This window comes from Hordeum vulgare, chromosome 4H (assembly GCF_904849725.1).
Source record: "Hordeum vulgare subsp. vulgare chromosome 4H, MorexV3_pseudomolecules_assembly, whole genome shotgun sequence".
Lineage (NCBI taxonomy): Eukaryota > Viridiplantae > Streptophyta > Magnoliopsida > Poales > Poaceae > Hordeum > Hordeum vulgare.
In genome coordinates this window covers 592,068,816-592,140,904 of record NC_058521.1, presented here as the reverse complement: position 1 = coordinate 592,140,904, position 72,089 = coordinate 592,068,816, and the positions used below count along the sequence as shown (strand labels likewise).

General features: G+C 43.6%; 2 protein-coding genes and 1 non-coding gene across 7 annotated transcripts; all 3 read left to right on the top strand.

Annotated features, from left to right (window-relative positions):
• The first annotated feature begins 42,894 nt into the window (after positions 1–42,894).
• On the top strand, positions 42,895–42,965 carry TRNAG-GCC. Its single transcript has one exon. It is a non-coding gene; the product is annotated as a tRNA-Gly (tRNA).
• A 4,499-nt stretch (positions 42,966–47,464) lies between these two features.
• Positions 47,465–48,583, top strand: LOC123447373. The gene has a single exon (XM_045123971.1). The coding sequence runs from the start codon at positions 47,537–47,539 to the stop codon at positions 48,446–48,448; it is 912 nt and encodes a 303-aa protein (XP_044979906.1). The 5' UTR covers positions 47,465–47,536; the 3' UTR covers positions 48,449–48,583.
• Positions 48,584–55,570: 6,987 nt separating this feature from the next.
• Positions 55,571–61,878, top strand: LOC123449840. 5 transcript variants are annotated; one of them, XM_045127185.1, is made up of 12 exons: positions 55,573–55,819; positions 55,906–56,232; positions 56,396–56,539; positions 56,786–56,869; positions 56,999–57,057; positions 57,161–57,202; positions 57,413–57,460; positions 58,062–58,139; positions 59,981–60,034; positions 60,580–60,663; positions 61,257–61,390; positions 61,605–61,878. In XM_045127185.1, exons 1-12 carry the CDS (start codon positions 55,671–55,673, stop codon positions 61,689–61,691), a joined length of 1,290 nt encoding a protein of 429 aa, XP_044983120.1. In that variant the 5' UTR covers positions 55,573–55,670; the 3' UTR covers positions 61,692–61,878. The 5 variants fall into 5 exon arrangements, with proteins under 5 accessions (XP_044983123.1, XP_044983120.1, XP_044983122.1 ...); XM_045127186.1 differs by having other exon boundaries at positions 55,574–55,819; positions 57,020–57,057; positions 58,044–58,139; XM_045127184.1 differs by having other exon boundaries at positions 55,574–55,819; positions 58,044–58,139.
• The last annotated feature ends 10,211 nt before the right edge of the window (positions 61,879–72,089 follow it).

Genomic DNA, 72,089 nt, shown 5'->3' with positions numbered 1-72,089 from the left:
ATAAAGGGGGAGAATGAAAGCACATTTTATCTTAAGCTGAAGCTTTGATTGTATGTTGTCATCAATTACCAAAAATGGGGAGAATGAAAGCACATATGCTCCCTTGATGGTTTTGATAATTCATGACAACATAAATTGTCTCTTGGACTAACAACTTTACCTAGTTTATTTTAGATAAAGTCCATAGATAGGATTGACTAAGGAGTGCGAGGACACCCCCTAGATGCAAGGAAAATCTATTAGCATCAAGCTTCAAAATTCTACGTTTTACATTTTGTGAGAAATCATATTTAAGTCCATAAGAAAGCCAATACTACTAAAAGGAGATGAGGTATCTATGACGACGTGGTTGCTCAAGTGCTTAGAGTTAGCCACCAAAAACCCTCATGAAATTATCCCACAAAACTACTCTGTCCAAACCATAACACTCAAATTCGGTGCCACCAATATTTTCCATTCGTACCTACCGAGTTTCTCCCTAGAGAGATGTCACGCCCAAGATGCGACCCTATCTTCAATTTGGCACGAAGGCCTCGTCAGGGATAGAAGCGCATCTCGTCGTGTCGCAAGAATGGATATCGTTACAAGTACATGTACTGAAAAGAAGAGATATATATAGAATCGGCTTACACTCGCCACAAGCTACATCAGAGTCACATCAGTACATTACATAATCATCAAGAGTAAGAGCAGGGTCCGACTACGGACGAAAACAAACGAGAAAAATAAGAATGACGTCCATCCTTGCTATCCCAGGCTGCCGGCCTGGAACCCATCCTAGGTCGGTGAAGAAGAAGAAGAAGAAGCAACCCCAAATGGACAATCAATGCGCTCGCGTCAAGTAACCTTTACCTGTACCTGCAACTGGTGTTGTAGTAATCTGTGAGCCACGGGGGACTCAGCAATCTCATTTCCAAAGGTATCAAGACTAGCAAAGCTTATTGGGTGAGGCATGGTTAAGTGGTGAGGTTGCAGCAACGGCTAAGCATTATTTGGTGGCTAACTTACGAGTACAAGAAATAAGTGGGGGAAGATCTACGCATAGCGGACGTGAACTACTGGTGATCAAATGAATGATCCTGAACACCTACCTACGTCAGACATAACCCCACCGTGTCCTCGATCGGAGAAGGAACTCACGAAAGAGACAGTCACGGTTACGCACACGGTTGGCATATTCGAATTAAGTTAACTTCAAGTTATCTAGAACCAGTGTTAAACAAAGTTTCCACGTTGCCACATAACCGCGGGCACGGCTTTCCGAAAAGATTTAACCCTGCAGGGGTGCTCCAACCAGTCCATCACAAATTACCACAAGCCGCATAGAAATCCTCAATCACAACGCTCGCGATCTCGTCGGATTCCCTAGTGGAAAACCTCAACTCTGAGATTACCCAAAGCATCACCGGAATCCCGATGCACAAGATATCTCGTCAAAGGTAAAACTAATCCAGCAAGGCCGCCCGGCGTGTCGACGATCCCGATAGGATCCGCGTATCTCGTTCTCAGGACACGACGGATGGAACTAGCTACGGGTGCCAAACCTCGAGTTTCCCCGTGGTGGCCCCGCAGGCACACCGTTTGGGACCAACACCATCAGCACTGGCCCCCCCTGTTTATGTAAAATTACTCCTCGGGTTCATGACGCCCTATGCATTCCAATATTAACAAAGTTATTATGTTGGGCAAATGTAGAACCAATGTTGGGCCTTGCCGGACCAGCTTTAATCTAAAACGAATTATCAAGGGGGTCCCATAACAACCCCGATCGTGTTAGGAGCGCTCATTTATGGAACAGAACACCGGTAGCCGAAACTAAGGGGGCAAAGGTGGAACAAAACACCAGGCTAGAAAGGCCGAGCCTTCCACCTTTCACCAAGTATATAGGTGCATTAAATTAAATAACATTTAATATGGTGATATAACGAAGAACCCATGTTATCACATGAAAGCATCTGCACCTGCAACTAGCAACGCTAACAACAGGGTTAAGCAAGCGGTAACATAACCAATCAGTGGTTTGCTAGGTCGAACAGGTTGAAGGTTATCATGGCATGATTGAGAGGCTGATATTTAACATGTGGTAGGCAACGAGACATAAACGATAGAAGCGATAAACTAGCATGGCAATGATAGTAATGGTATCTGGGAAAATGATCATCTTGCCTGAGATACCGCTTGGAAGAAGAACAACTCGGAGAAGTCGGCGAACCAACGTAGTCAAACGGGTCCTCACATTCCGACACGCTTGCGGAACTCTATCGAGACGGGCAAACCGGAAACAAACATCAACACAAATATTCACCACACGATGCACAACATGATGCATAACCTACTATGATGCATGATCAGTTCAAAGATGCAAGGGATGGCATGGCAATTCACCTCACGCAAACACTACACATTAAGTGAAGCTCAATATGCAACGAGTTGCATATCGACGAAACTCCACGGTTAATTATTTAATTCACTCCTGCTTATTTACACCACAATATTTAATTGTTGTTAACATGGCAAGGGTGTAGCGATGATCCTACGTGTCCTAGTCGGTTAACATGCGGAGCATAGAACGTAGCCAATCAGTGGTTTGCTAGGTCGAACAGGTTGAAGGTTATCATGGCATGATTGAGAGGCTGATATTTAACATGTGGTAGGCAACGAGACATAAACGATAGAAGTGATAAACTAGCATGGCAATGATAGTAATGGTAAACGGTCTTCGGCGACGGTTACGCGCCGGTAGTTGAAGTAGTGGTAAACGGTCTTCGGCGACGGTTACGGACTTCACCCCGGAAGTCGATCACGTCTCCGTCGATGTTCGGGGTACGTCGAGGACGTCGTCGTGCTCAGCGAATTTGTCGAAGACCCACGACGGCTGTGATCGTGCACGCGGCGACGGCACGCGACATAACAGCAACTACATCAGCAAAGCGGCACTAGCACTAGCAACAATAACCTAGCCTAGCAACTACACCTAGCTGCATCTAGCAAAGCCAGCAAGGAAAACAGCAATAGCACATGCAGGCAAGGAAGCTCAGGCAGCGGCACGATGCATCGGCAACAGGGCAACAACAAGCAACAAACTGCAGCAGCTAGCATAGCAACTAGCACGCAGCAGGAACAACAACACTAGCATGCAAGCATCGGCTAGCTACACAACTACTAGCAAAGCATCAGGCAACGGCAACGGCGCCCAACAACAACTCAGCAGCAGCAACGGCGTGCAACGCAAGCGGCTAGCAGCTCAAGAGCATCTCCAAGCAGCAGCAAGATGCATCAGCTAGCTAGCTAGCAGGACAGGGAACCGGCACAGCGACAACACAGCAGCGGCAGCCCCAACATCTCGACAGCAACATCAACCTGCAGGCACAGCCACGAGAGCAAGAGCAACAACAATGGCTAGGGCAGCAGCAAGCAATAGCAACACAACAACAACCTCAATAGCTAGCTGCAGCGACAGCGGCAACAGCTTCAGGCAGCAACAACGATTGGCACCGGCAGCTAATTCAGCAACGGCGGCAAACGCATCGCAACGGCAAACAGCAGCAGCAAACAACATGGTGCAGCAGCAGCATACACAACAAGCAGCTTAGCAACTGCATCGGCATCAGCAGCCAAGCAGGGCAGCAGCAACGCGCTCAGGGAGGCCAGGGCGAGCAGCGGCGGGCGGCACGGGACGAGGGCGGCGCGCGGACAGGCAAGCCGGCGGCGAGCTGCTGGCGCAGGGACGTCCAGGGACGAAAGAGGCCGCCGGGGAGGCGCGGGGCCCCGGGCAGGCGCGGCCAACGGCGGGACTGGCGGCGACCGGGAAGCCGGCGGGCATGTAGCCATGGCGCGGGGAACAGCGCGGCATGGGGGAGGGAGGCGGCACGCAGGCGCGACCTCGGGCCGGCGCAGAACCCGGGCGCGATTGGGGGTGCGCGGCTCGGTCCGGCGAGGCGCCACGACGGCGCGACGAGGGGATCCCTGGCGGAGGTCGGCCATGGCGGGGCTGCCGAGGTCCTGGGCACCTCGGGCAGGCATGGGCGCACGCGGGGGAGAGGAGAGGAGGCGCGTGGGATTCTGGCAGGGAGGCGGCGTCGTCGGGAGGAACGAGATCGAGCAACCGGTGGCTCGCTCGCTAGGGCTGGGGAGGCCTGGGCCTTGGCCGGCTGGGCCTTGGCCTGGGGTCCTCCCCTGCGTTTTTTTCCTTTAAATAAAAAAAACAGAGAACAAACATAAAGAAAGAAAAAAATAGGTTTTTTTTAACAAAATGAAGAAAATGCCTTTTACTCCTTTTAAATAAATATACCCAACTTCAAAAATAGATTGGCATTTTTTAGACGGATAAAATAAAAGCTTTTGAAGAATTAAAATAAAACTCCCTTTTTTTAAAGAATAAAATAAGAGCTCTTTAAAGAAGAAAAGAAAATGAGATGTTTTAGAAAAAATAAACAAAAGGAAAAAAATAAAGGAAACCCAAGGGGTGACCCCCACATTTAATAAAAGGGTTTTTTAAAATTAGACGCTTTTTTTTAAAGGGTTAAAATGGAAACTTTTACACAACCACAAAACAAATAAAAGAGAAGAGAGGAGGGGAGAGAAGGTTTAGGTCTGCGGAGCAACAAGGTTTAGCGGTGGCTCTCATGCACCCTCTCTCATCACTCCAACAAAACAACGCCACTCACGAAGCACTAACACCCAACAACACGGAGCAGCAGGCAACACCGACAAAACACAGTTGACATGATGCCATGCATGATGCGACGATGTAAACTAAATGACGATGCAACGAACGAAATAAAATAGCCACACGACAGAAACGGAAATAAAGGGGGAATCTTCTGGAACGTCGGTCTGGGCTATCACAACTCTCCTACACTACAAGAGGATCTCGCCCCGAGATCCAAGAATGATAGGGGAAGAGGATGAGGAAGAACAAGAGGTAAAAACTTAGTCGCTTCTTTGACAAACGAGTGAAACCAATGATCCTTGAAAGTTGCAAGGCGATGAGGAATCAAATGAGAAAGAGGCAAGAATTCACGGAAAATTTCGGCAGCACTTCGGTAGGAAAATGGGACAAAAAATTCGATAAGAAGAGAGAATTAGACAATATACATAACAAACAACTAAATAGAACAAGGGAACACCATGATCTTGGGTAGAATAACACGATAGACCCAAAAGAGCAATATCACAATACCTCCAGAACAACAGAATAGGAACTAACTCATACGGAAGAAGAGAAAGAAGAAAGAATGACAACTATTATCTCCAATAGAATTGAAGAGCCTCCGGACAGAGAATTGACATAGTAGTTGGAAAACCAACAACGAAAAGAACAAGATAGTAGTGGGCTTATGAAAATCATCTCAACAAATATGAGGTGACAACCAACCACTAAAATAAACAAGGATAGATTGGGAGAAACAAGAAATCAAAACTTCTTACACCAAGAGGGTGCATTGAGAACTAGGATTAATGACAAGCACCATGATAGCAACAATCCATAGGAAAAGCTTTAGGTGAAATCCAAACCAAGATAGCTCAATGACGAAATCATGGGTTGAAAATATCTCATGATCATAGAATTGGTGGGTTTAATTACCTCATTCTTGAAAGGAAATGTCTTCGAAACTCCTACACTAACAAGAATGTTATAATACCACCTCAAAGGATAAGGAAGAACAATTGCACATAGAAATGCAAGAGAAAGGATACTTGAGGTACTCCAACAAGAATCTTGAAGAACACTTGAGAAAGAATTGAAACCTTGACGAACCACCATGAAGGACCACCGTATACAAATGAATGATGCAAAGATATGAAGTAGAAAAGAATAAGATTATGACCTTGCCAGGATTTAGAAGAAGCCTCACAAAGAGATACTTAAAAGAACTTGGAACTCCAGAAAAGAAATATAGGCACTTGAGAAAAGAATTGATATCATGGGCCACTCCGGAAGAAAGATTGAAATCACTATGAAACAAGAATAAGAATTATGTTATGCTCATCCTTCATCAAGTTTAATTGATGACAAGCAACGGATTTATCGTAACACTTATTCTTCTAAAAATGAATCTTGAAGAGGCAGAGAGATAAGCACCACTTGAAGAAAAATTGAAGGAAGCACAGGTAAGAATTCACAAATAAATGGGAACACGACGAAATAATGATCAAGCACACCCGCAGGATGGAGAACGTAGTAAGGCTAGCAACAAGACCCTTCATGGACGGACTACCCATGACCATGACCATGGTCTGTGAGCTAACTGGAGTATTATAAAACTTGCTTCAGGAGGCTGAACTCTGGATTGGTTTCTCGATCTCTTGGTGTGTGCTGGTGGCGACTGGGCGGCAGGACTACTTATAGGTGCAGGCGCATGCGCGTTTTCAACTCTCTACCAAGCCACGGTCGCATTGCTGCACAGTTCCTTCATTTTTTTCAGTCATGTGGATGTGATGTCCTCGGCGAGGAAGAAGGTCCGGCTAGCTCTAAAGGCATCAGAAAGCAAAGGCCATGAGTTAGTGATGCAACACGCCCATACGCCATGTGCGCATGCGTGCGTGTGGCAGGAGAATATGCCTACGCTGATTTTGATGTGTGTAGTACCGTGTCACTAGTTCACTACAGAGGGAGCTAATTAAGTCCACAATTTGTTTCCTTCTCCGACATTTAGTCCACAGTTTGTTAGCAGGTCTGCATCGATCGGAATAGTGCCGTTAGCGTGTGTGCGCGTGTTGTCTCGTTTTCGAATATATCCCATCCTTTCAGCCATAGTAGCTCACCATTTTGCTTGCATTATTTCTGTGGATATGGTCCATATGGCCAGATGACATCCTTATATCAACTCCAACAGGTATGCTAAACTTTTTTATAGCGCCGAATTGCACTTTTTTAGCTCACGGCAGCGCGTCCGTTCCAGGAGGCGTCGCAAAATGAGGCACGACGCTGTTGTTTCAGCAGACGCTGCAAATTTAAAGCGCCAACGTCAAGCACACACTATGTTTTTTTTTTACTTTTTAAAGATCAAAAACACAATAATAAATCAACAATAAAAGTTCATATCATTGTTAACATAGTTCAAGGACAAACGATACGAATGGAAACGATAATTAGATAGATAAACTAGATAGATAGATAAAACTAGATAAACTACTACTCTTCCCCGCTCTCAGTGGTGAAGTCCGGTGCGAGGAAGGCGTCATCCCAGCAATCGTCGTTGTCAATCCATGTCGACGCCTTCCCCAGGTCGCATTGCGCTAGCGCTGTAGCCTTCCGCTCACGCCTTTCCGCCCACTTCGTGGCTCGCACCGCCCTCCGCCGCGTCCAAAACTCACGCCCGTTGATGAAGTCCCGCGAGAAGCGCCGGCGCCACACCTTCATGGTCTGCTCGTTCGTCTCGGCTTGCCTGGATGCGGTGGTCCTCTGCAGTGATTTGCCGCGGGGGAGGCGTGCGGGACTGTGAATCCTCGTGCGTCTGGACGGCTGGAAAGTTGATAATTCATGAAGCTGGAGAATGAAAGGGGGAGAATGAAAGCACATTCTAGATAAAGGGGGAGAATGAAAGCACATTTTATCTTAAGCTGAAGCTTTGATTGTATGTTGTCATCAATTACCAAAAATGGGGAGAATGAAAGCACATATGCTCCCTTGATGGTTTTGATAATTCATGACAACATAAATTGTCTCTTGGACTAACAACTTTACCTAGTTTATTTTAGATAAAGTCCATAGATAGGATTGACTAAGGAGTGCGAGGACACCCCTAGATGCAAGGAAAATCTATTAGCATCAAGCTTCAAAATTCTACGTTTTACATTTTGTGAGAAATCATATTTAAGTCCATAAGAAAGCCAATACTACTAAAAGGAGATGAGGTATCTATGATGACGTGGTTGCTCAAGTGCTTAGAGTTAGCCACCAAAAACCCTCATGAAATTATCCCACAAAACTACTCTGTCCAAACCATAACACTCAAATTCGGTGCCACCAATATTTTCCATTCGTACCTACCGAGTTTCTCCCTAGAGAGATGTCACGCCCAAGATGCGACCCTATCTTCAATTTGGCACGAAGGCCTCGTCAGGGATAGAAGCGCATCTCGTCGTGTCGCAAGAATGGATATCGTTACAAGTACATGTACTGAAAAGAAGAGATATATATAGAATCGGCTTACACTCGCCACAAGCTACATCAGAGTCACATCAGTACATTACATAATCATCAAGAGTAAGAGCAGGGTCCGACTACGGACGAAAACAAACGAGAAAAATAAGAATGACGTCCATCCTTGCTATCCCAGGCTGCCGGCCTGGAACCCATCCTAGGTCGGTGAAGAAGAAGAAGAAGAAGCAACCCCAAATGGACAATCAATGCGCTCGCGTCAAGTAACCTTTACCTGTACCTGCAACTGGTGTTGTAGTAATCTGTGAGCCACGGGGGACTCAGCAATCTCATTTCCAAAGGTATCAAGACTAGCAAAGCTTATTGGGTGAGGCATGGTTAAGTGGTGAGGTTGCAGCAACGGCTAAGCATTATTTGGTGGCTAACTTACGAGTACAAGAAATAAGTGGGGGAAGATCTACGCATAGCGGGGGAGAGGAGAGGAGGCGCGTGGGATTCTGGCAGGGAGGCGGCGTCGTCGGGAGGAACGAGATCGAGCAACCGGTGGCTCGCTCGCTAGGGCTGGGGAGGCCTGGGCCTTGGCCGGCTGGGCCTTGGCCTGGGGTCCTCCCGTGCGTTTTTTTCCTTTAAATAAAAAAAACAGAGAACAAACATAAAGAAAGAAAAAAATAGGTTTTTTTTAACAAAATGAAGAAAATGCCTTTTACTCCTTTTAAATAAATATACCCAACTTCAAAAATAGATTGGCATTTTTTAGACGGATAAAATAAAAGCTTTTGAAGAATTAAAATAAAACTCCCTTTTTTTAAAGAATAAAATAAGAGCTCTTTAAAGAAGAAAAGAAAATGAGATGTTTTAGAAAAAATAAACAAAAGAAAAAAAATAAAGGAAACCCAAGGGGTGACCCCCACATTTAATAAAAGGGTTTTTTAAAATTAGACGCTTTTTTTAAAAGGGTTAAAATGGAAACTTTTACACAACCACAAAACAAATAAAAGAGAAGAGAGGAGGGGAGAGAAGGTTTAGGTCTGCGGAGCAACAAGGTTTAGCGGTGGCTCTCATGCACCCTCTCTCATCACTCCAACAAAACAACGCCACTCACGAAGCACTAACACCCAACAACACGGAGCAGCAGGCAACACCGACAAAACACAGTTGACATGATGCCATGCATGATGCGACGATGTAAACTAAATGACGATGCAACGAACGAAATAAAATAGCCACACGACGGAAACGGAAATAAAGGGGGAATCTTCTGGAACGTCGGTCTGGGCTATCACAACTCTCCTACACTACAAGAGGATCTCGCCCCGAGATCCAAGAATGATAGGGGAAGAGGATGAGGAAGAACAAGAGGTAAAAACTTAGTCGCTTCTTTGACAAACGAGTGAAACCAATGATCCTTGAAAGTTGCAAGGCGATGAGGAATCAAATGAGAAAGAGGCAAGAATTCACGGAAAATTTCGGCAGCACTTCGGTAGGAAAATGGGACAAAAAATTCGATAAGAAGAGAGAATTAGACAATATACATAACAAACAACTAAATAGAACAAGGGAACACCATGATCTTGGGTAGAATAACACGATAGACCCAAAAGAGCAATATCACAATGCCTCCAGAACAACAGAATAGGAACTAACTCATACGGAAGAAGAGAAAGAAGAAAGAATGACAACTATTATCTCCAATAGAATTGAAGAGCCTCCGGACAGAGAATTGACATAGTAGTTGGAAAACCAACAACGAAAAGAACAAGATAGTAGTGGGCTTATGAAAATCATCTCAACAAATATGAGGTGACAACCAACCACTAAAATAAACAAGGATAGATTGGGAGAAACAAGAAATCAAAACTTCTTACACCAAGAGGGTGCATTGAGAACTAGGATTAATGACAAGCACCATGATAGCAACAATCCATAGGAAAAGCTTTAGGTGAAATCCAAACCAAGATAGCTCAATGACGAAATCATGGGTTGAAAATATCTCATGATCATAGAATTGGTGGGTTTAATTACCTCATTCTTGAAAGGAAATGTCTTCGAAACTCCTACACTAACAAGAATGTTATAATACCACCTCAAAGGATAAGGAAGAACAATTGCACATAGAAATGCAAGAGAAAGGATACTTGAGGTACTCCAACAAGAATCTTGAAGAACACTTGAGAAAGAATTGAAACCTTGACGAACCACCATGAAGGACCACCGTATACAAATGAATGATGCAAAGATATGAAGTAGAAAAGAATAAGATTATGACCTTGCCAGGATTTAGAAGAAGCCTCACAAAGAGATACTTAAAAGAACTTGGAACTCCAGAAAAGAAATATAGGCACTTGAGAAAAGAATTGATATCATGGGCCACTCCGGAAGAAAGATTGAAATCACTATGAAACAAGAATAAGAATTATGTTATGCTCATCCTTCATCAAGTTTAATTGATGACAAGCAACGGATTTATCGTAACACTTATTCTTCTAAAAATGAATCTTGAAGAGGCAGAGAGATAAGCACCACTTGAAGAAAAATTGAAGGAAGCACCGGTAAGAATTCACAAATAAATGGGAACACGACGAAATAATGAAGATACATGAGAACGAAGAGACCATGAGCCACCTAAGAGAAAAACTAGAACAAGGCACCGGAATAACCGAGAGACGAACGAAGAGACAACAATTGAGAAGAATCGAGGATGAAAGCTGAAAGCTGAGAATGAAGAATCTTCTAAAATGATGGCCCTCAGAGGAACGAGAAATAAAAACAACTCAGAGAAGCACCGGATAGCACGAAAGGGATTACTCATGATTGACAACAAATGAGAGGATACACGAAGTTGAGATGACAGTCTTCACAAGAATGGAACAAGACTGAGAGAAACACTCCTTCGAATTTGCAAGCTGAGAATGATGACGAGAACAACACCAAGAATTAATGAGACACTCTGGAATAAGAAAGAATGAATGGTTGAGCCATATGAGAATTAATTCAAATAGATCTTGGAGAAGGCATATGACTGATGAAAATCATGCTTACGTCATGGTTGAAAGATTTAATGATCTCCGGAAAAAGATTAAAAGAGCCAAGAAAGATCCTGGGAAAGAACCTGTGGGTTATGGGCCCACTCAAAGAAACCACTGTTAGAAAAGATTGCTTAGAAGAGAGATATTGCGTCGGTACAAATAAAAACTAGATGATGTTGAGCACCTCAAAATAATTAAGGAATTGAAAACAAGAAACTTTGAGACATCTTCAACACACCGGATAGAAAAGAGATGAATGAATAACATGATATATTGATAAGAATCTCCAACACCGGAAAAAATAACAAGGATGAATAGGATATAATGAACACGGATAGATGAATTAAATTCACCGAAAAAGATAACACGATTGAATAAAGATGAACATGAAGTTCCTGATAATCTTCACAATGAATCACCGGGTAAGAGAGAAAAGAACAGACAACAGAAGCACAAAGAAGAGAAAAATCTTGGATGAAAATTGAACCACTGAGAAAAAGGGTGGGAGGGCGGGGAAAAACAAAGACAACTTGAGACAGATGAGACAACTCCGGAAAGAATTGAGACAATGATCTGCAAAAGTTTGAGAGGATTGAATTCACTGAAGAGAAGCACACCGGTTGAATGGAATTGATACGATGACTCCAGTTGAAAAAATTGATGAGACATTTGATTGAGCAAAAAGGATTAGCACCTTCATATGAATATGAGAACACTACTTAGAAAAGATCTGAAATCACCACTTGACATCGAAGCAACACAAATTACCATATTCCAACAAAACAAAGGGTGAGGCTTATGAAACAAGCCAGAACAAACTCATGAGAAAGATTTCGTCCGATATTTTCGTGGACAGGATCGCACGGGCTCGAACCTTACAGTAGCCATCAAGTGCAAGGCAGTGCACCCGACATACGAAGCGTCCCCGAGTCGTAGCAAGCTACAAGGACTCTTTAAGACACAACGTGTACCGTTGTAAGTCGACCGTGAACAAACGAATCCACTAGATGTCGAACCCCAACCTAACATCAAGAATTTTTGGAAGATTGACCTGTAAGCGACTACTAGAATTCCCACCTATGAATTCCCGAAATATCTGGTCATGCAATTTGGTACATGGATACAAGGAGTAATATAACACAACTCCTATACTAACCCGTCACCTGTATCACATCCGTCAACACACAACCAAAATCTCGGACCTTCATCTACAACAGACCCTCGTGATCACAACGATACAAAGTATGGCAGTACTCCCGAACAATCTGCACCAGTACTGGGGACATCGGGGTTATCTCGCCACTACTAGTATTGAAGCAATTACGAACATCCTTTGTTCTTAGATACTCAAAGCAGATAGTATTGAATGATAACGATGTGCTCAAGAATCCCGTGGAACTCAACTCCCCTGAAACTCAAAGCAGATAGGAGGCACCAAGATAGAACTCCGTCACATCGGCATCATATAGATTCCAAGAATATCCGCGTGATCCTAAATTTTTTTTGAGTGAGAGGAGGAGTAGAATTAAATTATTACGTCAAGATTCCTCAACAGAGCATAGAAGAGGAGAAAAAAGAATCCTACTCTCCGATATATAACTAGACCCAAAGCAGTTTTTCACTAGACTCGACTCGGCCAAGTTCGATCAATCAAGGGGGCTCCTAGGTCGGTACGGCTCGGATACCAACTTGTCTCGCCCAAGATGCGACCCTATCCTCAATTTGGCACGAAGGCCTCGTCAGGGATAGAAGCGCATCTCGTCGTGTCGCAAGAATGGATATCGTTACAAGTACATGTACTGAAAAGAAGAGATATATATAGAATTGGCTTACACTCGCCACAAGCTACATCAGAGTCACATCAGTACATTACATAATCATCAAGAGTAAGAGCACGGTCCGACTACGGACGAAAAAAAACGAGAAAAATAAGAACGACGTCCATCCTTGCTATCCCAGGCTGCCGGCCTGGAACCCATCCTAGATCAAAGAAGAAGAAGAAGGAGAAGCAACCCCAAATGGACAATCAACGCGCTCGCGTCAAGTAACCTTTACCTGTACCTGCAACTGGTGTTGTAGTAATCTGTGAGCCACGGGGGACTCAGCAATCTCATTTCCAAAGGTATCAAGACTAGCAAAGCTTAATGGGTGAGGCATGGTTAAGTGGTGAGGTTGCAGCAGCGGCTAAGCATTATTTGGTGGCTAACTTACAAGTACAAGAAATAAGAGGGGGAAGATCTACGCATAGCGGACGTGAACTACTGGTGATCAAATGAATGATCCTGAACACCTACCTACGTGAGACATAACCCCACCGTGTCCTCGATCGGAGAAGGAACTCACGAAAGAGACAGTCACGGTTACGCACACGGTTGGCATATTTTAATTAAGTTAACTTCAAGTTATCTAGAACCAGTGTTAAACAAAGTTTCCACGTTGCCACATAACCGCGGGCACGACTTTCCGAAAAGATTTAACCCTGCAGGGGTGCTCCAACTAGTCCATCACAAATTACCACAAGCCGCATAGAAATCCTCAATCACGACGCTCGCGATCTCGTCGGATTCCTTAGTGGAAAACCTCAACTCTGAGATTACCCAAAGCATCACCGGAATCCCGATGCACAAGATATCTCGTCAAAGGTAAAACTAATCCAGCAAGGCCGCCCGGCGTGTCGACGATCCCGATAGGAGCCGCGTATCTCGTTCTCAGGACACGACGGATGGAACTAGCTACGGGTGCCAAACCTCGAGTTTCCCCGTGGTGGCCCCGCAGGCAGACCGTTTGGGACCAACACCATCAGCATTGGGCCCCCCTGTTTATGTAAAATTACTACTCGGGTTCATGACGCCCTATGCATTCCAATATTAACAAAGTTATTATGTTGGGCAAATGTAGAACCAATGTTGGGCCTTGCCGGACCAACTTTAATCTAAAACGAATTATCAAGGGGGTCCCCATAACAACCCCAATCGTGTTAGGAGCGCTCATTTATGGAACATAACATCGGTAGTCGAAACTAAGGGGGCAAAGGTGGAACAAAACACCAGGCTAGAAAGGCCGAGCCTTCCACCTTTCACCAAGTATATAGGTGCATTAAATTAAATATCATTTAATATGGTGATATAACGAAGAACCCATGTTATCACATGGAAGCATCTGCACCTGCAACTAGCAACGCTAACAACAGGGTTAAGCAAGCGGTAACATAACCAATCAGTGGTTTGCTAGGTCGAACAGGTTGAAGGTTATCATGGCATGATTGAGAGGCTGATATTTAACATGTGGTAGGCAACGAGACATAAATGATAGAAGCGATAAACTAGCATGGCAATGATAGTAATGGTATCTGGGAAAATGATCATCTTGCCTGAGATACTGCTTGGAAGAAGAACAACTCGGAGAAGTCTGCGAACCAACGTAGTCAAACGGGTCCTCACATTCCGACACGCTTGCGGAACTCTATCGAGACGGGCAAACCGGAAACAAACATCAACACAAATATTCACCACACGATGCACAACATGATGCATAACCTACTATGATGCATGATCAGTTCAAAGATGCAAGGGATGGCATGGCAATTCACCTCACGCAAACACTACACATTAAGTGAAGCTCAATATGCAACGAGTTGCATATCGACGAAACTCCACGGTTAATTATTTAATTCACTCCTGTTTATTTACACCGCAATATTTAATTGTTGTTAACATGGCAAGGGTGTAGCGATGCATCAGCTAGCTAGCTAGCTAGCAGGACAGGGAACCGGCACAGCGACAACACAGCAGCGGCAGGCCCAACATCTCGACAGCAACATCAACCTGCACGCACAACCACGACAGCAAGAGCAACAACAATGACTAGGGCAGCAGCAAGCAATAGCAACACAACAGCAACCTCAATAGCTAGCTACAGCGACTGCGGCAGCAGCTTCAGGCAGCAATAGCGACTGGCGAGCTAATTCAGCAACGGCGGCAAACGCATCGCAGCGGCAAACAGCAGCAGCAAACAGCATGGTGCAGCAGCAGCATACACAACAAGCAGCTTAGCAACTGCATCGGCATCAGCAGCCAAGCAGGGCAGCAGCAACGCGCGCAGGGAGGCGAGGGCGAGCAGCGGCGGGCGGCACGGGACGAGGGCGGCGCGCGGACAGGCAAGCCGGCGGCGAGCTGCTGGCGCAGGGACGTCCAGGGACGAAAGAGGCCACCGGGGAGGCGCGGGGCCCCGGGCAGGCGCATCCAACGGCGGGACTGGCGGCGACCGGGAAGCCGGCGGGCATGGCGCCATGGCGCGGGGAACGGCGCGGCACGGGGGAGGGAGGCGGCACGCAGGCGTGACCTTGGGCTGGCGCGGAACCCGGGCGCGATTGGGGGTGCTCGGCTCGGTTCGGCGAGGCGCCACGACGGCGCGGCGAGGGGATCCCTGGCGGAGGTCGGCCATGGCGGGGCTGCCGAGGTCCTGGGCACCTCGGGCAGGCATGGGCGCGCGCGGGCGATAGGAGAGGAGGCGCGTGGGATTCTGGCAGGGAGGCGACGTCGTCGGGAGGAACGAGATCGAGCAACCGGTGGCTCGCTCGCTAGGGCTGGGGAGGCCTCGGCCTTGGCGTGGGGTCCTCCCCTGCGTTTTTTTTCCTTTAAATAAAAAAACACAGAACAAACATAAAGAAAGAGAAAAATAGGTTTTTTTAACAAAATGAAGAAAATGCCTTTTACTCCTTTTAAATAAATATACCCAACTTCAAAAATAGATTGGCATTTTTTAGACGGATAAAATAAAAGCTTTTGAAGAATTAAAATAAACCCCCTCTTTTTTTAAAGAATAAAATAAGAGCTCTTTAAAGAAGAAAAGAAAATGAGATGTTTTAGAAAAAATAAAGGAAACCCAAGGGGTGACCCCCACATTTAATAAAAGGTTTTTTTTTAAAAGAAGACGCTTTTTTTAAAAGGGTTAAAATGGAAACTTTTACACAACCACAAAACAAATAAAAGAGAAGAGAGGAGGGGAGAGAAGGTTTAGGTCTGCGGAGCAACAAGGTTTAGCGGTGGCTCTCACGCACCCTCTCTCATCACTCCAACAAAACAACGCCACTCACGAAGCACTAACACCCAACAACACGGAGCAACAGGCAACACCAACAAAACACAGTTGACATGATGCCATGCATGATGCGACGATGCAAACTAAATGACGATGCAACGAACGAAATAAAATAGCCACACGACGGAAACGGAAATAAAGGGGGAATCTTCTGGAACGTCGGTCTGGGCTGTCACAAGAGATCCTATGCCAAACCCTAAGGTCTCGGTGACACCAAGGTTGATTTCGGTGCAACCGAAATAAGTGACCAACTTTCTATTGTCCCTTTTCTAAGAATAGGAATTTCCGAGTTTTAGGAATCGTTGACACCGAAACTGGTAACTTCCTAGGCCAGCCAAAACAAGACCCATCAAGATTTATATATCGGTCCCACCGAAACACCAAAATTTGCCACATTTGGCACTAATCGGTGCAACCGAGTTTTTGCTTCGATTTCACCGAGTTGGACAATAATGTTGTAAATTTTGTATTTTTGGAGATGACTATATATACCCATCCACCTTCCTCTCACTCGGAGAGGAAACACTCAGAACGAACCAACACTTGCCCATCAATTTTTTCAGAGAGAACCACCTACTCATGTGTTGAGGTCAAGATATTCCGCTCCAACCATATGAATCTTGATTTCTAGCCTCCCCAAGTTGCTTTCCACCAAATCAACCTCTTCTACCTAGCCAAATTTGTGAGATAGTGATTGAGTGTTGAGGAGACTATCTTTTGAAGCACAAGAGATGGGAGTTTATCGTACATACGACATCTATTACCGTTTGGAGAGTGGTGATACTTGTGATCTGCTTTGGGATTTCCATGGAGAGGAGCGGGTTGTCGCAACACAATGTGGGTAAGTATTTACCTCGGTTATGAAACAAGGTTTATCAAACCAGTAGGCATATCAACCACAAATGTCTTGAGCGGTTGCACATATAAGACCAAACAACTTGCACCCAACGCGGGCAAGAGAGTTGTCAATCATCTTGTTCTTGTTATTTGCAAGCGCATGAGGCGTGTAGATAATTGTAGATAGCAAGATAAAATAAAAACAAGTAAATGGAAGCAAGATATTGAAGTTTTTTTATATATGTTGTGAATAGACCCGGGGGCATAGTTTTCCCTAATGGAATCTCTCGTGAAAAATAGCATACGATGGGTAAACAAATTATTGTTGGGCAATTGATAGAAAAACGAATAGTTATGCGATATTCATGACAATGATCATGTGTATATAGGCATCACGTCCATAAACAAATAGTTCGACTCCTTTCTGCACCTATTACTATTACTCCACTCATCAACCGATATCCAGCATGCTTCTAGAGTATTAAGTAAAATAGAGTAATGCATGGACAACGATGACATGATGTAGACAAAGTAAACTCAAGCAATATGAATAAACCCCATTGTTTTATCCTTAGTAGTAGCAACACAAAGATGGATATTGTCCCCTTCTGTTACTAGGATATAGAAATTGACAAGGTTGAACCTACTACAACGCACTATCAATCTTGTTAGCCAAACGGTTTCAATAGATCGGAGACAATTACGAAGCTATCATAATCATGCACATAAGAATCATATAAGTATTCAGAGAAGACTCAAATATTTATCATGAATGATCTGAATATAAAGCCACATTTCATCGGATCCCGACAGACACACCGCACAAAAGGAATTACATCATGTGGATCAAAGCGAAGATGTAATATGATCATTGTATTTAAGATCAAGAGAAAGGGATTGCCATCTAGGTACTGGCTGTGGACTAGTAGGTTTGTGATGACCTACTCACACATCATCGTGAGGGCGACAAGGTTGATGAAGAGGCCCTCTGCGATCGATCACCCCTCCAGCAAGGTGTCCGAACGGAGCTCCAGATGGCCTCTCATCGAAACAAAGACTTGTGGTGGGGTAAAAACTGTTTCAGGACTCCTTTTGGTGTTTCTAGGCTATATGAGAATTTATAAGCCACATAACGTAGTTGGGAGGGCCTCGTGGGGCATACAAGCTAACAGGGCGCCCCCAAGTCACGTCGGGTTGGTTTGTGAGACCCTCGTGTGGCCGCCAGCCTTCCTCCGATGCTTGTTGCTCTTCTTTTGGTCCAAAAAAAATCACCAAAAAAGTTTTAGGTCAATTGGACTTCGTTTGTTGTGGAAAACCTGAAAAATGAAAAACATGGAGAAAAGAGCAACTCGCACTAGGCTCTTGGTCAATAGGTTAGTGCTCAAAAATAATATAAATTGGTAAATCCCCAAACGTATTCTAGAATTATAACATATCAGCATGGAACAATAAAAAATTATAGCTACGTTGGACACGTATCAAGCATTCTCAAGCTTGATTCCTGCTCGTCCTCGAGTAGGTAAATGATAAAAATAGAATATTTGATGTGACATGCTATCCATGATGTAACCTTCTACATGTATGCTCATTGAGAAACGATGAATTAACAAATATTAACACAACAATACTAATAGGTATAAGGAGAAAAATCATTAATCTTTCAAAGTATACGATCCTCAAAGATGGTTTTACCCCATTCATCTTATTATATTAGCAAGGCATGGCTCCATCTTCACCACAATAATATGAATGTCAAGCACATTCGTGCCCAAGTTAGGCAATTGGATCGTACCTTTTCAATATGCATCAACTTTTTATTCTTCATGCAATGCATGAGCGTGAACCATTGGACATAACATAAAGGTGGATGATACGTCTCCGACGTATCTACTTTTCCAAACACTTTTGCTCTCGTTTTGTCCTCTAATTTGCTTGATTTGAGTGAAACTAACCCTGACTAACGTTGTTTTTAGCAAAACTACTTTGGTGTTATTTTTGTGCAAAAATAGAAGTTCTCATAATTGGAAGAAACTTTCTGTGAATTATTTCTTGTATTTATAAGGACTAGCAAAAGAGCCCGTGCATTGCACCGGGAGCATGTACAAATAAAACATCACACCCTAGTACTCCTAGTGTGTCAGCATAAATACAAACCGTGACTTTGTTTTTGTTTGGAATTTTCATTTTAAACACAACAATATATTAACAATTTAAATATAACTTTTCCTGATATTAGAATACTACTTATACTTTCTCTGTCAACTAATATAGAATAGTGATCTAAACTCCTTTATATTAAACCAATTATATAAGTAGTAAAATCTGTGTAATTTTAGGATGGCGTTGTGGACCACTTTCCAATACCAACGTGCAGGAACCTCTTGAGCCTTGTGCCATCGAGGCATCACATTCACAAGCATATGAAATCCAGCCCCACGAGACAGGGGATAATTTCCCATTTATCGAGGTGGGATTATGTAACATGAAAAAAAGGAGGTGCATCCTTGCTGTTAATAAAGAGAGAAAAGGTTCCTAAAAAAGAGGGAGAAAAAAGTGTTAGAACTAAGGATCGAACCCAGTTCTCCTTGGTGAAAGAGAGGCGCTCGAGCCACTACGCCTCACACATGGTCATGGTAGATCAGGGTCTCGGGCTTTAAGAACCGTATGAGACAGCGGCTTAGACATGAAAAAAACCAAATCGTTTTCTTCACTTATGGGTGGCATAGTGGGTAATTTAGGTCAACTTTGAGGGTAATTTTTATGACGTACGACAGAAGCACTAGCTGCTTTATTATTAGGGAAAGAATTATGGAGCAAAGATCTACCGGGGAAACGCTACCAGGGGCCACAAGCCAACAAGGATCCCCCGATCACGCCCTGATGGCTTATGGGGCCCATGTGGCTTCTCTGACCCTAATTCCAGTCCTATGAAATCACATCTTTGGAGAAAAAATCACAGAGAAGTTTTCATCGCATTTTACAAGACGGAGCCGCCGCCACCTCATGTTCTTCCTCCGGAGGGCTGATTTGGAGTCTGTTTGGGGCTCCGGAGAGGGGGATTCATCATCGTCATCATCACCAACCCTTCTCCATCAACACCTCCATGATGCTCACCACCGGGAATGAGTAATTCATCTATAGGCTTGATGGACGGTGGTGGGATTAGATGAGATAGATCATGTAACCGAGTTAAGTTTGATAAGGCTTGATCCCTAGTATCCACTATGTTGTGAGACTGATGTTACTATGACTTTGCTATGCTTAATTCTTGTCACTAGGGCCCGAGTGCCATGATTTCAGATATGAAACTATTATTTTTTATGAATATGAGAGTTATTTGGATCCTATTTTGCAAGTTGTAGTTACCTATCACGTGTCTTGATTCGCATACCCCAAGGAGACAATAATTGGGATTCTTTCCGATGTCGAAGTTTGAGGAGTTCATGTATTCACCATGTGTTAATGCTTTGTTCCGGTTCTCTATTAAAAGGAGGCATTAATATCCCTTAGTTTTGAATAGGACCCCGCTGCCACGGGAGGGTAGGACAAAAGTTGTCATAGGAGTTCTTATCGCAAGCATGTATGACTATAAACGGAATACATGCCTACATTATATTGATGAATTGGAGCTAGTTCTGTGTCGCCCTAGTTTGTAACTGTTACATGATCAATGTCATCTAAATCTTTATCCATCACCGATCTACGTGCCTACGCTGTACATATACTGAACCTTGCTAAGTTGCTACTGTTGATGTTGCTGCCACATCTGCTACTCAATTGTTATTGTTACTACTGTTACCAAAATTGTTTCTATCACTGTTACTATTACTACTACCATTTGTTGTGCTACTAAATCCTTGTTACAAAGAGATATCCTAGGTGCGGTTGAACTGACAACTCAACTGTTACGGCCAATAAATATTCTTTGGCTTCCCTTGTGTCGAATCAATAAATTAGGGTGAAATACTACCCGTCAAGATTATCGCGGCCCCCTATACTTGTGGGTTATCAGTGGAATAGAATATGGTTGTAGGTTTCAAAGGGGCGATAAGTGTAGAAGATAGTCTCACATCAACTAGGTGTACCAACGGGCTATGGAGATGTCCGTCGGTAGATATCCATGCAAGAAGTAGGGATTGCCATGCAAATGATGCACTAGAGCTATAAGTGTATGAAAACACCTACTGAAGCTAAGTGGGGTGTGCATCCAAGTTGCTTTCTCATGAAGACCTCGGGCATTTGTGGAAGCCCGTCATTAGAATATACAAGCCAAGTTTATGAAAAAGTGATTCCCACTAGCATATGAATCAAATAAGATGAGACTCTCTATATGAAGAACAAGGTGCCACTTTGAGGCACAAGTGTGGTAAAGGATAGTAGCAAAAGTCCCTCCTCTCTTTTTTTCTCATTCATTTTTTAATGGTGGGCTCATCTGGCCTCCCCAATTTTTATTTCCTCACTAGGACAATGCTCTACTAATGATGATCATCACACTTTTATTTACTTACAACTCAATATGAAAACTGATAGGACGATATGACTCTGTATGAATGCCTCTGGCAGTGTACCAGGATGTGAAAAGATCTAAAGTGACATGTATCAAAAACATGATGAATGGTGGCTTTGCCACAAATACTATGTCAGCTCTATATGATCATGCAAAGCATTATGATGATGAATGAATTAGTCATGTGAAGTGACGATGGCATTTGCATGGAAATATATCTCGGAATGGTTATGGGAATGCTATTATAGGTAGGTATGGTGGCTGTTTTGAGGAGGATATAATAAGGCTTATGTGCAACAGAGCGTGTCATGTCATGGGGTTTAGATGCACCAGTGCAAGTCGCATCGATCCTCAAGGTGAGAACGGGCGATGCACGATACCGAAGAGGCTAGCAAATATGAGGAGGTGAGATTGTGTATGTCCATGGTGTCACTGTTGGGGAACGTCGCATGGGAAACAAAAAAATTCCTACGCGCACGGAGACCTATCATGGTGATGTCCATCTACGAGAGGGGATTTCCGATCTACGTACCCTTGTAGATCGCACAGCAGAAGCATTAGTGAACGCGGTTGATGTAGTGGAACGTGCTCACGTCCCTCGATCCGCCCCGCGAACCGTCCCGCGATCCGTCCCACGATCTAGTGCCGAACGGACGGCACCTCCGCGTTCAGCACACGTACAACTCGACAATGATCTCGGCCTTCTTGATCCAGCAAGAGAGACAGAGACGTAGATGAGTTCTCCGGCAGCGTGACGACGCTCCGGAGGTTGGTGGTGATCTAATCTCGGCAGGGCTCCGCCCGAGCTCCGCAGAACGCGATCTAGAGGAAAAACCGTGGAGGTATGTGGTCAGGCTGCCGTGGAAAAGTCGTCTCAAATCAGCCCTAAAACCTCCGTATATATAGGTGGGAGAGGGGGGGTCTTGCCTTGAGGCTCAAGGAGCCCCAAGGGGGTCGGCCGAGCCAAGGGGGGAAGTCCTCCCCTTCCAATACGAATCCAACTAGGTTTGGAAGGTGGAGTCCTTCTCTCCTTTCCCACCTCCCTTTTTTTCTCTTTGATTTCTTATCCTTTGGCGCATAGGGCCTTCTTGGTCTGTCCCACTGGTGTGCCACCCCCAAGGCCTATGGGCTTCCCCGGGGTGGGTTGCCCCCCCCCCCCCGGTGAACACCCGGAACCCATTCTTCATTCCCGGTACATTCCCGGTAACTCCGAAAACCTTCCGGTAATCAAATCAGGTCATCCTATATATCAATCTTCGTTTCCGAACCATTCCGGAAACCCTCGCGACGTCCGTGATCTCATCCGGGACTCCGAACAACATTCGGCAACCAACCATATAACTCAAATACGCATAAAACAACGTCGAACCTGAAGTGTGCAGACCCTGCGGGTTCGAGAACTATGCAGACATGACCCGAGTGACTCCTCGGTCAATATCCAATAGCGGGACCTGGATGCCCATATTGGATCCCACATATTCTACGAAGATCTTATCGTTTGAACCTCAGTGCCAAGGATTCATATAATCCCGTATGTCATTCCCTTTGTCCTTCGGTATGTTACTTGCCCGAGATTCGATCGTCAGTATCCGTATACCTATTTCGATCTCGTTTACTGGCAAGTCTCTTTACTCGTTCCGTAATACAAGATCTCGCAACTTACACTAAGTCACATTGCTTGCAAGGCTTGTGTGTGATGTTGTATTACCGAGTGGGCCCCGAGATACCTCTCCGTCATACGGAGTGACAAATCCCAGTCTTGATCCATACTAACTCAACGAACACCTTCGGAGATACCTGTAGAGCATCTTTATAGTCACCCAGTTACGTTGCGACGTTTGGTACACACAAAGCATTCCTCCTTTGTCAGTGAGTTATATGATCTCATGGTCATAAGAACAAATACTTGACACACAGAAAACAGTAGCAACAAAATGACACGATCAACATGCTTCGTCCATTAGTTTGGGTCTAGTCCATCACATGATTCTCCTAATGATGTGATCCCGTTATCAAGTAACAACACTTGCCTATGGCCAGGAAACCTTGACCATCTTTGATCAACGAGCTAGTCAACTAGAGGCTTACTAGGGACAGTGTTTTGTCTATGTATCTACACAAGTATTGTGTTTCCAATCAATACAATTATAGCATGGATAATAAACGATTATCATGAACAAAGAAATATAATAATAACTCATTGTTATTGCCTCTAGGGCATATTTCCAACAGTCTCCCACTTGCACTAGAGTCAATAATCTAGTTCACATCACCATGTGATTTCAACGAATCCAACACCCATATAGTTCTGGGGTCTGATCACGTCTTGCTCGTGAGAGAGGTTTTAGTCAAAGGTTCTGAAACTTTCAGATCCGTGCGTTCTTTACTAATCTTTATGTCATCTTATAGATGCTGCTACTACGTGCTATTCAGAAATGCTCCAAATATCTACTCTACTATACAAATCCGTTTCACTACTCATAGTTATTCGGATTAGTGTCAAAGCTTGCATCAACGTAACCCTTTACGACGAACTCTTTAACCACCTCCATAATCGAGAAAAATTCCTTAGTCTATTTAGTTACTAAGGATAACTTTGACCTCTGATCAGTGATTCAATCCTGGATCACTCTGTGTACCTCTTAACAGACTTGCTGCAAGGCACACATCGGGTGCGGTACTCAGCATGGCATACTTTAGAATCTACGGCTAAGGCATAGAAGACGACCTTCGTCTATTCTTTTTATTCTGCCGTGGTCGGGTTTTGAGTCTTACTCAAATTCACACCTTACAACACAGTCAAGAACTCCTTCTTTACTGATCTATTACGAATTCCTTCAAAAACTTGTCAAGGCATGAATCTTGTTGAAAGTTCTATTAAGCGTTTTGATCTATCTCCATAGATCTTGATGCTCAACGTTCAAGTAGCTCAATCCAGGTATTCCTTTGAAAAACTCCTTTCAAACAACCTTGTATGCTTTACAGAAATTCTATATTACTTCTGATCCCCAATATGTCAACCACATATACTTATCAGAAATTCTATAGTGCTCCCACTCACTTCTTTGGAAATACAAGTTTCTCATAAACCTTGTACAAACCGAAAATCTTTGATCATCTCATCAAAGTGTATATTCCAACTCCGAGATGCTTGCACCAGTCCATTGAAGGATCGCTGGAGCTTGCATACTTGCTAGTATCTTTAGGATCGACAAAACCTCCTGGTTGTATCACATACAATGTTTTGCTCAAGGAAACCGTCCAGGAAACAATGTTTTGACATCCTGTGTGCAATATTTCATATATAATGCAGCAACTACTAACATAATTCTAACAGACTTTCAGCATCGCTACGAGTGAGAAAGTCTCATCATAGTCAACAGTTTGATCTTGTCGGAAACATCTTTGCGACAAGTCGAGCTTTTCTTAATAGTGACTTATCACCATCATCGTCTGTCCTCCTTTTAAAGATCCATCTTTACTCAACAGTCCTATGACCATCAAGTAGTTGTTCCAAAGTCTACACTTTGTTTTCATACATGGATCCTCTCTCGGATTTCATGGCTTCCAGCCATTTGTCGGAATCCGGGCCCACCATTTCTTTCTCCATAACTCGTAGGTTCATTGTTTGCTCAACAACATGACCTCCAAGACAGGGTTACTGTACCACTCTGCAGCAGTACGCGACCTAGTCAACCTACGAGGTTTGTAGTAACTTGATCTGATGCTCGATGATCACCATCATTAGCTTTTCACTTCAATTGGTGTAGGCGCCACAGGAACAACTTCCTGCGCCCTGCTACACACTGGTTGAAGTGATAGTTCAATAACCTCATCAAGTTCTACCACCCTCCCACTCAATTCTTTTGAGAGAAACCTTTCCTTGAGAAAGGATCTGTTTTAGAAACAAACACTTTGCTTTCGGATCTGAGATAGGAGATGTACCCAACTGTTTTGGATATCCTATGAAGATGCATTTATCCGCTTTGGGTTCGAGCTTATTCGACTGAAACTTTTTCACACAAGTGTCGAAGCCCCAAACTTTCAAGAAACGACAGTTTAGATTTCTCTAAACCTCAGTCTATACTGTGTCATCTCAACGGAAATACGCGGTGCCCTATTTAAAGTGAATGCGGTTGTCTCTAATGCATAACCCATAAACGATAGTGGTAATTCGATAAGAGACATCATAGCATGCACAATACCAAATAGTGCGTGGCTATGACGTTCAGACACATCATCACACTATGATGTTCCAGGTGGCATGAACTGCAAAACAATTTCCACATTGTCTTAACTGCGTACCAAAACTCGTAACTCAGATATTCATTTCTATGATCATATCGTAGACAGTTTATCCTCTTGTTACGACGAACTTCACTCCGAAACAGAATTGAACTTTTCAATATTTCAGACTTGTGATTCATTAAGTAAATACTCTTGTATCTACTCAAATCGTCATTGAAGTAAGAACATAATGACATCCACTGCGTGCCTCAGCACCCATTGGACTGCATACATCAAAATGTATCACTTCCAACAAGTTACTATCTTGTTTCAACTCAATGAAAACAAGGCCTTGCTCATGCGGTATGATTTTCATGTCACTAGTGATTCAAAATCAAGTGAGTATAAAGATCCATCAGCATGGATCCTCTTCATCCAATTTATACCAACATGACTCAAGCGGCAGTGCCACAAGTAAGTGGTACTATCATCATTACCTCGTATCTTTTGGCACCAATATCATGAACATGTGTAACACTACGATCGAGATTCAATAAACCATTGAAGGTGATTATTCAAGCAAATAGAGTAACCATTATTCTCTTTAAATGAATAATCGTATTGCAATAAACACGATCCAATCATGTTCATGCTTAACGCAAGCACCAAATAACAATTATTTCGGTTTAACACCAATCCCGATGGTAGAGGGAGCGTGCGACGTTTTGATCATATCAATCTTGGAAACGCTTCCAACACGTATCGTCACCTCGCCTTTAGCTAGTCTCTGTTAATGCCGTAGCTATCATTTCGTGTTACTAATCACTTAGCAACCGAACCGGTATCCAATACCCTCATGCTACTAGGAGTACTAGTAAAGTACACATCAACATCATGTATATCAAATATACTTCTTTCGACTTTTGCCAGCCTTCTTATCTACCAAGTGTCTAGAGTTGCTCCGCCTCAGTGACTGTTCCCCTCATTACATAAGCACTTAGTCTCGGGTTTGGGTTTAATCTTGGGTCTCTTCATTAGTGCAGCAACTGTTTTGCCATTCACGAAGTATCCCTTCTAGCCCTTGCCTTTCTTGAAACTTTAGTGGTTTTACAAACCATCAACTATTGATGCTCCTTCTTGATTTCTACTTTCGCAGTGTCAAACATCGCGAATCGCTCAAGGATCATTGTATCTATCCTTGATATGTTATAGTTCATCACGAAGCTCTCACAGCTTGGTGGCAGTGACTTTGGAGAACTATCACTATCTCATGTGGAAGATTAACTCCCACTTGATTCAAGCGATTGTCGTACTCAGACAATCTGAGCACAAGCTCAACGATTGAGCTTTTCTCCTTTACTTTGTGGACAAAGAATCTTGTTGGAGGTCCCGTACCTCTTAACAAGGGCACAAGCATGAAATCATAATTTTATCTCTTTAGAACATCACTTATGTTCCATGACGTTTCAAAACATCTTCGGCGCCTTGCTTCTAAGCCATTAAGTATTTTGCACTGAACTATCGTGTAGTCATCAGAAACGTGTATGTTGGATGTTCACAACATCTATAGACGACGCTCGAGGTGCTGCACACCGAGTGGTGCATTAAGGACATAAGCCTTCTGCGCAGCAACGAGGACAATCCTCGGTTTTTACAGACTCAGTCTGCAAAGTTTGCTACTATCAATTTTCAACTAAATTTTCTCTATGAACATATAAAAACAGTAGAGCTATAGCGCAAGCTACATCGTAATTCGCAAAGACCATTAGACTATGTTCATGACAATTAGTTCAATTAATCATATTACTTAAGAACTCCCACTCAAAAAGTACATCTCTCTAGTCATTTGAGTGGTACATGATCCAAATCCACCATCTCAAGTCCGATCATCACGTGACTCGAGAATAGTTTCAGTGGTAAGCATCTCTATGCTAATCATATCAACTATACGATTCATGCTCGACCTTTCGGTGTCATGTGTTCCGAGGCCATGTCTGCACATGCTAGGCTCGTCAAGCTTAACCCGAGTGTTCCTCGTGATCTCATTGAAGTAAGAACATAATGATATCCACTGTGTGCCTCAGCACCCATTGGACTACATACATCAAAATGTATTACTTCCAACAAGTTACTATCTTATTTCATCTCAATGAAAACAAGGCCTTGCTCATGTGGTATGATTTGCATGTCACTAGTGATTCGAAATCAGGTGAGTACAAAGATCCATCAGCATGGAGCCTCTTCATGCAATTTATACTAACACGACTCAAGCGGCAATGCCACAAGTAAGTGGTACTATCATCATCAACTCGTATCTTTTGGCACCAATATCATGAACATGTGTAACACTACGATCGAGATTCAATAAACCATTGAAGGTGATTATTCAAGAAAACAGAGCAACCATTATTCTCTTTAAATGAATAATCGTATTGCAATAAACACGATCCAATCATGTTCATGCTTAACGCAAGCACCAAATAACAATTATTTAGGTTTAACACCAATCCCGATGGTAGAGGGAGCGTGCGACGTTTGATCATATCAACCTTGGAAACACTTCCAACACGTATCGTCACCTCGCCTTTAGCTAGTCTCCGTTTATGCCGTAGCTTTCATTTCGTGTTACTAATCACTTAGCAACCGAACCGGTATCCAATACCCTCATGCTACTAGGAGTACTAGTAAAGTACACATCAACATCATGTATATCAAATACACTTCTTTCGACTTTTGTCAGCCTTCTTATCTACCAAGTATCTAGAGTTGCTTCGCCTCAGTGACTGTTCCCCTCATTACAGAAGCACTTAGTCTTGGGTTTGGGTTTAATCTTGGGTCTCTTCATTAGTGCAGCAACTGTTTTGCCGTTTCACGAAGTATCCCTTCTAGCCCTTGCCTTTCTTGAAACTTAGTGGTTTTACAAACCATCAACTATTGATGCTCCTTCTTGATTTCTACTTTCGTAGTGTCAAACATCGCGAATCGCTCAAGGATCATTGTATCTATCCTTGATATGTTATAGTTCATCACGAAGCTCTCACAGCTTGGTGGCAGTGACTTTGGAGAACCATCACTATCTCATCTGGAAGATTAACTCCCACTTGATTCAAGCGATTGTCGTACTCAGACAATCTGAGCACACGCTGAACGATTGAGCTTTTCTCCTTTACTTTGTGGACAAAGAATCTTGTTGGAGGTCTCGTACCTCTTAACAAGGGCACAAGCATGAGATCACAATTTCATATCTTTAGAACATCACTTATGTTCCGTGACGTTTTACAACGTTTTCGGCGCCTTGCTTCTAAGCCATTAAGTATTTTTCACTGAACTATCGTGTAGTCATCAGAAACGTGTATGTCGGATGTTCACAGCATCCACAGACGACGCTCGAGGTGCAGCACACCGAGTGGTGCATTAAGGACATAAGCCTTCTGCGCAGCAATGAGGACAATCCTCGGTTTTACAGACTTAGTCTGCAAAGTTTGCTACTATCAACTTTCAACTAAATTTTCTCTAGGAACATATAAAAAACAGTAGAGCTATAGCGCAAGCTACATCGTAATTCGCAAAGACCATTAGACTATGTTCATGACAATTAGTTCAATTAATCATATTACTTAAGAACTCCCACTCAAAAAGTACATCTCTCTAGTCATTTGAGTGGTTCATGATCCACTTACACTAGCTCAAGTCCGATCATCACGTGAGTTGAGTATAGTTTCAGTGGTAAGCATCCCTATGCTAATCATATCATCTATATGATTCATGATCGACCTTTCAGTCTCATGTGTTCCGAGGCCATGTGTGCACATGCTAGGCTCGTCAAGCTTAACCCGAGTGTTCCGCGTGCGCAACTGTTTTGCACCCGTTGTATGTGAACGTTGAGTCTATCACACCCGATCATCACGTGGTGTCTCGAAACGACGAACTGTAGCAACGGTGCACAGTCGGGGAGAACACAATTTCGTCTTGAAATTTTAGTGAGAGATCACCTCATAATGCTACCGTCGTTCTAAGCAAAATAAGGTGCATAAAAGGATTAACATCACATGCAATTCATAAGTGACATGATATGGCCATCATCACGTGCTTCTTGATCTCCATCACCAAAGCACCGGCACGATCTTCTTGTCACCGGCGCCACACCATGATCATCCATCAACGTGTTGCCATCGGGGTTGTCGTGCTACTCATGCTATTACTACTAAAGCTACATCCTAGCTAAATAGTAAACACATCTGCAAGCACAAACGTTAGTATAAAGACAACCCTATGGCTCCTGCCGATTGCCGTACCATCGACGTGCAAGTCGATATTTCTATTACAACATGATCATCTCATACATCCAATATATCACATCACATCGTTGGCCATATCACATCACAATCATACCCTGCAAAAACAAGTTAGACGTCCTCTAATTTTGTTGTTGCATGTTTTACGTGGTGACCATGGGTATCTAGTAGGATCGCATCTTACTTACGCAAACACCACAACGGAGATATATGAGTTGCTATTTAACCTCATCCCAGGACCTCCTCGGTCAAATCCAATTCAACTAAAGTTGGAGAAACCGACACTTGCCAGTCATCTTTGAGCAAAGGGGGGTTACTCGTAACGATGAAACCAGTCTCTCGTAAGCGTACGAGTAATGTCGGTCCAAGCCGCTTCAATCCAACAATACCGCGGAATCAAGAAAAGACTAAGGAGGGAAGCAAAACGCACATCACCGCCCACAAAATCTTTTGTGTTCTACTCGAGAAGACATCTACGCATGAACCTAGCTCATGATGCCACTGTTGGGGAACGTCGCATGGGAAACAAAAAATTTCCTACGCGCACGAAGACCTATCATGGTGATGTCCATCTACAAGAGGGGATGAGTGATCTACGTACCCTTGTAGATCGTACAGCAGAAGCGTTAGAGAACGCGGTTGATGTAGTGGAACGTCCTCACGTCCCTCGATCCGCCCCGCCAACAATCCCGCGATCAGTCCCACGATCTAGTACCGAACGGACGGCACCTCCGCGTTCAGCACACGTACAGCTCGACGATGATCTCGGCCTTCTTGATCCAGCAAGAGAGACGGAGAGGTAGAAGAGTTCTCCGGCAGCGTGACAGCGCTCCGGAGGTTAGTGATGACCTTGTCTCAGCAGGGCTGCGCCCGAGCTCCGCAGAAACGCGATCTAGAGGAAAAACCGTGGAGGTATGTGGTCGGGCTGCCGTGGAAAGGTCGTCTCAAATCAGCCCTAAAACCTCCGTATATATAGGTGGGAGGGAGGGGGCCTTGCCTTGGGGCTCAAGGAGCCCCAAGGGGGTCGGCCGAGCCAAGGGGGAGGACTCTCCCCCCCCCAAACCGAGTTGGACTTGGTTTGGTGGGAGGGAGTCCCCCTTCCTTCCCACCTCCTCCTTTTTTTTTCTTTCTCTCTTGATTTTCTTCTCCTTGGCGCATAGAGCCTTTTGGGCTGTCCCACCAGCCCACTAAGGGCTGGTGTGTCACCCCCAAGGCCTATGGGCTTCCCCGGGGTGGGTTGCCCCCCCCGGTGAACTCCCGGAACCCATTCGTCATTCCCGGTACATTCCCGGTAACTCCGAAAACCTTCCGGTAATCAAATGAGGTCATCCTATATATCAATCTTCGTTTCCGGACCATTCCGGAAACCCTCGTGACGTCCGTGATCTCATCCGGGACTCCGAACAACATTCGGTAACCAACCATATAACTCAAATACGCATAAAACAACGTCGAACCTTAAGTGTGCAGACCCTGCGGGTTCGAGAACTATGTAGACATGACCTGAGAGACTCCTCGGTCAATATCCAATAGCGGGACCTGGATGCCCATATTGGATCCTACATATTCTACGAAGATCTTATCGTTTGAACCTCAGTGCCAAGGATTCGTATAATCCCGTATGTCATTCCCTTTGTCCTTCGGTATGTTACTTGCCCGAGATTCGATCGTCAGTATCCGCATACCTATTTCAATCTCGTTTATCGGCAAGTCTCTTTACTCGTTCCGTAATACAAGATCCCGTAACTTACACTAAGTCACATTGCTTGCAAGGCTTGTGTGTGATGTTGTATTACCGAGTGGGCCCCGAGATACCTCTCCGTCATACGGAGTGACAAATCCCAGTCTCGATCCATACTAACTCAACTAACACCTTCGGAGATACCTGTAGAGCATATTTATAGTCACCCAGTTACGTTGCGACGTTTGATACACACAAAGCATTCCTCCGGTGTCAGTGAATTATATGATGTCATGGTCATAGGAACAAATACTTGACACGCAGAAAACAGTAGCAACAAAATGACACGATCAACATGCTACGTCTATTAGTTTGGGTCTAGTCCATCACATGATTCTCCTAATGATGTGATCCCATTATCAAGTGACAACACTTGCCTATGGCCAGGAAACCTTGACCATCTTTGATCAACGAGCTAGTCAACTAGAGGCTTACTAGGGACAGTGTTTTGTCTATGTATCCACACAAGTATTGTGTTTCCAATCAATACAATTATAGCATGGATAATAAACGATTATCATGAACTAAGAAATATAATAATAACTAATTTATTATTGCCTCTAGGGCATATTTCCAACAGTGCAGACCTTGCGGGTTCGAGAACTATGCAAACATGACCCGAGTGACTCCTCGGTCAATATCCAATAGCGGGACCTAGATGCCCATATTGGATCCCACATATTCTACGAAGATCTTATCGTTTGAACCTCAATGCCACGGATTCATATAATCCCGTATGTCATTCCCTTTGTCCTTCGGTATGTTACTTGCCCGAGATTCGATCGTCAGTATCTGTATACCTATTTCAATCTCGTTTACCGGCAAGTCTCTTTACTCGTTCCGTAATAAAAGATCCCGCAACTTACACTAAGTCACATTGCTTGCAAGGCTTGTGTGTGATGTTGTATTACCAAGTGGGCCCCGAGATACCTCTCCATCATACGGAGTGACAAATCCCAGTCTTGATCCATACTAACACAACGAACACCTTCGGAGATACCTGTAGAGCATCTTTATAGTCACCCAGTTACGTTGCGACGTTTGATACACACAAAGCATTCCTCCGGTGTCAGTGAGTTATATGATCTCATGGTCATAGGAACAAATACTTGACACACAGAAAACAGTAGCAACAAAATGACACGATCAACATGCTACGTCTATTAGTTTGGGTCTAGTCCATCACATGATTCTCCTAATGATGTGATCCCGTTATCAAGTAACAACACTTGCCTATGGCCAGGAAGCCTTGACCATCTTTGATCAACGAGCTAGTCAACTAGAGGCTTACTAGGGACAGTGTTTTGTCTATGTATCTATACAAGTATTGTGTTTCCAATCAATACAATTATAGCTTGGATAATGAACGATTATCATGAACAAAGAAATATAATAATAACTCATTATTATTGCCTCCAGGGCATATTTCCAACAGTCACATTAGTCATTAATAATTCATGTACTTATTAAAAAGTGTTATTAGTTTAATCACAAATCAAAGTACTACTCGCATGCCCCAAGGGAGAGGGTTGGTAGGAATTAACCATCACGCGACTCCCACTCAAAACAACATTAGGATTTCAACAAGGAATAGAAATGCTCACACATCATCACCATGCCCTTTTAATTTTTTAGATGAACAAGAAGTTTAACATCTCTTAATATCAACACCTCTCTGAATTAATAATAATGCAGTCACACCTTCTTCATATCACCACATCAATATCATTAACCCATAATTTCTCTATATGTGCTAGATGATGGTTTTAATTATAACTCATTGAATACCCATTATTTTTTATCTAGTCTTATTACCCATGCAAATTATTGTCACTATTTATATAACTCTCAAACAAATATAAGTGAAGAAAGACAGCATAATATTTCTATAAAATCTAGACGCGAGTGGGCTCAAAAAGATATAAGTGAAGTACTAGAGCAACTGCTAAGCTCAAAAGAAATAATTAAAGCACATAGAGTATTCTAACAAATTATGATGATGTAGTATATCTCTCAAATAGGTGTGACCAGCAAATGATGATTGTGGCAAACTCAAAGTAAAAGCAAATGATGCTCCAAGAAAAACTAATATCATGTGATGAATAAAAATGTACCTCCAAGTGACATATCAATGGATTCAGACGAAAAGAGGGGATACCTTCCGGGTCATCCCCAAGTTTACACGCTAGAGTCTTCCTAGAATATTACCTTGGGTGCCTTGTGAATACACAAGCTTGGGCTTTTTCTGCTCCTCAGTCCTTTGTCCATCATGATAATACCCAAAACTTGAAAACCTCAATCACATAAAACTCAACAAAACTTCGCGAGATCCGTTAGTATAAGCAACATATCAAACACTTTCAGGTGTTGTTACAAGTTGATTCTCATTTTATTTTAGAATAATGTATTGTATTCTAACTTCTCCATGGCTTATACCTCCGATACAATCCATAGTATCATCAAAACAAGCAAATATGCAAGCAAAAACATAATTTGACCAAAACAGAACAGTCTGTAGTAAACTATAATGAACCTATACTTCAGTAACTCCGAAAAATCTGAAACATTAGTAAGACCTGAGGAATTTGTATGGCAATACTTTGTAAACAATTCATCTTAAAAAGGTGTTCCAGTAAAATCAGAGAAATTCTGCACTGGACGTCAAAGTTTCTATTTTTTGCGTCGTATCAATTCTACTCATCATACAAATCATCCCAAAGGCTTTACTTGGCACAAACACTAATTAAAACATAAAAAACAATCAACACATAGACAATAATCATGTTATCATAAACAAACAGAAATGAGTGATAACTATTGGGTTGTGTCCCAACAAGCTATTTCTTCATAGCCATTAAGATAAGCATGTGGTAATAATGATGCTCCCATAAGGACAAGAACTGAAGCACAAAGAGAGAATCATAAAACATGTGACAAGCACATTTAAGTTTAACATACTTCATACGCATAGGCATTTTATGAGCAAACAATTTATCAAGAGAAGAAGTGTCTAGCATAAGCAAGTAGGAAGAATGAAGCATTAACAATTTGAATGTCAAGAGAGGTAAGCGAGTAACATGAAAATTTCTATAACCATATTAGCCTCTCTCATAATGATTACAAGTAATATCATATACAAATTCAAAAAATATAGCAATCAATATTTTCATTGAAGGAACTATTATGCACCACTTGATAAATTTCACAACTTTTGGATTCATGATTTTCAAGCAAGACCTCATAAAGAAAATCTAGTGCACTCTCACCAGCAATTTTTCAACATAAACGTGTATTTTGAAAATATTAGATAGTGGATGAGGATCCATTTATCTTAATCTTTGCATTTTACTTTCTGTTTTGGTGTGACAAAGACAAAGACAGCATAACTAGGCAAGTAAACTAGAGAGCAAATCAAGCAAAAAAAGTAAACTAGCGACAAGCAAAGGTAAATATTTTTGTATTTTTACTTTTTTTATGAAGCAAACTAAATATACCAGCAAATAAAAAGGATAACAAGTGAATGAAAATTTGTGTGGAGTTACTTGGTAGTTGGTGATGATATTCCTCGGCAACGACGCTAGAAATCCATCATGATACTTATGATATGGTTTGGGTTTTCCATGAAGAGGAACGGGTTATTGCAACACAATGTGGGTAAGTGTTTCCCTCAGTTATGAAACCAAGGTTTACCGAACCAATAGGAATATCAACCACAACCGTCTTCAGCGGCTGCACACAAAAGAGCAAACGACTTGCACCCAACGCGGGCAAGAGGGTTGTCAATCCTCTTGTTCTTGTCATTTGCAAGCGAGTGAGGTGTGTAGATAATTATAGATAGCAAGATAAAATAAAAATGAGTAAATGGTAGCAAGGTATTGAAGGTTTTATATATGTTGTGAATAGACCTTGGGTCCATACTTTTCCCTAGCGGCATCTCTCATGAAAAATAGCATACAATGGGCAAACATATTACTGTTGGGCAATTGACAGAAAAGCGGATAGTTATGTGATATTCACGGCAATGATCATGTGTATATAGGCATCAGACCCATAAATAAATAGGCCAACTTCTGCCTGCACCTATTACTATTACTCTACTCATCGACCGCTATCCAGCATCCATCTAGAGTATTAAGGAAAACAAAGTACTGCATGGAGAACGATGACATGATGTAGACAAAGTAAACTCAAGCAATATGAATAAACTCCATTGTTTTATCCTTAGTACCAGCAACACAAATACGCATCTTGTCCCATTCTATCACTGGGATCGATATAGAAATCCGTGAGGATCAACCTACTACAACGCACGTCTCTCACCGAAGAAATATCATTACAGTTGGCCAAACTATTTCAATAGATCGGAGAGAATTACGAAGCTACCATAATCATGCACATAAGAATCATATAAATATTTTGAGAAGACTCAAATATTTATCATGAATAATCTGAACATAAACCCAAATTCACCGGATCCCAACAAACGCACCGCACAAAAGGATTTACATCATGTGTAACAAAGCGAAGATCCGATGATCATTACATTCAAGATCAAGAGAGAGAGATTGCCATCCAGGTACTGGCTATGGACCCATAGGTTTGTGGTGATCTACTCATACATCATTGTGAGGGAAGCAAGGTTGATGAAAAGGCCCTCCATGATTGATCCCCCCTCCGATAAGGTGCTGGAATGGAGCTCCAGATGACCTCCCATCGGAACACAGACTTGCGGAAGCGTAAAAAGTGTTTCGGGACTCCTTTTGGTGTTTCTAGGGTATATGAGAATTTATAAGCCACAAAACAGATTCGGGGGGGGGGGCTCGAGGGGCCCACAAGCCAACATGGCGCCCCAAGCCACGTCGGGTTGGCTTGTGGGGCCCTCGAGTGGACCCCAACCTTCCTCCGATACTTTATGCTCTTCTTTTGGTCAAGAAAAAAAAATCACCAAATAGTTTCAGGTCAATTGGACTTTGCTTGGTATGGAAAACCTGAAAAGTGAAAAACATGCAAAAAAACAACAACTCGCATTGGGCACTAGATCAATATGTTAATGCTAAAAATAATATAAGTTGGTAAATAAATACCCTAAAAATATTGTAGAATGATAATATATCAACATGGAACAATGAAAACTTATAGATACGTTGGAGACGTATCAAGTGGTGTCTACTAGATTGGTTAGGTGTCGCTTGGGAGCCTGCAACTACGTGTGGAGTTGAAAGAAGAAGTTTCTAAGGGCAAGGAGATTGCCTACTTCGTGAAGATCTACCCGAGTGAGGCTTCGTGGACGTAAACCATGATGGAATAGACAAGGTTGCTTCTCTATGGACCCTTCGTGGGTGGAGCCCTCCGTGGACTCTCGCACCCATTATCCTGTGTGGGTTGTAGTCTCCATCAACGTGGACGTACGGTAGTACTACCTATCCGGACCACGCCAAAAATTTCCATGTCATCTTTATGTTTGATCTTCATATCTCTACTCGTTACTTTCATGTGCATGTATTTACTTTCCGCCGTCATATTCGTTGACTTGCATATGTAGGGTGTACTAGACTTGCTAGAATTGATATAACTTGCCAACCAATAAAATTGGAAAAAGGTTAAATTTCTATTTAGGAAGTTGTCTATTCACCTCCCCTCTAGACGTCCCTTCTCGATCGCACACAATTTTTTAATTATACTAATTTACAATATTTTATATTGTGTTGTATGAACCACTAAAATAGAGGTTTTGTAGATGTTTAAAGGAACATGATGGTTTAAGTGAATTTTCATTTTTTAAAATTTTTGACATAAAATATATGGATTATAAGAATAATAATGTGATATATATTGAGGGAAATGTGGTTTTTAGTGATAAAATATAATAAAAACTACCTTTGTATATCACTAGCAGATCCAAATGAGATGTCACGTTCAATATAGTTATAAAAGTTGAATTAATGCAATAAAGATATATTAGGCGTAAACAAAACCCCATGGTATCGTTCATGCATACATTAAGCATACATATACAATACACTAGATCATCGATGGCGCGCGTTGCTGCGCCCGTCTACTTATTCGTTGGAATAATAGGGATTCCCATAAATATAATAGAAATGAAACATAAAAATTCAATTACATAAATATCTCATTCAGTGATCAAAAAGGATATTCATATGCTGATGGATTAGACACTTTTGACAACTGATAATATTCTCATAGAAATAAGATAAATCAAACAAATGAATTCAATTACATAAAGATATGTTTTATCATTCAGTAATTAAAAATGATAACTTATGCCAATGTATTAAGCACTACCTTTTCATGATGTAACAGTACCAGAATCACATTAGGTTGTTCTCAAAATAATGTACTCCATGTACTTTAGCCAGAAACCAATGTAGTAGTATAGACTTTCATTTAGTGCAAATAAATAAATGGATAAAAAATCACAATTGGCAGTTGCATTAGAAGAAAATGCGCTCCACATTATAACTACAAACCAACAAAGGAGTATATTTAAGAGAAACTACTTACTGTTAATATGGCCATGCTCCATGTCTCAAGTTTTCACAATGTGCAATCCTTTTGTTTCTTTGGCACATAAAGAAATCGAAGTTGTGTTATTCCATCCACCACAGCAACCCACTAATACACAACAGACAACATCATGTCTTTCCCAACCTAGTTTGCCAGAAAATGGAGCGGATAACATAAAGTTAGTAGATGTAAGGCTGTAAGTTACAAAAACAAACTTAATTGTCTTCAATTGTGATGGATTTCATGTGAGGCTAAGCTCTCAGGCATACGTTGGTATCTCAGAGAACTTGGATAAGCTAGTGTGGTCCACCATGGCATATTATCTTATTATCCTGTTTATTCATCCTCATATTCTTATCTTGAACCACTTGTAAGTTGGCAGATCAAGATTGAAATTCACATATATACATAGTACGGTGGTTGTAGGCAAACATCATCCTATCTATGCAATAGTGCTTTTAAAGATCACAACTCTGCCTCCTCTTTTTCTAATGTTTACCACGTGTTTAGAATTCCTTCTCTTGGTTTTTGATGGCCTCTTACATTGACTTATGTTTTTGTTCTATATATGTCTTACAATAGTTCCTATAAAAATTGTACATCATATCAGGTAAAATCACTTGTAATATGAGAAAAGTCTGACCAGTTGCATTGAAAAATGTGGCTAGTATTTTAAGATTACAATGTAAACAACTTAATGTAGCACACATCTTACATGAAAATATGAAATGAAACTGCAAACAGTTACGAAAATCAAGTAGCCAAGATGTGCAAGAACCAATGGAATATTTTGGAGGCAGAGCTGAAATGAAATGGGAGCGAAAGAAAACCTCTCGACAGATCAAAACATATATTATCTTTCTTACATGCTAACTGCTTTCACAGATGATTCATAAGGATCAGAAATTGACGTACATGTAATATCTGCATATTCATGGTCAGCTTCTTAAGAGCCTTCTTTCTAGGGTCAAAAGCTTCTGAAAAGCCTATGATTATCTAAATTTCTCATAAGTGGCAGACATGAAATTTGATTCAAAAAATCACAATTAAGAGTCTATAGTACAGCTCGAGCAACAAACTAGTGGTTTAGTATAGCATCATGAAATAATAGTACCCTTCCTGAAGATACAGTCAAACAAAAAGTAGTGTACCGAACCAATGGTCTAGTCTACAGTTAAAATATGTACTGCAATAACCAAGCATCATCTGAGACAACTTATAACTACACATGAGGAAAAAAAACTGCATGAACTTCCAGAAGGCAACATCAAATTTTACAGATTAAATACGTATAGAAATAACACAACATCAGCTCCACCATATATATCAAATTTTATAGATTAAATTTTTAACCGGTCTTACATAATTTAATATTTATTAAACATTCATGAGAATAATACTAAAAAATAAATATGTTAGACTGGATTTGCATTTTAAAAGCAAGATGGACAGACCTGTTTTCAGTTTTGTCTTAAATTTTTGCTCAATCTCCATAAACTCCTTTGACAACTTCATAATAGATACCGAAATGCACTTCAATTGCTTTTCTTGTCTGTTCTTAGTGAGAGCACCATCACAATCCATAATTGAACTATTCAGTTTGAGAAGTTTGTCATACCGCAGATCTTGCTTGGGACTCATATGGGATCTTCATGGTGATGTGTTGTTAGGCTTCACCTGGATATCACACAAAACCATTTCAGCACTCCCTTGCTTGGGTCTTCCTGATGCTTTTGGAACAAACACTCTTTCTCTAGCGTTCCTAGCTTCTCCTTTAACTTCCGATTTTCTTTTCATTCGACGAACACATCCTTTTCCGTTTTGGACATGATCACAGCTTCAGTGAAGAATTTTTTGCATCAAAGCATAGTGCAGCTTCACACCTATCATCCATTCAATCATCAAGTAAATTTCTTGTAGCAGTACAGTATAGACAATACCTAACAACACTTTCAGTTCGGAGGTCCTCCTACTCTTCTTTGCTTTTCTTGATTTGCCTCAAGAGCTCGTCTTTGCATCACAAACATCTGGCAGTTGTACACTCCCCCCCCCCCACACACACAAAGCAATATATCACACACCGTGCAATAGCAGTACTAAATAAAGGGTACATCAAGGAGGAAGCATGAGCTCACCTGCCTAACGGAGACGAGGACGAGCTGGGGAGGAGGGGCGTACGTGGGCGATGTTCGCGTGGTGCCATGCTTGTGGAGGAGCAGGGAGGGGCGGTCGCCACCGCACGATCTGCAGCCCGTGCCGTTGTACATGGAGTCGGTGGAGGCGCCGACACCTGCGAGCGGTCTGAGAGCCGGCGGGTCGGCGAAACCCTAGGTTTGGAGCGGATTAGGTTTGGGCTTTTCTATGGAGATTTGTTGGAACGGGCGATCCCCAATTCGACGACGACGGGGGAGTGGAGAGGAGGAGGACTCCACTCACTGCGGCAACTATCCCAGCCCGGGTGCAAGCCCCGCCGACGGTCATAGCGTGTGTGGTCCTGACGCTGGGGAGGAGACCTGCAGGCGGACAGAAAGAGAAGAGATCGGGGAGAGGATGAGTCAAGGTGCAGCAACCTGGAGTCCTGGAGTCAGCGGAAGCAATGGGCCAAAAAAACCAGATAGCGGCCCAGTTAACCACAATGGGCCAAAAAAGCTACGGGAATAGCTGCCCTTTACGACAGCCAGCCCATCTCGCGAAAAAAAATCATCTTAACGAAAGATCTAACGACCAGAAATGTTTAGTACACGAAATCGGACGGTTAAAAATGTTAAATGCCTGAGGAGGCTGGAATTAGGTGCAGTTTTACTATCCTAAATAGGATCTCACACTCTTTGCTAAAAAGAAAAATGGGAGTCCACTCTAATCAATCCAACGTCGGTCGAGCACACATCATTCTGTGTCTTCCACTTTGGTTATAGTTGATTGCCTGATCGCATGCACTGCTTCTACATTTGTCGTCTTCATTGAGGAAATTTTAAGTTCTCCTAATGGTGTGCATACATCAAGTCAAATATTTTTGACATTTGTTAGGAGTGTGGTGAGAAAAGATGATGATGACTAAAATGGGGTGCACGGTGGGCATAGAATATGAGGGGGAAGGGTGCCAGGAAGATAACAAGGCATGCACTAAGGGTGATGACTAGGTTGACACGCATGGGAAGCTCTTCCCATACCAGAACAGGGCATCTAAGGATTGGTATATCCCATTTGTCAAGTTGATGAACTAAATTCTCCCCACAAGATGATTTGATAGTTTGAGTGCAATTTCCTCAAAAGGAACCTCAAACAAGTTTATCTTGTTCCTTTTGCTTCTTTTGTTTGGTTGTTTGTTTTATGATTCTTTTATGTCGATGCAGTTGAGAGAACTCGCTTGGGATTTTCTGGATATTCATCGGAGCAAGAAGGTCATTGATAATCACTCTTCCATTTCAAATTAATAGAATTCCAAATTTTTCCTAAGTCAAACTTGTTTGAGGTTGGACCAAGTCTCTAGAAAATAGTATACTATGTCGTGAGTCTTTGGCATGCTAGAAGTTTTCATCAAAATTTCTGCTCCACTCATTGATTTTATTACTTATTCTTGTATTGTGTTTCTGTAGGAACATTGTGAATGTGTTTTTGTGAAGATGGTGATCCAAAGTGCTCCACTTAAGAAGGTGATTTTTGTTACAAGGGAACCAATTGAGTTTGAAATGAATCATGAGGTGTATAACATAAAATTTACTGAAGAACTGAAAAGGTTAGGGGAAGAGAAATGGAAGATAGAGGAATCTGAGGTGGATCTAGAGATGAATGTGGATGACATTGTTAGTAAAGTTGAAAATACATTGATCCCAGATGAGACCGGAGAATAATGCGAAAGAGGGCTTTGGAAACAGGAAAACGGTTGATGTATGTATCTAGTGTAATAATAATCCTTGCAAGTATTCCGGTTGCTTTTGTAGGTGCTACGATTTGAGTTGTTGCAGTCATCTTGTTCATAGTCTTCCATGTTGTCATTGTCAACCCTAGCCGAGTCGATGCCGACACACATGGTAAGCTCACTCGCTTGCAACAGAGATGAGGGGCAAATGTGAGAGCGAGTGTGTGGGCTTGACCATGCTCAATTGGATTTCGGACAAGTTAACCAGGTGGGGCTTCCACGTAACATGTCTATGCCCAACAAAACCGATTACGAATTATCTTGAAAAGTAGAATGATACATGAAATCTTAAGGACGATTGCATGATACTCCCTCCGTTCCTAAATAAGTGTCTCAACTTTGTACTAGCTGTAGTATAAAGTTGTACTAAGCTTGAGACAGTTATTTTGAGACGGAGGGAGTACTTGATTGTGTGTTGAATAATTAAAAAAAAAACGTGTCTTTCTTTACGACAACTATCATTATCTTGAGTGAAAAAGGCACCTAGCTCGATGTGCAGCAAAGATGCACGAGCTGAGGCATTGCTATCTTTAACTCTCGACAACGAACAGCAAAGATGCACGAGCTGAGGCATTGCTATATTTAACTCTCGACAACGAACATCCAGGCACCAGTGGTCTAGTGGTAGAATAGTACCCTGCCACGGTACAGACCCGGGTTCGATTCCCGGCTGGTGCATATTTGTTTTTGGGAGCTCATCTCGTACGAAATGACCATTCTTCCTCTTTCTGGATAGAGAGGGCCGGAGTTTGTTCTTTTTATATTATTATTGAAGGGAGAATACAGTCCCGGGATCGATTCGTGGCTGGTGCAAAGTCTTTTATTTTTCCTCTCTAACGTTTTGCATCTCGTAAGAGTGGCACACTTTTTAGAGGAAATGGGCTCACTGCCCCGGCTCCATTGCATTGACAATGAAACCAAAATATCCTGTACACAATGAAACCGGAATGCCACAATTTTGATGAGTTGGGCATCAAAGATTGATTTTCTTATTCAACACACATGGAAACGTGGGGGCGAAAGTACTCTTCTGCTCCCAAGCTCATAGCTCATTCAATAGTAAAATTGCTTTTTTTATAAATAGTTTAAAAAAAATCTGAATTTTGTTTAGATCAACATTGACAAAAGTTGTAAGAGTGCGCGAAAATTTGGCATGCAATAAAATTCCTATAAGGATTAGCAAAAAAACAAAAAAAATCGATACTCTGAAAATATGCGTTTTAGAGTAACATTTTTTTTGCCAAGCCTTATAGAAATGTTATTTCATATCAAATTTTTGCACGCACTTACAACTTTTGCCAATATTTTCCACACAATAAAATCAGAAGTTTTTTAATTTTTTCTTATTTTACTGTTCACCATGCTCAAATGAGCTCGGGAGCAGAAACTCCGCGTCCACATGGGATAGACTTGTGTGAGATCTTACACTGGGTGAGACCTGTGAGATCGATTTTTTGAAGAAAAAAACATGTACAAACATTCTCAGAAATTTCCTAGACACATATAGATGTTTGATGTACAACCTCAAAAAGTTTCAGCTTCTAATTCAACTTACATAAATAGAAACAAAAAAGAAAAATTGGATGTGAATAATATTAAATTACTATTCAGTCAAAGGTGCTGCTATTCATATTTGGATTTGTCTTCTTCAAATCTCTAAATGTACATCTTGTTTTGAGCAGATTTTTTTCAGAGTTGTAGACATAGCACACATGGTTGTTGTCAAATAATTTTAGTTTTTTTTTAAATGTCTTATAATACGATTCTTTTAGGGTTGATCTTATGATCTCATCTAAATGTGAGATTTCATACAAGTCTCCCCAAATTGAATCATCCTCCGAAGTCATCTATTGGTTGCTTGTTCCCGAGGGCCGTTGAACAAACAATGAGCACGAGCGGTCAGCACAAGAAAAAGCACCACCCATCTTCTTGCAGCAAAGCAAACACGGCTACACAAGACGGACATGAACTTCGTGAGCGCATCACAAGCAGATGTCTTAAATCTTATATTTGAGAAGAAATCTTCCACTTTAAATTAAGGAATTAGAATCTAGCAAGCAGATTCCATCAACGGTTATTAGAATCTAGCAAGCAGATTCCATCAACGGTTAGTACAAATCCGGGTTTGATTCTGGGCTGGTGCACTTCTCTTTTACATTTTTGCATCTTGTACGAGTTAGTGGTTTTGTCGGGCGGGTGGTTTGGGCCGTCATTCTGCTGTTTCACATGGGTCATCTCATTCTTTTTGGATGTAGGTGAATGGCGAAATACTTCTCTAGTACTCCCTCCGTCCTAAAATAACTGTCTCGAGCTTAGTATAATTTTGTATTAAAACTAGTATAAAATTGAGACACTTATTTTGAAACGTAGTAAGTAGTATTTTTTTCTAAAAAAGAAACTTCTTTACTAGTACTTCCTTCGGATTTTTTACTTCTCATATCAGTTTTTTGTCTAACGTCAAATTTTGTAATGTGTGATCATATTTAGATAAAGTATCAACATCTATGATATCAATAGAATACTTCCTCTGTAAACTAATATAAGAGCGTTTAGATCACTACTTTAGCTATCTAAACGTTCTTATATTAGTTTACGGAGGGAGTACAACATAAAAATATTTTACATGTTCGATATAATGATTGTTATTTATTCCAAATGGTAATACATTTTCCTATATATATATAGTCTAACTTTAAAGCTTAACTTAATGCAATATGAATGTGAATAAAACCCAAGCAAAAAATATGCGAACTAAAAATAAATGGAGGGAGCTTTGCGGAGCACAAGTTTAGTTTTTTTTAGAGAAACACAAGCTTAGTCGGGGTGGTCCAATGAGCAGGTGCTTCGGCCCGTTATTCTCCTATTTTCCATGGGCCAACTTCCTTTCGATGTTGTTTGCTTCTCATATTTGTTTTCTAATGTCATACTTTGTAAAGTTCAATAAAATTTAGATAAAAAAGTATCAACATCTTTGATATCAAATAAATAGAACATAAAAACGTATTACAATGATATTGATGAATTAGGAATGGTAATATTTTTTCCTACAAATGTGGTTAAACTTTAAAAGGCTTAGCTTAATACAAAGTTAATATGCAAAATAAAAAAGAAATGGAGCGAGCATTGCATAACACAAGCTTAGTCGGGCTAGGTAATTTGCTTGTTATGGAAGCAAGATACTAGTGATCATACACTCACGGTTTTCTCTCTTAGGATTGTAGTAATTCATACAAAATGTCGGACAATGTAAATTTCCCAAAAAAAAATACTCCCTCCGTCTAGGTGTGTTGGGCGACTTTTAGAAAGCTCGGCGATTTAAACGGGAAAGGATTGGACGAGAGCGCGCACAGTTTTTGCTAAAAAAGTGAAACGGTTTTAGAAATAAATCCCGTCATTAGTGATGTCGTTTCAGCTAACCCTGCATGCATTGGCTCTTTCCTTCTCTCACGCGCCATGCATCCTGGTGGGAAATGAAGAAAGGAGAGGAGGTGGGTTGTAGTACTCCGAGGGGCATTCAATTGAGTACGAGGTTGTTGAGATAAACAAAGACATTTAATTGAATTACGGATAACACTTTTAGAATTCTTGGATTCTCAAAGTCGTCCTATGCACTTGTATGGAGGAAGTACTCGAGATTTTTATAGTGAAAAACGGCTCTAACTCCCGCGTCGCTCCTCTTTATGAATAATTGGTAAATGGTTTTCCTAAAAAAATGTTGTTTATAACCGCCGACACGCAGTTGGTACACTCGCTGCCTCTAGTTTACACTCAACAGTAAAGATGTTAACTTCGCTAATTGAAATATCTTCCACGCACCAATGGTCTGGCGGTAGAATAGAACCGTGCCATGGTACAGACCCCGAATCGATTTCCGGCTGGTGCATGTTGAAAGTGGTTCCGGAAGAGTACCTACAACCGGACTCTTCACCTTGGGGCGGATATGGAAAATCCCGGGCACGTCCGCCACGCCTCCTTTGCGGACTTGTCGAGAAACCCGACGCTCCAACGGGCGCCGAGGAGATGGTGGAGCAGCAGACCATCCGGGATGAGGCAGGAGGCCGCAGTGGAGGCGTCGAAGGGGGCGAAACTGCGGCAGACGGCCATTTATCCGTTGGAGGGTACGGAGATTATCGACATCTTCCACGAGGAGTACATAGGTTCTACATAGCTCCCCGTCCGAGGTCGGGCGCCGTAGGAGGCGGAACTGAGGTAGGCGGCCATTTATCCGCCCGAGTTCACGGTATTTAAGCCGGGCGGCACCCCCAACCCTAGCTCATCCTCCTCCCCCTTTTCTCCGCCGCCACCCGAGCCCGAGGAAATGGTGGAGCAGCAGGCCATTCGGGATGAGGTCGGAGGCCGCAGCGGAGGCGTTGAAGGGGGCGAAACTGTGGCAGACGGCCATTTATCCGTTGGAGGGTACATACGTAGATAGTCGACATCTTCCACAAGGAGTACATAGGTTCTACGTAGTGTGTAGATTTCACATCTTGCATGTTTTTGTATGAATTTAAGGATCCTTACATGAGATGTCTGGATATAGAATACATTATTTAAGGCGTGACCGGTCAGTATCCGCGGAAACATCCATGGACGTTTGGGGCCGGATTTGCAAGGTCGGGTTGTAAATGCTTTAATGCACCTCATACGAAATGACCATTGTGCTGCTCATGTGCTTTGGACCGTCACTCTGCCGTTTTGCATGGGCCGCCTCAGCGGATGCGCCAAGGAGGTGGAGCTGCAGCAGGCGGCCATTTATCCATTGGACGATACGGAAATCGTCGACATCTTCCACAAGAAGTACATAGGTTCTACGTAGTATGTGTAGATTTCACATTTTGCATATTTTTGTATGAATTTAAGGATTCTTATATGAGATATCCGGATATATAATGCATCATTTAAGGCGTGATGGGTCGGTATTCCCGGACGCGTCTATAGACATTTGAGGCCGGATTTGCAAGGTCATGTTGTACATGCTCTAATGCATCTCATACCAAAATGACCATTGTGCTGCTCATGTGCTTTGGGCCGTCATTCTGCCGTTTTGCATAGGCCGTCTTTAGAGGGAGGGGCCGTTTTGCATAGCCCGTCTTTAGAGGGAGAGGAAATGTTTTTTTTTAGATAAACCTTTTACCGGTAGTATATTATTCTTGTTCAGCCAAGGAGTGGATAATTTTACCCGCGGTGGCGCGACACCTCTCCATCCAGACACCCAAACTTGCCCGCTCTCCGGCCGGCGCGAGCACGCCATGCTCCCGCTCGCCGCCGCAAGGGCCTGCCTTTCCTCCCCGGCGCCGCCGCCAAGACCCCCATCCCGAGCGGCGCCTCTCTCCCCCCTTCTCCGTCACCGCTCCACCGCGACGCAGCCCAAGCCCGCCCGGCCCCACCTCCTCCGTCCGCTCGGGGCCGCAGCGGGCGCCGGCGCGCCGGGCGCGTCGTCGCGGCCCGCGAGGGACCGCGTGATCGACTTCGGCAAGTACAAGGGCCAGATGCTGGGCACGCTGCCGCCGTCCTACCTGCGGTGGGTGGTGGCGGAGCTCGACTACGGGGACACGCTGGTCTGGGCGCGCCTGGCGCGCGAGGTGCTCGACGACCCCGTCTACGTCGACCGGGTCGAGTGGGAGCACGCGCACCGCTTCCTCCGCGGCGACTCCAAGTTCGACTACGTCTACGACGACGACGGCGACGGGCCGCTCCAGGAGATGGCCGAGCGCTTCGGCTGGGACCTCTCCGACGAGGACGGCTGGGGCCGCCTCGACTTCCGCCTCCTCGGGACCTCCTACGGCGGCCGCATCCCGAGGAAGGCGGACCGGCGCCAGAGCACCGGCAGCGGCAACAGATCCCCCCGCGGCGGCAGCGCCCTGTTGGATGACGGGGCGGCTGGCCTGGACGGCCCGATGGGGAAGAGGGACGAGAGGAGGGAGCGGATGCGGACGAGGAGGGAGGAGCAGGTGAGGACGGCCAAACTGGACGTGCTCGGCGTGAACGCCGGCGCACCGAGGAAGGCCCGCATTGGAGCGGCGGCAAAGAAGGACATCCTGGGGCTGGGGCGCGGTGGCGAGAGGGCGGCGCCGGGGAAAGGCGGCGAGGGAGGTAGCCCGTTCCCCGGCCGGCAAGCGTTCCTCGACAAGGTCAGGAAGCTCAAGGGCGATGATAGCTAGCACCAGCAGCTAGGCTAGGTGATTCCAGGATCGTTTAGGTGCTCCAACTCCGTAGACGAAACTTTGGGCAGTTCATGGAATCAAGCAGCTTGTATTCATTTCGAATTTTTTACAAAAGTGAGATCTACAGTAGCAGAGACACAAGGAATCGACATATACACCTTCCAGCAGGCAAACAAAATTTTGCCCAGAGGGTTGGCCGTTGTCACATGAACAGGTAATTAATTTGCCGAGTGCAAACTCTCAACACTCGGTAAACATGATGAAACATGGTGACCAGTCACAAAAAATAAAATTACGGCATCATGGCCGGAGTTTGATTGAGAGTTGTGACCACGGATCATGGCATCGTGCGCTTTCCTTTGCCCCACTAATCCTACTTTGACCGGTGGACTTCTTCCTGGCTAGTTCAAGATATTGATAGTGTTTCATTGAGATCTTTAATACCTAGGAGTATTTCTCCCTGCTTCAGTGTCTAGATCATACGTACGAGTTGTCGTACGTGTTTATGATCACCTATATAACTGTTGTGGCGTGTCTTTTGTTATGAGTTGAATATAATTCCGTATATTGATGTTCGCTTGATTGTAGTAAGTTCGGCTGGTGGATGCATATTGTACCTGACCAGGTTATCTTGATGGAACATTTATGAGTAATGGTGTGTATTACATTGAGTGAAACGCGATTAACCTAGTGATAGAGAAGATTAAACGAGATGTTATCATTGGTATTTGTAGAAAGTGAAAGCAAAGTGTTGTGCGAATGTCTCTTTCATTGATTGATCTAAGTATATATACAAGGATTTGGGACGCAAAGCAAAAGGCGTCGGTACAAAAAGGCGTCTGTGCGGACGGACGCGTCCGTACGACGTTTAGACTAATAACTGACTAATTACGTCCTAATGACGATTTGCTAATGACCGTCCAGATTTAGTCGGTTCGTAACACTCCCCCTTGTACAACGCCGTCTTGAGTAATCCATTATTGAAAGCTCCTTATATATTCATCAGTCAATTCTTGAGATTTTCCCCCAAAAACCCTGTGGGAAAAAAATATGAGGAGAAATGTATAGATATGTTGTTAAAACTCCTTTAAACCCAGTGAGAAAAAGATAAGGAGAAAATGATACAACATATAGTGATTATTGTCTCTTGATAACTCATATGAGAAAAACCTTCAAAGAAGGAGCAAATTATTAGTGAGTTTTAGAGGACAATAAATATGCTTTAGATACTTTCCTTTTAAAAACCTTCATAGGAAAAATATAAAGTATAGCATATGATCTTAATGAAGATATTGCCTCATTAAAAACATTATGAGAATTTTTTTCAAAGAAACTCATAATGAAAAGAGTGCAATGAGATGTTCCATGAAAAACTCCTTTAAAACCTGGTAGGGAAAATATAAGGAGAAATATGATATGGCATGCATCAATGCTTGTATTTAATTGTCTCGTTAAAAACCTTTCATGAGAAACCTATTGAAAAAACTCATAAAGGAAAAGAATACAATATTCGTTACCTGATGATAATTAAAGGGTTATATTTTCAGGAGATTTCTCCCCCTGAACTTTGCAAATCTCGAAATCGTCTCATACCAATTCCATGAATGTATTTATGGAACGTTGAATTTGGTAAAGACTTTGTGAACAAATCTGCTAGATTGTCACATGATTTAGTTTGCAAAATATCAATTTCTCCATTTTTCTGTAATTCATGAGGATAGAACAATTTAGGAGAAATGTGTTTTGTGATATTAATTTTTATATAACCCATTTGCATTTGAGCAACACAAGTTGCATTATCTTCATAAATAATAGTTGGTGATCCTAATGAACCAACGCCACATGTAGTTTGAATGTGGTTAATCATCCTGCAAAGCCATACACATTCTTTTGATGCTTCAAATAATGCAATAACTTCAGAATGATTAGTGGAAGTTGCTACGAGAGTCTGTTTTATTGACTTCCACGAAAAAGCAATTCCACCATATAAGAATACGAAACCTGTTTGTGACCTGGCATTGTGAGGATCAGATAGATAGCCAGCGTCAGTATATCCTACCATAGTCATATCTTGGTTTTTCTGATAGAATAAGCCAAGATCTTTTGTGCCATGTAAATATCTAAGGATATCTTTACTCCCGTCCAATGACGTTTTGTTGGAGCAGCGCTATGTCTAGCTAGTAAATTTACCACAAATGCAATATCATGCCTGGTGCAATTTGCAAGGTACATTAGCGCACCAATGACACTGAGATACGGGAACTCAGGTCCCAATATCTCATCTTCATCATCCCGAGGTCTAAAAGGATCTTTGTTCATATCAAGGGATCTGACAACCATGGGTGTTTTGGTTGGATATGATTTATCCATATTAAAATTTTCCAAAATATTTTGAATATAAGCAGGTTGGTATACTAAAATTCCTGAGGGAAGGTGCTCAAGCTGTAAGCCTAAGCAAAATTTGTTTTTTTTCAAATCCTTTATCTCAAATTCCGCCATTAGATGATTGCGTGCTTCTTCGATATGAGGTGTACTTCCATTGATATTGAGATCATCAACGTACACTGAGATGATGCAAAATCCATTTGAGGACTTCTTTATAAATACACAAGGGAAATCATCATTATTTGAGTAGCCTTTCTGAATAAGGAACTCACGTAGTCGGTTATACCACATTCTACCCGACTGTTTTAAGCCATATAGTGACTTCTGTAATTTTACACAATATGCGTTGCGATTTGCTTTTGGATTCGGCATTTTAAGTCCTTCAGGGACTTTCATATATATATATCCGATTTGAGTGACCCATATAAGTATGTTGTCACTACATCCATCAACTGCATAGATTGTGACAGCCCGATGCCGACGTTCCCGAAGATTCCCCTCTCTTTCCGTTTTCGTCGTGTGTTTATTTTTATTTGTCGCATCATCATCGCATCATGCGCATCATCAGCATTGCATCGGCGTCTCCATTGCCGCCCGTTTTCAAAACTTGCATCCGTTGTTAGTTGCCGGTTCTCGTCGTTGTCCGTTCTGAGCCCGACCGCACTCGCACGCGCCCGCGGCATCGTTCGAAACCCTGTTTTAAAAGTGTGCGTAAAACTTTCTCTGATCGAGGTGAAACTTGGCATGCGGTCGTAATTGATTCTAGCTAGGTCGCCTGTCGAATTTCGTCGCGATCGGAGTTCGTCCGGTACCCGGACGGTCGACCGTGGCGGCACCGTATTCGGTCTACCGTCGGACGTTTGTCGGTGTTTTAAAAATTGTTGCCGCGCCGCCCGTTCTCCCTCTCATCTCCGGTAAACCACCCTACACGGCCACGCACCCATTCCCGCGTGCGGAATCGTCCGAATCCGACCGCACGATTGGATCCGGAACGCGATTCCGGTTAACCGAGCGCCTCTTTTCTCTATAAATACCCCTCCACCATAATTTTTAGACAACCCCTCTTCCCTGCCTCGAAAACCGTGCCAACCCCGAAACCCTAATCCTCCCGCAGCCTCGTCCCACCTCCTCCTCACGCCGCCGGGCCCGAAACCGCCGCCTCCCGTGCTCTCGTGCACCCCGCGCCTCCTGCCCGCAGAGTTGAGACCACCCCAAGAGTTGAGACCTTAGGATTTTTACACACGCTTAAGGGAAGGAATACGTGGGCCTTAGGATTCGTGCGAGGCCCAAGAGTTGAGACCACCCCGGATGCATATATATAGTGGAGGTGTGGCACACTTATTCAATTGATCGCTTCGGTGCTATCATTAGGGCTTTGCATGTGTTTCAACTAGCCACCTCCACTCGCCGCCTCCGACCGTGTGAACCAGACCTAGCAGTCCACCACACGGTGTTCCTCCAGCACGGGCGGATACCATTAGAGGCGGTGCACTTGCACCGCTCCGACGAACTTGTACATGGGATCCGGAGACCGACTGTTCGAGGGAGAGGATCCGACGACCGGGTGTTCGAAGAAGATCAAACAAGGAGTATACAGACAACGCGGACACACTGCCCCAACTCTACTTCCGCTGCACGGCACTGCGCGTCTAGTGGTAACGATTTGTGATCCATCTCCATGGCATGTTCTTGGATGTTGTGCGCGTAGGAATTTTTTTAATTCGCATGCGATGCTCCTACGATAGAACCCAACAATATCTTGATCACAACACATGCGTAGGTGGTTCTCTCTTAGAAAATTGATGGGGCAAGTGTTGGTTCATCCTGAGCGCTTCCTCTCTGAGTGAGAGGCAGGTGAAGGGGTATATATAGGCATCTCTAAAAATCGAACCATTACGACATTATTGTCCAACTCAGTGAAACCGAAGCAAAAACTCGGTTGCACCGACTAGCGCAAAATGTGGCAACTTTTGGCTTTTCGGTGAGACTGAATATAAATCTCGATGGGTCCGATTTTGGCCGGCCTAGGCGGTTACCAATTTTAGTGTCACCAATTCCTAAAACTCAGAAATTTAGATTCTTAGAAATGGGACAACATAAAGTTGGTCATTGATTTCGGTTGCACCGAAATCAAACCTGGTGTCACCGAGACCTTTGGGTTTGGCATACGATCTGTGCGGGAAGAAACTCAGTAGGGCTGAATGGAAAATATTGGTGGCTGATGACGAGATGATGTATATACTTCTCGCACCTCGTTGGTTACCCCAAGTGGAAGGTTGAGATGTAGTCAACAACAAGTTTTCCCTCACACAGAGACTGTAAGGTTTATCAAACCAGGAGGACTCCTAGGACCAACAAGTAGGTGTCTCCTGTCCTGGTTAGCAGAAGACGTGGACCTGCACACACAACAAATAACTTTGCTCCCAACGAGTACATAGAGGTTGTCAATCTCTCCGGCCTTGTAGTTTGCAAAGCATCAAAACACAAGCGGGGAAAAGTAATAGTGATTGCAACGGAAAAGTAAATGCAAGCGGTAAATGATGGAGGTGTAAACAATGATGGTGATATGGACCGGAGTCACATGGTGTTCACTAGTGATGTCTCTCTCCCAAAAGACGATAAACAACTATGCTTGGGGTAAACAAATCACAATTGGGCAATTGACAGAATTATGAACGCACCGCAATGCTAATTATGCTACTTGATAGTTAGAGGTTCAATAGTAATGGGCAGTACGCCAAGACAAGTAGACCATTTATTCATCAGCATCTACTTACTAATCATTCACCTTGAGATATCTATCCAAAACATCTCTCTGGTATTAAGTTGCGAGCCCCACCCAAAGTGTAAACTCAAAGCAACGGACAACTGCATTAACGAACTACGCGTAAGGTAAACAATCCTTGCAACCGTGGTCACAAGCACCGTTGTTTTCTCCCTGGTGGCAACAACACATCCCCTAGTCTCATGTTTCTGTCACTCAAGCTAGACATTGAGGGGCATGAACCCACAATCATGCATAATGCTCCCTCTTGAAGTTACAATCTACTACTCGACCAAAGCAATAAATAGCAACGGAGAACATGCATGAATCACTAAGGAACATAATATAAAAGGATAATCAACTATATAACTCATAACAATCTAAACATAATCTCATAATCCATCGGATCCCAACAAACCAAGCATAGCAATAACAAGAGATTACATAGATGACTTGATCATGTAGGGCAACTCACAAGGACTAACCATTGAAGCACAAGATTGGAGAGAAGACATCGCATAGCTACTGGTCATGGACTCATGGTCCAAGGAGGACTACTCACGTCACGTCTGAGAAGCGTCCATGACGATGGAGAAGCTCCCGGAGGTCAATCCTCCCTCCGACAGGGTGTCGGGAAGAGGTCTCCTGATGCTCCCGATCTCGGAAGCGCTGCGGCGGCGGAAAGATGGAGAAATTCGCGATTTTGGAAGTTGTGGAAGGGTTTCCTCGCGTAGGAGTAAATATAGGAGAAAGGAGGGCACCAGAGGAGGTGGGCCCCACCCAGGCAGCCTCCTGGCGCGACCCGCGCCAGCAGGTCGCCTGGACGGCCCCTGGCCCCCCTGTGGTCCATCTTCGGTGATCCGGAAGCTTCCGTTACGCTGATTTTTTATATATTTTTCCTGGAATTTTTTGGGCTTCGGAAAATTGGGTAAAAGCCCCTGCAAAATAGACATCAGCAGACAGAAACCGGCACTGGGTGCACTGAGTTAGTAGGTTAGTCCAAATATGTGTAAAATGATATAAAAGTGTAGCAAACATATAACAATGTCACCCAGAAGATCATGGAACAAACATAAATTATAGATACGTTTGGAACGTATCAGTGGCACCGAATTTGAGTGTTAGGGTTTGGACACAGTATTTTTGTGGGAGAATTTCATGAGGGTTTTTGGTGGCTAACTCTAAGCACCTGAGCAACCTGACCATCATAGATACCTCATCCCTTTTTAATAGTATTGGCTTTTCTATGAACTCAAATGTGATTTCTCACAAAATGTAATGTAGAGTCTTGAAGCTTGTTGTCAATAGATGTTCCTTGCATCTAAGGGGTCTCCTCACAATCCTTAATCAATCCTGTGTGTGAACTTTATCTAAAATAAACTAGGTAAAAGTATTAATTCAAGAAAAAATGTATGTTACCATGAATTATCAAAACCATCAAGAAAGCATATGTGCTTTCAATCTCCTCCTTTTTAACAATCGGTGAAAAGAGAGATCATGTACACGCCATAAATAAAGTTACATATTTAGAATCCGAAAGACATATTTTGGCGGATATTTTTCTAGCTATTCGAACACGATGGAGTACCAGCTCTCATCTCCTTCGAACTTAAATCAACTTGAATACTTTCAAACTAATTCAAATAAAAAATATTATCATTTAACAATGTAATATCTTAATAATTATTTTATAAAAAAGGTTAGGCACATACAAATAGCCCGAGTTAGGATTCGGTGCTGATATCCTAGCCTCATCAACGGAAGAAAGAAAGAGGGGCGTTTTCAAAAATTGGCATAGGGGACCTGGCCACCACCTGGGTTGGGTGGGGTGAGGTGGACGTTTTCGAAAAAATAGAGGGACGTTTTCAAAAACAATTGCACAGGGGCTTGGGCGGGGCGGGGTGGGGTGGGGTGGGGTGGTGGCGTTGGGGCTGGGTGGGTTCCGGTGACGAGGCTGGCTCCCCTACATATTCCCCCCCTTCCTCTTCCAAAACAAACAAACAAATCCTGTGCCCCCAAATCCCCAGCCCGCCGCTGTCCTGTCAACCTCGCCGGCGCCGTGATCGATCCATGGGGAGCTCCGTCGATGTCATCCCCGATTGGGTGGGCGACTCGGGCGAGTCCGTCGGCCCCGTGGACTACGGCTGCGTGCGCCGGTGCCGCCACCGCCGGCTCGCCACCTACCTCTGTCTCCACGGCTTCCGCGACGCCCTGCGAGGGTACGTACGTGCGCATCCCCCTCCGTCCACTTAAACTGCTTCGCTCGCTCAACGGCGGCCGCCATTGGCCAATGAATCACTCGCAGGCTGCTCAACGAGACGGACGCGTACATGAGCGTCATCCACCTGTCGCAGCTGGTGCAGCAGGGCCTCTGGGACGACGCCATCGCCTACGTCTCCCGCTTCCTGCGCCCGGTCACGGATCCGCAGAGCGACGAGGCACAGGTGCTCCTCCACTTCCTCATGCACCACGCCGCCTTCGCCAGCATGGTCGCCGGCGTGCCTGACCGCAACCTCAAGTACTTCAACCACAAGTACAACACACGGTACCTCAAGCACGACGACTCCGTCTCCCTCGACTGCATGAGGATCCGCTCCATCGTCCTCTCCATTCTCCATTCGGAGCAAGTCAGGTACTGCTATTCTCCGCGTCTGTCTGTCTGTCTGTCCATTCCTGCAATTTTCAAGCTATCTTCAGTTACTACCCAAAATTCCCCTCTTTAATTACTACTACCTCTCAACTTTAATATGATCTGTCTCTTCACTTGATGTCTGTCTGTCGATTCGTGCAAGAAGATCGTCGCTGGACTGGGACCGCGTTCGTTGCAAGGCGTCTCAAATCGTCCAACACTTGGCTTATAAGGCTCCAGAGTTGAGAAACCTGGCCCTGTTGCCGGGTGGCCCGATGATGCCCCACGATGTGCTTCCCATCGGATTCAGGTGATTCCGGCTCCATACTCCATCAGTTTGGTCGCCCATGTTCACTTGATGTATTCCGTTCAAGGAAATGTGTAAAATTAGCCTGTCGAATTCACTGTAACTCATTGTGATTGCCCTGCAATCTTGCTTGGCCAGGTCCCGTCAGAGGCGTCACGCCTACCAATTTCATTGTATCAACTACAGTAACTTTGATACCATAAAAATATAAAGTCTCACATTGATTTCCCTGCAATCTTGTTTGCCTAGGTACCGTCGGAGGCGTCACGTGAAGGAACAAGACCCGCCAGCACCTAAAACTCTCGCCAAGATCTACCTTAGGACCAAAAAGAGGTAAAAATATGATCTTGGAACATGGCGAATTTTGAACCCCCTGCCCCTCTTGAGGCGTCCTAAAAAAGCATGGCGAATTTAAGGCGTCTCTCGGTTCTGCTCTTAATGGCTCTTTCTTGACCAACTCAGCACATGTTCCATGTTTTGCAGTCTGCCTTCGTCGACTCGCAGTTACGAGTTAAACAGTGGTACAGTGTCCTATTTACAAGCATCTTATGATTAAGCAATATACTTCCTTGTAGATTCTATATATGTGATGCTAAATGCCATCGTTACTGCTTTTGGTGGCAGGATTGACAGACAAGACAAGGAAGTGGTTCGTAGATCTTATTGGTAAAACTAGTCTCTGCCCTTGTGTCCTTATCTTATTTACTTTGCACTTTACACATCTATTGCTGTGCTCGACTTAGTGTCAATTCAGATATACGTATTTGGCACTTGGCAGCAAGCTATGAGGCCCTTTGATTTTACTGGTTCACTCTTTTGAAAAATATCTTGGATCATGTATATACATATAAACTGTTCAACTTGTGTCATCTTCAGATGAAAGTTTGCAAGCTGGTCTGGAACTTCATTCAAGTGGGAAGGAAGGTAACCTTAGCTCACCCATCTCATTTGTCATTGTCCCGCCTTATTACATGGGGTCTCCACTACCCATCTAATTTGTTAATCCTTTTGGGCTATGTTTGCACATCATTTTTCCATACCAATTTTAGTGGTTCCTTCTCTTTCAGTTTCACAATTTTAGCTAATGATTTGGAGACTGTAGCCCTGTTAGTTATGTGCACATGCCTCATTTGCATGTTTGGACCAGGTCTTTGTTCTTGCTTCACGAATTTTATTAGTATCATCTTTCAGTCATTTTTTTGATTGTTTGTTGCTTTTAAAGTGCTCCACTAGGTTATGGTCATTAGTACCTCAGCCAATTGTTTCGTTCTTATGCAAATTACCAACTCTTTACTTGTAGAAGTTACCTTTGAAGTATCTGTAGTAAAAAAACGTTGTCCTTTGATTTTTCAAATCGGTCATTCTTTCGCTGGTTGCTCTGCATTCTTTGTTTGTTTGATGTGCACATAATTCAGAACTGCAGTCTCTGTCTGTCTTGATGTTGTTGTTTGCATTTTATCAGTGCTTGACTGCTCGCTGCCATTTTTAACTGTTTAACTGGTTGAAGGTGTTCCTGGTCCTACAGCCTTGCACACCATGTCGAATACCTCGACAGATCTTACTAAAAACTCTGGGTCTGGGACCTCTTCATTGACAAATGCAGGTATGTTGGCGACCACCCTTGTTCATTCCCCAACCAAGATGAACCTCCATCATCTCGGGGGCATACCTTACAATATAGCAGCAGGATCAGTTGACACCTACGACCAACAACCTATGACACATTCACACATACTCCCTCCGTCCCATAATATAGGACCTTTTTTGACACTAGTGTAGTGTCAAAAAACACCTTATATTATGGGACGGAGGGAGTACATGTTAATTAAGATCAGTTTGTCATGAACCAATAAAAGTTAGCAATACAAGTGCTGACTCCTGAGTCCACACCTGCCTGAAAATGTTTGCTGTTAGAAATCACCAAATGTATGCATCAAGGGGCTATACTTCTATATTCATTATTTATGATAATACCCCCTCCGTTCACTATTAGAAGATGTTTTTAACTTTTTTCTAACTGGGGTGTATGTAGACATGTTATAGTGTGTTTGTTCACTCATGTCAGTCCGTATGCACTCCATATTGAAATATCTATAACATCTAATAATAGTGAACGGAGGGAGTATTTGATTTAGTGATAATATGCAGTGGTTGAGATGTCCAACAATTTGCTGAGGTACTAATGGCCATAACCTAGTTGAGACTAGCCACAATAGTGAGGAGGTGTGTTTTTGGAATTCGTAAATATATCTTATATGTGACAGATAATAGCCGACGTTCTCGTTTTTTATATTGTCCAATGTCGTAGAGGAAGCACATTATAATTTAAGGCACTTAGTTTTACTTGACAGTTCACATGGGCCTCACAATGTATAATACCAAGCCGTGTCTGTGCTGTGTGCCTATTACCAGTGGCGGAGCTACAAACAAATTGTTGGGCGGGCCAAGATTAAGAACAACACACACAAACAAAAACAAAATTTTGGCATTAATGAGTACCTTATGTTCCATTTTTTACATGATCAAATGAGCTGATATATAGTAAGCTATTACTCCCTCCGATGCCAAAAAAAGTGTCATGGTTTTAGTTCAAACCAAAATACAGTTTCACTATTAGACTATTTTAGTTAGCCATTAGAGGATGACCTTGGAGACATTAGATATTGAGTCACATACAACAAATCATGTTTCAACCCTTTATCCGTTTAAAATCTTTAAGAATCCCTTTGCGTAGAATGTAAACAACAGCTCTTCAGTGAATTATTTATATAACCACACGAATAGATGATGATCTCAGTGGAATTTATGGGATGATTCAAAGAGATTGTTACCTGTGAGCCAGCTTACAGGGATTCAGACTACTCTGCGTGGGTCGTGGCCTCGTGGATCGGCCGACTGGCTGGGGCCTGGGAAGTGGCTGATGTGCGTGGTGTGTCGTGGGCGGCTGCTGCTGTGACCTATGCGGGGCGATGGTGGGCGTCTGCTCCGGGCTGACTGCTGCGTGTTATTTTTTTCAGAAACGAGTGGCCGATCTGCTGGGTTGATGCGTGGTGTTTTGTTTTCTGCTGCGTTGTGGGCTACGCATATATGTATTTTTGCCTCAGCGCTGGGCGGGCCACGGCCCATTTGGCCTTGCCGTGGCTCCGCCAGTGCCTATTACCATGTAAAACCATGTCGTGCTACAGTTTGTTCCAGTACTTACCTTCTCATTCTTATGTACATTGTTTGCCCCTGACTATAGCATCTACTTTAAACGATCTGCAGTGGAAAGTTTTTCCCCTTGAGTTTTTCAATCTATCATTTTTTAACGGATTGCTTCTCTTTCTTTCTGTTTTAGCTACATTATAATTCTTAATAACACTTACCATAAGCTCGTGTTATTTTTTTGCCCTTTATCAATACATGTTTACCTGCTGCCTTTGCTAACTGCTGGATCTGTTGCAGGTGCTCCAGTTTCGCAGACTATGTCCACATTGACATTTCCTGCTAAAATATCCGGTATCTCAACTGTGACAATTGCATGCAATATTTTTTTCAAACTTTGACAAACTTCTACCTTGTTAGTTAATCGCTATTGTTTTTCATTATCATAGTGTATCCAATGTACTCATGGCCAATATGCATCATCGCCATAATGATATTTTCTTTGTTGATGGCATGCAGTTGTTCTTATGTTCCAAAAATCTGTTTATGAATTCCAGTCTATAATCTATGTGCCTGTAACCATTATCATGTCTTCATTGTATCGCAACGCTTACTAATTTATTGTTCGATTGATGATCCCAACACTAATAATTGATTTATTGTTTGGTTCTTGTGCACATTGTCTGCCCGTAGTTACAGAAGTTAGTCTTTAGTATCTACATTGGGGAACATTTCCCCCCTTAAGCTTTCCATTGCCAATCTTTTATTTGTCCACTCACACATTGTACCTGTCTTATGCAACAACACCATCATGCTTTGATGGTGTAATGCATGATGGTGTTCATTACACTACCTAAGTACTGTACCTGCTGCATTTCTAATTGCTGAATTTATTGCAGGTGCTCCTTTTGCTGCAGTCTCACAGACTGTGAATTTGACAAGCCATGCTGAAAACTCTGGGATCTTGGCACTGAAAAACGCAGGTAAATTGTTGAACAGTGTCAGCTGTTTCTGTATCAGGGTGAAAATAATCTGCTCAATTGATACCTAATATTGTTAGTTGCGACCACAACAAATGTATAGTCAAGTAGATGCATGCATCACTGATATGTTGTAGTGTCATTTGTTCTGTCATAGAACTGGCTGTGCTGCTTTGTGCTGTCTTTTTATCACTTTGTTCCTTTGTAAATTATTACCTTTTGAACGATGTCGAAGACATTGTTTTGTCTATCAAGTATCTGTCAACTGTTATGGTTGTTTTGCTTATATTATGTTACGTGCATGGTAGTTCCAGGGCTGAATTTGGATGGGAGGGGCAATTTTTTCCATGTTTATACTTAACAATACTTGAAGCAGTCATTTTTAACGCTACATATAGGTCCTGCTTAAAAGAATAAAAATAAATACTCCTCGTCAGAAGAGAGTAATGAAAGTGAAATAAGTTGAGATTCTTTCGTGCACAAGCTTCTTTCTTCACCTTTGGTCCTTGTAAAAGTTGAGCCAAGGCATGTTATGACATGGTGTTAGTTACTATTTAATCCAGTGATCCTTGAGAGTATTATTAATTCTTGGGCAGGCGCAAGTAAGGTTGTGAGTTCGAAAATCTCCAACCTCAGAAAGCATCAAAGGGCAGAAGAAGCAACTTTCGAGAAAGGTCCTCATCCAAAAATGCAACGGACACGCGGGTGTGCTTTTGGTGAAGCATATCTGGTAAGAAACCAGGTTTCATTTCCTTACTTCTTATCCACGCTGATATAACAGTCCGCAATGGATCATTGCAGTTCCTTGTGTTCTTTTCTTGTATATGTACCAAGTAAGTTGGACATAGTCTTGGTACATCACTATAGTTTGTATGCATCATCTGGCAAGGTTTAATACCGTCTTGCGCACTATTAACCGGTGCCATACACTTGTGGGATTGCAGGCGTCAGTGACTAAGGCTGGAGCTGGCTCGCGCGCTGGTAGCGTCCTGGAACGGGAAGGTCCTAAGCAAGAAGTTGAGCACGCCTAGCTTCTGGATTTGTGATTGAAGAGACGGTTTTCTGATGAAACAAGAGATGTTGGAACAAAAGGAAAGAAAAAATCTGCTGCTGCTTTGTACTGCAGCACTCTGTTTCTGTGAACTTGAATGTATGTTATGTTATGATGGTGCAACTTTTTTTTTATGAGTTTCTAATATCAGCTTGTGTATGAGCTTCTTGGCTTTGTCATGTTATTTTCTTTTCAAAAAACAGAGGCAAAAGATCAGTCTCATCCATTAATAGTTGATCAGTTTTAAGCAAACGCATGGGGCCTTGAAAGCATTCACAACCCACAAACGGCATTTGCACTTTAGACAAATCTCACCTCCAAATCCTTCCTTAGGACATTTCTAACCGATCCCCTATATCAACTTATTGGAGTATATTTGGTTTTTTACTCCACTAAATTTAACCTAACCGATCCCCAAAACGGCTTGGTGGAGTATATTTTTTGCTCCTTCCCTATCCATTGAAGTATATTTACCCCTCTCCGCAGCCGAGTAAAATCGGCTCTCTTCTCCCTGCCTCCCCCCACCGCCGTTGGAGCGCCCCCACCCTTCCTTGCCTCTCCGTGCCGCCACGCGTGCGGGTCGTCCTCCGCGGGCGCTTCATCGAGTCATTGTCGCCGCTCGCCGTTGCGCCCCTACGTCGGTTCGAGGACTTCCCCGTGCCCCTTTGTCACGTTCAAGATGCGACCCTATCCTCAATTTGGCACGAAGGCCTCGTCAGGGATAGAAGCGCATCTCGTCATGTCGCAAGAATGGATATCGTTACAAATACATGTACTGAAAAGAAGATATATATATATATATATATATATATATATATATATATATATATATATAGAATTGGCTTACACTCGCCACAAGCTACATCAGAGTCACATCAGTACATACATAATCATCAAGAGTAAGAGCAGGGTCCGACTACGGACGAAAACAAACGAGAAAAGAAGAACGACGTCCATCCTTGCTATCCCAGGCTACCGGCCTGGAACCCATCCTAGATCGATGAAGAAGAAGAAGAAGAAGAAGAAGAAGCAACTCCAAATGAACAATCAACGCGCTCGCATCGAGTAACCTTTACCTGTACCTGCAACTGGTGTTGTAGTAACCTGTGAGTCACAGGGGACTCAGCAATCTCATTTCCAAAGGTATCAAGACTAGCAAAGCTTAATGGGCGAGATATGATTAAGTGGTGAGGTTGCAGCAGCGGCTAAGCATATATTTGGTGTCTAACTTACGAGTACAAGAAATAAGAGAGGGAAGATCTACGCATAGCGGAAGGAAACTACGGATGATCAAATGAATGATCCTGAACACCTACCTACGTCAGACATAACCCCACCGTGTCCTCGATCGGAGTAAGAACTCGCGAAAGAGACCGTCACGGTTACGCACACAGTTGGCATATTTTAATTAAGTTAACTTCAAGTTATCTAGAACCAGTGTTAAACAAAGTTTCCACGTTGCCACATAACCGCGGGCACGACTTTCCGAAAGATTTAACCCATGCAGGGGTGCTCCAACTAGTCCATCATAAATTACCACAAGCCGCATAGAAATCCTCAATCACGAAGCTCGCGATCTCGTCGGATTCCCTAGTGGAAAACCTCAACTCTGAGATTACCCAAAGCATCACCGGAATCCCGATGCACAAGATATCTCGTCAAAGGTAAAACTAATCCAGCAAGGCCGCCCGACGTGTCGACGTACCCGATAGGAGCCGCGTATCTTGTTCTCAGGACACGACGGGTGGAACTAGCTACGAGTGCCAAACCTCGAGTTTCCTCGCGGTGGCCCCGCAGGCAGACCGTTTGGGACCAACACCATCAGCACTGGCCCCCCTGTTTATGTAAAATTACTCCTCGGGTAGCGCTAACTCCCTATGCATTTCAGTATTATAAAATTATTATGTTGGGAAAATGTAAAACGAATGTTGGGCCTTGCCAGACCAGCTTTAATCTAAAACGAATTATCAAGGGGGTCCCCATAACAACCCTGATCGTGTTAGGGACGCTCAATTATGGAACATAACACCGGTAGCCGAAAGTAAGGGGGCAAAGGTGGAACAAAATACCAGGTTAGAAAGGCCGAGCCTTCCACCGTTTACCAAGTATATAGGTGCATTAAATTAAATAGCATTAATATGGTGATATAACAAGGAACCCATGTTATCACATGGAAGCAACTACACCTGCAACTAGCAACGCTAACACAGGGTTAAGCAAGCGGTAACATAGACAATTAGTGGTTTGCTAGGTTGAACAGGTTGAAGGTTTTCATGGCATTGTTGAGAGGCTGATATTTAACAGGTGGTAGGCAACGAGACATAATCGATAGAAGCGATAAAACTAGCATGGCAATGATAGTAATGGTATCTGGGGAAATGGTCATCTTGCCTGAGATCCCGCTTGGAAGAAGAATGACTCCGTGAAGCAGACGAACCGACGTAGTCGAACGGGTCCTCACATCCGACACGCTTGCGGAACTCTATCGAGACGGGGAAAACCGGAAACAAGCATCAACACACGATATTCACCACACGATGCACAACACATATGATGCATGAGCAGCTGAATACATGCAAGTCACGGTCATGACAAATCACACAATCAAACACTACACATTAAGTGAAGTTCAATATGCAACGAGTTGCCTATCGACGAAACTCCACGTTTATTATTTAGTTTTATCCCGATTAGGTACAAGGCAATATTAAATGTGGTTAAACATGGCACGGGGTGAAGCACAAATTAAACTACCTATCTAGGCATTTTAAATGAGGCCAGAAACGACATATAGCATCTCTGAAATGACCCCACGTGTTAATTTACAATTCTGTCCAGATCTGAACTAACACATTTAATTAGTTGTTAAACAGCAAAACAAATAGGTTCACGTGATCCTACGCATCATTTAAAGAAATCTACACATAGAGAACATCTCCAATGGAGCTACGGATCAAAAGATACAAGCACCGCAAGATATGATGGCATGAATGCAATATGTGTGCAACGACGGTCACGAGCACTTCAAAACATACAACCAGCAAGATAAAATGAAACTACACGAGATTCTAAGCACGTTTCATGTAGGACACGATCAAATCGGAGCTACGGTTTAAAAACTACGAGCAAAACAAGAAATCACTACAATCTGCCAAAATCAGCCACATAGCATCTTCTACACCCGACAACTACGAGCTACAAAAACCCAATATACTCAACCAAGGCATGACACGAAAGAGGGCAAGAAGCACTACTACAAAAAACTAACAACAACTATCATGGCATCATGGATCAATAGGGAAAGAAGACACAAAATGACATCTCACACACTATTTCAGACAGTGAAAATAACACTTCATGGAAGTGCAGTTTTCGATCTGAAGCCATATTGACAGCAGCAAAACCTATAGCTACATGACTCCAAATGGCATGAAAATTTATAGCATGCTAGAGAAACACAAGGACTACAACTTCCTCCATTGGACCAACCTCAAAAGAGCTACAGATCACAAGATAGAAGCAAAACAAAACAGCAAAAAAGATAACAGATTCCAGACTTAGAAATATTTCAGCACCTCCAAATCAGCACTATTTCTAGCAACTTGAGGGCAATCAAACCACACCTAAACATGCATTGCTATTGCAACTAAAAATACCACGGGCTAGTCTAAACATCAAAGGGCAACTCTCTAGTTGACAACTTGATCAAACGAAGCACGGAATAAATCCTACGAAATAGACAAGAGGGCAACATGGCAAAATATCGCGCGAACTAACTTGCTCAAAAGCTAAAACTAATTGCACAAAAAAAGCCATGGATTTTTCTACCCCAGAAACATATAAAATATGTGGGGTTGCACAGCAAAAATAACGTCACACGTAAATGCGAGATAATAACCTATACACGGGAAAATAAACTAGCGGCAATTCCTACACGCAAAAATACCAACGTCTACTCTAAAATACATGGAAAAGAGGTTCCTAAAACATGGACATTTATTCTACGGCATACGGGCTATACGGTCTTGCGCGAAAAATAAACACGGGACGAAACCTATTGGGACAACACGTTAATCTAGGCATATGGCGTCTCAAACTACGTCAAACAAATATGCATGTTTTAAATTCATATTCTACGCGCAAAACTATCACAAAACCATATATTACACGTCTCGATCCGACTAACGGAATAAAAGATACGGTCGATCTAATATACGTATATTTTTCTGGAATTAAATAAATCCTAAACCTAAAGAATCACTAGCGGGCCGAAGGGCATGCACAACATTCTAAACAGCGCCTGGGGCGGGGAATAGTTTCGGCTGAATGGGGGAGCTCACCTTGGGGCCTGGCCCGGTCAGGTGCTGGAGGAGGGAGCTGGGCCGAAGGAGCCTCGGGGAGGAGCTGGGCCGCGCGGGGGAGCCGGGCCGGGGCTGGCGCGGAGCGCTCTGGGCGAAGCGGTGGGACGAGCTGGGCCGGGGCGCTTGCTGGGCCACGGCGAGGCGGTCAACGCGACCGGTTCCTCGTCTCCCTCCCGAGACAGGCAGGAACGACGACGCATCTGAGGCGAATGCCGGCGAAGGGAGCAGAGCCGGCGGGTGAGGGCGAGGGAGACCAGATCCCGACGGCCTTGGGCGGATCCAGGCACCGGGGTTCCGTTCCCGGCGGTGGCGACTCGAGGCGGTGCCCCGGACGAGGAGATCGGCCGGTGTCCTGGAACCTGCGGGGAGAGAGAACGAGAGGTGAGAGAGGGAGAGCAGAAGAGGAAGGAAGAAGGAGCAAGGCGCGGGGCTCGGCCTGGTAGGGCGGCGCCGGTGGGATTGCCTGCTCCGGCGAGCTCGGATGGCTGTCCGGCGAGGGCGCGGGCACGCGCGGGAGAAGGGCAGCGGGAGGAGCTGCGGGGCTCGGGAGCTTCGCTCCTGCCGAGGGCGGGGACGCGGTTCGGGCCCGACGGGCCTCGGATGGGCTGCGCGGGCCGCCGACGCTGGGGAGGAGAGAGGAGGGGGTTGGCTGCGCTTGGGTTAGATGGGGTGCGGTTTTCGAGGCAGGGGAGAGGAGTGGCTGCCTATTTACAGACATAGGGTTTAGGTTTATCCGAATCCGGCCCCGTTTTCGCCCACGCGATCGTAAACGAACGAACTCGAACGCGGGGTCGGCTAAATGACCGCGTAGAGTAGGCTAGCCGGGGAAGAGAGGGAAACGATGCGGCGCGACAACGAATTTTTAAACACCGACAGACGTCCGACGGTAGACCAAATACGGTGCCGCTACGGTCGACCGTTCGGGTACCAGACGAACTCCGATCGCGACGAAATTCGACAGGCGGCCTGGCTATAACTAATCACGACTGCAAGCCAAGTTTCACCTTGATCAGAGAGAGTTTTTAACACACATTTAAAACCGGTTGACGATGCCGCGGGCGCGTGCGTGTGCGGTCGGGCTCAGAACGGACAACGACGAGAACCGGTAACTAACAACGGATGCAAGTTTTGAAAACTGGCGGCAATGGAGATGCCGATGCAATGCAGATGATGCACATGATGTGATGATAATGCGACAAAAGAAAATAGACACACGACGAAAACGGAATAAAGGGGAATCTTCTGGAACGTCGGCATCGGGCTGTCACACCCCTCCACCCCGGCCATCAATGAGGACCTGCCTCGGGGTCCGGCAACGGCGGTGGGGTATGTGGGTGGCCGAAATCACAGATTGGGAGACTCACACCCGGCGGTGGCTCGGGAGCTTTCATACGGCCGAGCTCGCGGCCATGAAGTACGACTGCTGGTAGGTTCGCTACCACGGCGCGACGGCCCATCTCAACTTCCCCTTCGGCATGGCTCCGGTCCACCTCGTCCCGTCGGAGTAGGGGGTGGTGAGCTCGGCTATGTCGCGTGAGGACCGCGAGGCGAGGCCGCCGTCGAGGCCTGCATGCAAGAGCTCTGCCGGCAGCACCCAGAGCTCATGGAGGCGGAGCGGTTGATATTTGCCAACACCGACGGTGAGATTATCGTTATCTCCTCATCTGATGAGGTCAAAGGCGGCGAGGACGACGGCATGGATGGCGGCGAGGACGAGGAGATCAACGTCGATGAGTGGAGGAGTGTCTTCCCCGACGACGACACTCGCCTGGAACCAAATTGCGGCAGACCATATGTGACAAGGAAGGATTGACTCGACCTCACATTCAACCGAATGTAGTTTAGTTAAGCTTAATTTAGTTAAATTTGTGTTTTATGTTCGGTTGTGCAAAATATCTATGTTTATGTTTGAATGCATGCTACTTTCGGTTCAAATTGCTTTGAATTTCATCAAATTGAAGTTTATCCGTTAAATTTAGAAGATAGGCTAGAAATGGTAAAAAAATAATGAAGTACATATACTCCATTAAAGGTTTTACGTACTCAGTTAAATTATAGAAAATCGGCTAGAGATGGGACACGCCGTTTTGCCTCCCGGGCTTAGATGAGCCTGGGCATGAACAGTACGACGGTTTGGGGTATAAAAAATGTTCAATTTTTTTGTGTGATGCAAGATGCTTCTATGTGTGAACTCCTTGCAAAATATTATGAAGTTTTGGCATTCGAGGAGCTCATGGTAAAAAAGACAAATTTCAAATGTGTGAGAAACTTTTAAAAATCACACTATTCATGCCTGATTTTGTCTTTTTTGCTGCGAGCTTCTCGAATGTTCAAACTTCATAAAATTTTGCAGGGAGTTTATACATAAAAGCATCTTGCATCATAATTTTTTTTGAATTTTTTGTAATCCAAACCGTCATACTGTTCACAGGTCTCATCTGAGTCTGGGCTCAGAGATTTTACCGCTAGAGATGCCCTTATAGTGAAACACCATTTGGAGAAAAGGTGTGCTACCTACCGATTCTTTTGTGGTACGATTAGGACAGTCCTACCTTTCTCAACAGTCGGCCGCCCGAACTCTATTTTGAATGGCTAGCCACACAACCTCCATTTTGGGTAGCTAGTCACACAACGAATTTGATTTTCAAGGCGCCCAAGCATTTTAGACGGTCATTGTCATAGGGAATAGAGTGACTCCCAAAAAATTGCATCTTGTAGACCGATTCTGCCGACCATTGTAAGCTTCCAAGAATCGGTGTCCTCATTGTCGTTGTTGAGATGCACTACCCTTAGAGCATCTCTAATAGAGACGCTACATAAGACGCGCGTATGAAAAAAACGTAATTTTAACATGCGTGATTGAATCAGCAACTCTAACAGATGCGTAAAATCACGTGCGCACTAAAAAAACCATTCCGCACGTAGAATATAACGACATCGTTAGTTGCTTTTTTCGAGCGTCTGCTACCGTGCGCGTGACAGAAAGAAATCGCGCATGAAACGAGTAACCACCGATGAACTCTTCGCCTGCGCCCACTTTTGCCCCGCCCCGCCGCGCCGTCGGTGACCTCCAGATATGTACGGGCGCTCCGACATTCCCCTAACCCCCTACACATGTGACCTCTCTGCTGCCGCCGCCGCAAACCTTAGCACGGGCTTGACCTCTCCCGCCGCTGCGGCTCCGAACAACGGCCTCGCACGCGAGCTCTTCATGCCGCCCTGGACAAGCGCACATGGTGCACTACTAGGGAAAACCTTATACACAGAAGCATACCGGTAGCGCTTTTTAAAAGGACGCGTTGCTGCTACTTAGCATTAGCGTGTGTAGAAAAATAACGCTACTAATAAACTCATATTAGTAGCGTGTCTCCTATAAAACGCACTACTACTATAACTGCCACACCATTCCCAACAGGCTAGGTATAGTAGTAGCACACTTCCTAAACCAGCGCTGCTACTAGTCTACTTAGCTGTAGCGCTGGGCACCAACCCGCGCTGGTGCTATTCCCACCTTATCCACCCCGTACGTGCGCTCCCTCTCTCTTCCTCCCTCCCGGCGCCCCCTCAGTCCCCCCTCACACTGTCGCTCCAACTCAGCCCCCCGCCGCTCGCCGCCGCCGTCACCTACCCCTCCTTCCTCTGCCGCCGTCACCTCCCCCTCCTCCTTGGACTCGGTAATTCCCCCTCCTCCCTCTGCCGCCGTCACCCCCTCCTCCCTCCTCCCCGCCTCACCTCCTCCGTCCTCCCTCCACTCCTCCATTCGCCGCCGGTCGTCGGCCCCTCCTCGCTCCCTCCTCCGTTCGCCGCCGGCCGCCCCTCCTTGCTCCGCCTTCCTCCTCCCTCTTCAGTCGCCCCTCCTTCTCCCCCTCCCTCCTCCATCCACAACCCCTCCTCCCTGCTACATTTTGATTTAGTAGGCTAGTTGATATTTTCTTGTTGATATGCAACATTCTGATTTACTTAATAGTTTGTAGTATAAGTTTAGGGTTTAGTTGATATGCAACATTTTGATTTAGGATAGTTTCTAGGGTTTAGTTGATATGCAACATTTTGATTTAGGATAGTTGCTAGAATGGACATGTCATATTTCTTCGTTTATTTCATTGTGCTACCTTATATTTCAATATAAGTATAATGTAGTTTTTTTACTGTTTTTAGTAAGTGTTTATTAGAAATAGTTTATTTAGTAAGTGTTTAATAGAAATAGTTTAATCGGTGAGGGAGTGTCCACCATATATGAGAGAAGAAGAATGCTGTCAGTTGTCATGGGGGTCGTTTCTCCTTCTTCTCCTTGTGCTAGATATTTGTTATGCACTAGGGGAAGTAGGAGTAACGACCATCATCGACGGTCGAAAAATCGGTGATGGAGTGTCCACCATATATGAGAGAAGAAGAATGTCGACTGTTGTCGTGGGGGTCGCTTCTCCTTCTTCTCCTTGTGCTAGATATTTGTTATGCACTAGGGGAAGTAGGAGTAGCGACCATCATCGACGGTCAAAAAATCGATGAGGGAGTGTCCACCATACATGAGAGAAGAGTGTCCATCATATGTCATTTATTTAAGTTCCTCAACCATATTTATTAAGTAATTTATGTCGTTTATTTAAAAATATTTGACAACTAATTTATTATTCTTGAATTTCTATTTATGTCATTCTCCTAGGGTTAGCGTCGCCGCCTCCGGCCACCTCCGACGTCGCCCCCGGCCACCTCCGACGTCGCCTTCGCACGGTACTACCACACTCTCGCTCCCCTCTAGTTCATGCTACCTCAAACTTACAAACATGCACAATCATATTTGGTTAATTTGTCATATGATGTTGTCATGAGCGTTGATCCCCTGAACATGAGCTAATTAGTTTTTGTCATATGAACTTGGTTAATTTGTCATATGATGTTGCCATGTAATATTCAGTTCAAACATTAAACATGAGCTAAATGTTTTTCAGAGGAATTTGTCTCGACGTCGACGATGCCCATCCCGCATCCTCGTCGTCGACTCGGTGGCGGCCACCTGCTTGATAGGCGCCAGCATGTGCGTGACTGGGCTCCGCCGGGCTGGCACTGGGAGGTGCTACCTTCCGGGGGCCGCACCTTGGTGGGGAATCCGGGTCTCATCGTTGACCCGGAGCTTCTTTGGTGGCGGTCGCGTGGGCCATTATCGATGACGAGGGAGCCAGCCCCCACGGAGGTGGTACGTCGTCGTGTCAGGGAGGAGGACGAGCACGTCTATCGCTACATGGCTGCGTTGGATGCTAGGTTCTCCAATACCTGGTAGGTTCTCCAGGGACATCACCCGAGCTATGATGTGGTGATGGTTCCTTATCTTCGGGTTGCCACCGCCTGCACCGTGATGCGTCAACTGGATTATTATTAGTGATATGAGTATGAGTTATATGAATATGAGCTATATGAGTATGAGTTATATAAGTATGAGCTATATGAGTATGAGCTATATGAGTATGAGTTATATGAATATGAGTTATATGAGTATGAGTTATATGAGTATGAGCTATATGAGTATGAGTTATATGAGTATGAGTTGTATGAGTATGAGTTATATGAGTATGAGTTGTATGAGTATGATTTATATGAATATGAGTTATATGAGTTGTTAAATGAGTATGAGTTATATGAGTTAAATGAGTATGAGTTATATGAGTTATATGAGCTGTTATGTGAATATTCTGAATACTGTAATATTGTTGATGATGATGCATTCTGGTAGTAAACTTTAGCAGTGGCGCTGGAAAATATTAGCAGTAGCGCTGCTTAGTGCTGCGGCAACAAAAGTCCTTCCTTGGCGCTAGGAATTCTTCTTGTTACTTCTCTAGTTTGCGTCGGTTTTTCCCTTGAAGAAGAAAGGGTGATGCAGCACAGGAGCAGTAAGTATTTCCCTCAGTTTGAGAACCAAGGTATCGATCCAGAAGGAGGGCCTCGTCAAGTCCAGAGTACCTGCGCAAACACAAACAAGCTTGCACCCAACGCTTCAAAGGGGTTGTCAATTCCTTCAAGAT

What these genes read in the sequence shown, in the direction of transcription:
- LOC123447373 (XM_045123971.1), top strand. Translation starts at nt 47,537, where the DNA reads ATGCTCCCGCTCGCCGCCGCAAGGGCCTGCCTTTCCTCCCCGGCGCCG.
- LOC123449840 (XM_045127184.1), top strand. Translation starts at nt 55,671, where the DNA reads ATGGGGAGCTCCGTCGATGTCATCCCCGATTGGGTGGGCGACTCGGGC. An exon ending in TACCTTAGGACCAAAAAGAG is followed by an intron (nt 56,870 to 56,998) that starts GTAAAAATATGA and finishes TGACCAACTCAG; the next exon opens with CACATGTTCCATGTTTTGCA. An exon ending in CTTTTGGTGAAGCATATCTG is followed by an intron (nt 61,391 to 61,604) that starts GTAAGAAACCAG and finishes GTGGGATTGCAG; the next exon opens with GCGTCAGTGACTAAGGCTGG.